Source organism: Lolium rigidum, chromosome 3, assembly GCF_022539505.1.
Source record: "Lolium rigidum isolate FL_2022 chromosome 3, APGP_CSIRO_Lrig_0.1, whole genome shotgun sequence".
NCBI classification, from domain to species: Eukaryota; Viridiplantae; Streptophyta; class Magnoliopsida; order Poales; family Poaceae; genus Lolium; species Lolium rigidum.
In genome coordinates this window covers 38,357,635-38,421,190 of record NC_061510.1, presented here as the reverse complement: position 1 = coordinate 38,421,190, position 63,556 = coordinate 38,357,635, and the positions used below count along the sequence as shown (strand labels likewise).

The following is a 63,556-nucleotide window of genomic DNA, read 5'->3' as shown; positions in this document are numbered from 1 at the left end:
TTTTTTGTTTTCTATGCAACGTTATCCTACAGCTTGCGATGGCACAAAGAGGACCGTAAGAAAGATGTGATGCTCGAGACACCCCGCTGACGGGTCGCAGGTGGAGAAAAATCGACGAGAGAGTTCAAGTCATTTTCGGATGACGCAAGGAACTTAAGATTTGGTCTAAGTACGGATGGCTTTAATCCTTTCGGGAGCAGAGCTCCGGTCCATAGCACCCGGCCGGTGACTCTATGTATCTATAACCTTCCTCCTTGGTTGTGCATGAAGCGGAAGTTCATTATGATGCCGGTGCTCATCCAGGGCCCGAAGCAACCCGACAACGACATTGATGTGTACCCGAGGCCATTGGTTGAAGAACTTTTAGAGTTGTGGCGTGACGAAGGTGTACCGTGTGGGATGAGCATGAACAAAAGGAATTTAACCTACGAGCGTTGTTATTTGTAACCATCAATGATTGGCCTGCTCTTGGTAACATTTCGAGGCGATCAAACAAGGGATACAATGCATGCACACACCGTTTAGGTGAGACTGATAGTAATTATTTGGGAAACAAGAATGTGTACCTGGGGCATCGTCGATTTCTTCCAAAACAACATCACGTAAGAAAGAGAGGAAAGCATTTCGGAGGTGAGGCAGATAACCGAACGAAGCCTACCCATCCTAATGGGGAAGTTATATATGATATGGTCAAGGATTTAAAAGTGATCTTTGGAAAGGGTCCCGGCGGACAATCTGTTCCGCATGATGTTGACGGACACGTACCCATGTGGAAGAAGAAGTCGATATTTTGGGAGCTACCCTACCGGAAATTCTTAGAGGTTCACTCGCAATCGACGTGATGCACGTGACGAAAAATCTTTGCGTGAACCTCGCTAAACTTCTTGGGCGTGTATGGGAAGACAAAAGATACACCGGATGCACGGCAGGACCAAAGAAAGTATCCACGAAGGAAACAACCCGAATCCGAGAGAAGTATCAAGGTCCCGCCAGCCTATGCTCTTACCAAAGAGGAGAAGGAGATCTTTTTGAAGTCCGGAGTAGCATCAAGGTCCCGTCTGGCTTCTCGTCGAATATAAAGGGAATAATAAACATGTCGGAGAAAAAGTTTCAAAACCTAAAGTCTCATGACTGCCACGTGATTATGACACAATTACTTCCGGTTGCATTGAGGGGGCTTCTGCCGGAAAATGTTCGAGTACCCATTGTGAAGCTATGTGCGTTCCTCAATGCAATTTCTCGAAGGTGATCAATCCACTTACTCTACAAAATTTACGTAAGGATGTGGTCCAATGTCTAGTCGGCTTCGAGTTGGTGTTCCCACCATCCTTCTTCAATATTATGACACATCTCCTAGTTCACTCCGGTCGAAGAGATTGGCGTTCTCGGTCCCGTATTTCTACACAACATGTTCCCCTTTGAGAGATTCATGGGAGTCTTAAAGAAGTACGTTCATAACCGTGCTAGGCCGTAAGGAAGCATCTCCAAGGGCTATGGAACAGAGGAGGTCATTGAGTTTTGTGTTGACTTTATTCCAGACCTTAAGCCGATCGGTGTTCCTGAATCGCGCTATGAGGGGAGACTGCGTGGAAAAGGCACGCTAGGAAAGAAATCAGCAACGTGTATGGACGGACATTCTTTCACTCAAGCACACTACACAGCTCTACTTAATTCCATCTTGGTGGCTCCGTACAAATAGGAACACAAGGAGATCTTACGCTCTAAATACCCGGAGCAACGTGAAGATTGGATTGATGGAGAACACATGAAGACTTTCGGCGGTTGGTTGCAAACACGTCTCATGAATGTCACCGATGACGAGCAGCTGTACTTGTTGGCCAAGCAACCATCTTCTACTATATCGACTTTTCAAGGGTACGAGATTAATGGGAACACATTTTACACTTTCGCCCAAGACAAAAAGAGCACCAACCAAAACAAGTGGTGTCCGCTTTGATGCGTGAAGATGGCAATGGGAACAAGGTCACATATTATGGGTACATAGAGGAGATATGGGAACTTGACTATGGACCTAATTTCAAGGTCCCTTTGTTCCGGTGTAAATGGTTCAACCTCGAAAGACGGGGTACAGGTAGACCCGCAGTACGGAATGACTACAGTGGATTTCAAGAATCTTGGGTACGACACCGAACCATTCGTCCTAGCCAGTGAAGTGGCTCAGGTTTTTTATGTGAAGGATATGTCTAGCAAACCGAAAAAAAAGAAAAGAAAGGCAAGAGGACACATCATACGATGAGCCAAAGCGGCACATAGTTCTTTCAGGAAAAAGAAACATCGTGGGAGTAGAGGACAAGACAGACATGTCGGAAGATTATAATAAGTTTGACGATATTCCACCCTTCAAGGTAAAAATTGACCCAAGCATCATCTTAAACAATGAAGATTGTCCATGGTTGCATCGCGAGTAAGAAGAAAGGGAAACGGGCGAAGAAAACTCGGAAGACTAGCTAGCTACATATAGGGATCATAACTTGTGTATCTCAATATGGAAATCACTTTTGTGTAATGATGTTACCGTATGTAAGATATTAACAATGGAGATGGTTGGCTTGTTTTACTAGTTAAGTCACGGGCTTGCGGGGAAATTTTTCCGAGGCGGAACTTCCGAATATGCCATATATAGGGCATGTGCACCAAGGGCATATTCGAGAAGTTCCGCCACGGAGATTTCCCAACCCTTTCCGCAACATTGTTAGAGGAGATGGAGTCTTCCACGGGCTTGCAGGAAAAAAATTCCGAGGCGGAACTTCCGAAGATGCCATATGGCGTGTGCACCAAGGGCATCTTCGACAAGTTCCGCCACGGGAGATTTCCCAACCCTTTCCCCAACATTTGTTAGAGGAGATGGAGTCTTCCACGGGCTTGCAGGGAAATTTTTCCGAGGCGGAACTTCCGAAGATGCCATAGGGCGTGTGCACCAAGGGCATCTTCGACAAGTTCCGCCACGGGAGATTTCCCAACCCTTTCCTCCATCCATGGTGATGAAACTCTCCATCCATGTTGGCTTGTTGAGCTGCTTCCCATGGTGTATCGATGCTCCTTTTATAGGCGAGAGCGTCCTTATCTCGCCGATGGCTTTAGTACCGGTTGTAGACACGAACCGGTACTAAAGGTTACCCACGCGTCCTTATCCCACCGACAGAGCGTCGTGCGCTACATACTTTATCTCATCGAGCAGGGCGTCCTTATCCTGCCGACAGCTTTAGTACCGGTTGCACCCACCAACCGGTACTAAAGGTTACCCACGCGTCCTTATCCCACCGACGGGGCGTCGTGCGCTACATACTTTATCTCATCGAGCAGGGCGTCCTTATCCTGCCGACAGCTTTAGTACCGGTTGTAGACACGAACCGGTACTAAAGGTTACCCACGCGTCCTTATCCCACCGACAGAGCGTCGTGCGCTACATACTTTATCTCATCGAGCAGGGCGTCCTTATCCTGCCGACAGCTTTAGTACCGGTTGCACCCACCAACCGGTACTAAAGGTTACCCACGCGTCCTTATCCCACCGACAGGGCGTCGTGCGCTACATACTTTATCTCATCGAGCAGGGCGTCCTTATCCTGCCGACAGCTTTAGTACCGGTTGCACCCACCAACCGGTACTAAAGGTTTGCCTCTGTCTTCCCGCCTATTTTTGTTCCCACACTTTCCACCGGTTCCCGCCTTTGTCTTCCCGCCATTTTTTCACTATATATATGTAGGCTTGGCCACCATTTACATATCACATCTAGACTCATATCTGCAAACCTCATCATTCTCTCCCATGGCTTCCATCGCATCTCTAACCCCCGGGAGGCGGAGGCGCTTTGCGCCTCGAACTACCCCTGCCCGCCGGGCTACCGCGTCCCGACCGGCTGGTTGCTAAGCGTCGGAGGCGTACCGGTCCCTCCGGTCCCTCTAGGTGTGGCGCGCGAGATGGCCATCACGAACCACTACTACTTCGAGCTCACGCCAGAGCAGCGGAGGAATCCCCAGTGGCATCCCGACTACAACCCGACTTGGGAAAGCTTCTTCATCAATCGGCGTGAGAGGGCGCTTTGCAGGCACGAGGAGGGCGGCCCGCCTCCTTCGAACTTCAACGAGGCCGGCCGTCGGCCGTGGTGGCGCGGCCGGACTCTCCCGGGCGTCATGGCCTACCGTGGCCCCCGCTCGCGCTACCCTCGGTCCCAGCCCACGCGTGCTCACCCGCCGACGTTCGAGTACCGCGACCCCGATGCCAGCGACGATGATGACGGCGACTACGACGACTACAGTGGCGACTACTACAGGGCTAGGCACGAGTATGACTGAATGACTCCAACAGTAGAATTTGGCCATGTATCTTTAATTTTCAGTTAAGCTATGTACTTTTAACTCGAGTTCACTCGTAATAAAATTTTATTCCCGCCCTTTCTTTCCCGCCTTTTTTCTCCCACGCGCGTCGTCGTGGCAGGAAAGTTTCCCGCGCGACGTCGTACGTGGCGGGAAACTTTCCCGCGCGGACGGCGTCGTGGCGGGAGTAAAGAAAACAAATAGAAAAGAAATATAAAAGAAAAGGAAAGGAAAGAAAAGAAATAGAAAAGAAAAAGAAAAGCAATAGAAAATAATAAAAAGAAAAGAAATAGAAAATAAAAGAAAAGAAAAGAAAAAGAAACAGAAAAGTAAAAAAGAAACAGAAAAGTAAAAAAGAAATAGAAAAGAAAAGGAAAGAAAAAAATAGAAATAGAAAAGAAATAGAAAAGAAAAGGAAAGAAAAAAGTAGAAAAGAAAAGGAAAGGAAAGAAAAGAAAAAGAAACAGAAAAGTAAAAAAGAAATAGAAAAGTAAAAAAGAAATAGAAAAGAAAAGGAAAGAAAAAAATAGAAAAGAAAAGGAAAGAAAAGAAAAGAAAAAGAAACAGAAAAGTAAAAAAGAAACAGAAAAGTAAAAAAGAAACAGAAAAGAAAACAGCAAAAGAAAAGAAAACAGCAAAAGAAAAAGAAAACAAAAAAAATACCTTTGGTACCGGTTGGTATCACCAACCGGTACGAAAGGCCTTTCGTACCGGTTGGTGGTACCAACCGGTACCAAAGGGCTATCCTAGTATAGGACTTAGCGGCGCGGGGCAAAATTTCCCCATTCTTCTTCTTCTTCCGCGCGCCACCTCGCCGTTCGCACAGCCGCAGCCTCGCGCGCGAGCTCGCCGTTCGCAGCCTCGCCGTCGCAGCCGCCATCGCAGCCGCCGTCGCCGCCGCAGGTAAGTCCTCCGCCCCCCGGCCTTTTTTCCTACGCTCCCTCCGCTCGCTGCCGCCCTCGCCGACGTGCGCCCTCACCGAGGCCGCCTCGCCGACGCCGCTTTGCCGACGCCGCCTCGCCGACGCCGCCTCGCCGCAGACGCGACGCCCAGCTAGACGCCCAGACGACCAGACGCGACGCCGCCTCGCCGTTGCCGCCTGCAGAACGCCGACGCCCTTAGGGTGTTCGGTCAAATGCGGACGCCGCTGAAGGGCGCGGCGTGGCCCAGCTCGGTGACCTCGCCTGCTCGCCCTCGCGCTCCTCCTGCTGCTCCTCCGCGGGGCGCGCGCCCTCGCCTCGCGCTGCGCCTCCTGCCTCAAGCCGCCCCGCCGCCGCGACGGGGCCCTCCACGACGCCGCCGCCGCGGCCTCGGCGTCCACCACGGGCGCATGGTACAGGGCCGCGCTCGCCTGCTGCGGCTACGCCCTGCTAGTGCAGCTCGCCGCGCTCGCCTACGAGGTCGCATCGACATGGCCCCACGTCACCCCCGACGCGCTGCTGCTGCCCGGCGTGCGGCGCCGGCACGGGCCTCCCCGCTTGGTTGGTCCGATAGGGTCCGGCGGGGTCGAGCTGGAGTTCGGCGATGACGACGAGCGGTGTCCACGAGCCGCTGCTGCTCGGCGCAGATGCCGTGCGGATTGTCCACCGTGATTCTTGTCCCGGCCCGGCGCCGCGCCAATCTGCCCCAGACCGAACCCGCACCGGCCCTTAGCCGCGCCATCATGAAAATCCTCTCCCGGCCGCGTCCTCGCCGCAAAAGCACGAGTCGCCCTCGGCCTTCGTCGAAGGAGAGGTGGGTGAGAGGAGATGGCGGAGGAGGGGTAGGTCTAATCCTTTCCCGGCATCGCCGGAGACCATGGAGCCGGGGTTTCCATATAGTGGACGTCATACATGGCAACTAACCTAGGAGCTAGATTAGGTTTTATACTACTGCCGTTTCCTTTATATTTCTTCTGTATTTATATTGGGAAGTTTAGTGAACCCTTGCACACTCTTCTAATCTGTTATTTATATGATCATGACATGATGAATGAAATACAATTGCTTTCTTAATTTTGCAGTGACATTGAGGTATGGAGGACGGCACCTTCGTCCGAGATGAGGAGGGGAAGAAGCGGTGCAGCAATTGATCTATGAGAGTGCCCGTGGTCCGGAACCCGACGATGGAGATGACAACGATTTCCAAGACTTTACGAATGATTTCGGCGAGGGACTTGAGTCTGAACAAATTAGAAGAGACAACGAAGTGTCCATCACAAACTCCGGCGAGGTGTATATCTATGTATCAATTAGTCTATATGTTCATCCCTAGATGCATTCATTTATTTGTATTGCACTTATTAACGATTTTTTTTTTTAGCCTTCTGGATCATCGAGCAAGACAGTTAGATCAAAACGAGGCCCGACGCGGGTGCTAAAGGGCGAGGGCAGGTTAGCCCTCACGGCATTCAAGGATAATGGTGAACCAGTGGAGCCCAAGGAGTTTTGCCGCAAATTTACAAGTCAATCCGGAGTTATTGTTAGGGACCATGTACCGATCAGCATTCAAGAGTGGCATAAGCCGAAGAACCCGGAGAGTGGTGCTAGTTATGTCAACGACAAGATGAAAAAATTTCTTTGGGACACGCTATCGACAAAGTTCAGCCTACCGGAAGACATGACGGAAGGCCGGAAGAATAAAGTCAAGGAATGGACATGGAAGAAGATGGCCATACAATTCCGGAGCTTCAAGAAAAATTTATGGGACAAATATAAGAATGAAGATCCGAGTATTCGATGATAATCTAGTGAAGATAAAAGATCACCGGGCCGCATTTAAGGAGTATAAGAAATCGTCTACTTTTGTGTCCCGATCGAAGAAAAATACCGAAAATGCTGCAAAGAAGAAACTTCCGCATCATTTGGGGTCGGTGGCTACAAGAGTGCCATTCCGAAGTGGACAGCGTTTGAGAATAAAGCTGATGGATCATGGAATCACTCCACGAGACATGGGACCGGCCCGAACGGTCCAAGTTCTGGTTGTTCGCTCATGGGGCAGGGTTGGACCCAAAGACAGGGTTGATCGTTGCGAAGGGAAAATGGAAGGAAAAAATTGAGGCAATTGTACCGAAGCTTGTAGATGCAATTGAAAAGGTCAGAAAGGGAGAGTACATTCCCGATCGAGAGAATGACGAGCCGACACTCGCTCCGGGGAACCCCGAACATGTTGGACGGGTACGAGCTCGCCCGGGTCTCACCATGAAGGAAGCGTGGCCGGACAGCGGCCGACACTTATAGAAGCCGTTCGCGAAAGAAGAAGAAGGACGCCGACATTGTAACGGAGTTGTTATCTAGGGTGGAGGCTCTTGAGAGAAATCAGAGGGCACCCGATCGGCCGCTGTTTCTACAGGATCCACAAGCCGATGCTGCCCCATCTCGGCGAAGAAGCGGTGTCGGTTCCTCGCATCTTGACGGATGTGGAGGAAGCTACCCCGTGGATTATGTCACGGAGAAGACAGATTGCGAGCTACATATGTTAATCGGGACCGCGTCCGTTAAGGTGGCGGTCGGCTATGTGTACCCAAGTGAAGATGGAGCAATGCACCATCATATGCCCATTCCACCTGGTTGTGTTCGTGTCGGGGTGGATGAAGTTGTTTCGGGTTTTGAAAAAGTGGAGCTTGATATTCCTAGAGGTGAAGATGAGAGGACACTGGCCGATGTCAAGCACGGTTTCGCCCTATGGCCGAAGAAGTACGTCGTCCTTTTGCAAAGGCCACCGACTCCTACACATGAGCAGCAAATGCCATCGACTCCTCCTGGTGGCAGTCCTGGTGAGTGATGGCGTGTAACTCACACGTTCGTTGGGAACCCCAAGAGGAAGGTATGATGCGCACAGCAGCAAGTTTTCCCTCAGAAAGAAACCAAGGTTTATCGAACCAGGAGGAGCCAAGAAGCACGTTGAAGGTTGATGGCGGCGAGATGTAGTGCGGCGCAACACCAGTGATTCCGGCGCCAACGTGGAACCTGCACAACACAACCAAGATACTTTGCCCCAACGAAACAGTGAGGTTGTCAATCTCACCGGCTTGCTGTAACAAAGAGTTAACCGTATTGTGTGGAAGATGATTGTTTGCAGAAAAACAGTAGAACAGTATTGCAGTAGATTGTATTTCAGTAAAGAGAATTGGACCGGGGTCCACAGTTCACTAGAGGTGTCTCTCCCATAAGACGAACAGCATGTTGAGTGAACAAATTACAGTTGGGTAATTGACAAATAAAGAGAGCATGACCATGCACATACATATCATGATGAGTATAGTGAGATTTAATTGGGCATTACGACAAAGTACATAGACCGCTATCCAAGCATGCATCTATGCCTAAAAAGTCCACCTTCGAGGTTATCATCCGAACCCCTCCGAGTATTAAGTTGCTAACAACGAGACAATTGCATTAAGTATTGCGCGTAATGTAATCAATAACTACATCCTCGGACATAGCATCAATGTTTTATCCCTAGTGGCAACAAGACATCCATAATCTTAGAGATTTCGTCACTTCCCTGCATTCACGGAGACATGAACCCACTATCGAGCATAAATACTCCCTCTTGGAGTTACAAGCATCTACTTGGCCGAAGCATCTACTAGTAACGGAGAGCATGCAAGATCATAAACAACACATAGCATAACTTTGATAATCAACATAACAAGTATTCTCTATTCATCGGATCCCAACAAACGCAACATATAGAATTACAGATAGATGATCTTGATCATGTTACGCAGCTCACAAGATCCGACAATGATAGCACAATGGGGAGAAGACAACCATCTAGCTACTGCTATGGACCCATAGTCCAGGGGTAGACTACTCACACATCACACCGGAGGCGACCATGGCGGCGTAGAGTCCTCCGGGAGATGATTCCCCTCTCCGGCGAGGTGCCGGAGGCGATCTCCTGGATCCCCCGAGATGGGATCGGCGGCGGCGGCGTCTCCGGAAGGTTTTCCGTCTCGTGGTTCTCGGTACCGGGGTTTTCGTCACGGAGACTTTTATAGGCGAAAGGGCAGGTCAAGAGGCGGCACGGGGGCCCCACACCACGGGGCCGCGCGGCCAAGGGGGCCGCGCCGCCCTAGGGTGTGGCCCCTCCGTGGCCCCTCTTCGTCTCTCCTTCGGACTTCGGAAGCTTCGTGAGAAAATAGGCCCCGGGCTTTGATTTCGTCCAATTCCGAGAATATTTCCTTACTAGGATTTCGAAACCAAAAACAGCGAGAAAACGACAAGCGGCACTTCGGCATCTTGTTAATAGGTTAGTTCCGAGAAAATGCACGAATATGACATAAAGTGTGCATAAAACATGTAGATAACATCAATAATGTGGCATGGAACATAAGAAATTATCGATACGTCGGAGACGTATCAGCATCCCCAAGCTTAGTTCCGCTCGTCCCGAGCAGGTAAAACGATAACACAGATAATTTCTGGAGTGACATGCCATCATAATCTTGATCATACTATTTGTAAAGCATATGTAGTGAATGCAGCGATCAAAACAATGTATATGACATGAGTAAACAACTGAATCATAAAGCAAAGACTTTTCATGAATAGTACTTCAAGACAAGCATCAATAAGTCTTGCATAAAAGTTAACTCATAAAGCAATAAATCAAAGTAAAGGTATTGAAGCAACACAAAGGAAGATTAAGTTTCAGCGGTTGCTTTCAACTTGTAACATGTATATCTCATGGATATTGTCAACATAGAGTAATATAATAAGTGCAATATGCAAGTATGTAGGAATCAATGCACAGTTCACACAAGTGTTTGCTTCTTGAGGTGGAGAGAAATAGGTGAAATGACTCAACAATAAAAGTAAAAGAATGATCCTCCATAGAGGAAAAGCATCGATTGCTATATTTGTGCTAGAGCTTTGATTTTGAAAACATGAAACAATTTTGTCAACGGTAGTAATAAAGCATATGTATCATGTAAATTATATCTTACAAGTTGCAAGCCTCATGCATAGTATACTAATAGTGCCCGCACCTTGTCCTAATTAGCTTGGACTACCGGATCATCGCAATGCACATGTTTTAACCAAGTGTCACAAAGGGGTACCTCTATGCCGCTCTGTACAAAGGTCTAAGGAGAAAGCTCGCATTGGATTTCTCGCTATTGATTATTCTCAACTTAGACATCCATACCGGGACAACATAGACAACGAGATAATGGACTCCTCTTTTATGCATAAGCATGTAGCAACAATTAATTTTCTCATTTGAGATTGAGGATATTGTCCAAAACTGAAACTTCCACCATGGATCATGGCTTTAGTTAGCGGCCCAATGTTCTTCTCTAACAATATGCATGCTTAACCATAAGGTGGTAGATCGCTCTTACTTCAGACAAGACGAACATGCATAGCAACTCACATGAAATTCAACAAAGAGTAGTTGATGGCGTCCCCATTGAACATGGTTATCGCACAACGAGCAACTTAATAAGAGATAAAGTGCATAAGTACATATTCAATACCACAATAGTTTTTAAGCTATTTGTCCCATGAGCTATATATTGCAAAGGTGAATGATGGAATTTTAAAGGTAGCACTCAAGCAATTTACTTTGGAATGGCGGAGAAATACCATGTAGTAGGTAGGTATGGTGGACACAAATGGCATAGTGGTTGGCTCAAGGATTTTGGATGCATGAGAAATAATCCCTCTCGATACAAGGTTTAGGCTAGCAAGGTTATTTGAAACAAACACAAGGATGAACCGGTGCAGCAAAACTCACATAAAAGACACATTGTAAACATTATAAGACTCTACACCGTCTTCCTTGTTGTTCAAACTCCATACTAGAAATTATCTAGACCTTAGAGAGACCAAATATGCAAACCAAATTTTAGCATGCTCTATGTATTTCTTCATTAATGGGTGCAAAGTATATGATGCAAGAGCTTAAACATGAGCACAACAATTGCCAAGTATCACATTATCCAAGACATTTTAGCAATTACTACATGTATCATTTTCCAATTCCAACCATATAACAATTTAACGAAGGAGAAACTTCGCCATGAATACTATGAGTAGAAACCAAGGACATACTTGTCCATATGCTACAGCGGAGCGTGTCTCTCTCCCATAAAGTGAATGCTAGGATCCATTTTATTCAAACAAAACAAAAAACAAACCGACGCTCCAAGAAAAAGCACATAAGATGTGATGGAATAAAAATATAGTTTCAGGGGAGGAACCTGATAATGTTGTCGATGAAGAAGGGGATGCCTTGGGCATCCCCAAGCTTAGACGCTTGAGTCTTCTTGATATATGCAGGGGTGAACCACCGGGTGCATCCCCAAGCTTAGAGCTTTCACTCTCCTTGATCATGTTGCATCATACTCCTCTCTTGATCCTTGAAAACTTCCTCCACACCAAACTCGAAACAACTCATTAGAGGGTTAGTGCACAATCAAAATATACATGTTCAGAGGTGACATAATCATTCTTAACACTTCTGGACATTGCACAAAGCTACTGAAAGTCAATGGAATCGAAATATCCATCGAACATAACAAAGCCGGCAATGCGAAATAAAAGGCAGAATCTGTCAAAACAGAACAGTTCGTATTGACGAATTTTATCGAGGCACCATACTTGCTCAAATGAAAATGCTCAAATTGAATTAAAGTTGCGTACATATCTGAGGATCACTCACGTAAATTGGCATAATTTTCTGAGTTACCTACAGAGAAAACAGCCCAGATTCGTGACAGCAAAGAAATCTGTTTCTGCGCAGTAATCCAAATCTAGTATGAACTTTTCTATCAACGACTTTACTTGGCACAATAAAACACTAAACTAAGATAAGGAGAGGTTGCTACAGTAGTAAACAACTTCCAAGACACAAAATAAAAACAAAGTACTGTAGTAAAAACATGGGTTGTCTCCCATAAGCGCTTTTCTTTAACGCCTTTCAGCTAGGCGCAAAAAGTGTGTATCAAGTATTATCAAGAGACGAAGTGTCAACATCATAATTTGTTCTAATAATAGAATCAAAAGGTAACTTCATTCTCTTTCTAGGGAAGTGTTCCATACCTTTCTTGAGAGGAAATTGATATTTTATATTACCTTCCTTCATATCAATGATAGCACCAACGGTTCGAAGAAAAGGTCTTCCCAATATGATGGGACAAGATGCATTGCATTCAATATCCAAGACAACAAAATCAACGGGGACAAGGTTATTGTTAACGGTAATGCGAACATTATCAACTTTCCCCAAAGGTTTCTTTGTAGAATGATCAGCAAGATTAACATCCAAATAACAATTTTTCAGCGGTGGCAAGTCAAGCATATTATAAATTTTCTTAGGCATAACGGAAATACTTGCACCAAGATCACATAAAGCATTACAATCAAAATCATTAACCTTCATCTTAATGATGGGCTCCCAACCATCCTCTAGCTTTCTAGGAATAGAGGCTTCGCGCTCTAGTTTCTCTTCTCTAGCTTTTATGAGAGCATTTGTAATATGTTTTGTGAAAGCCAAATTTATAGCACTAGCATTAGGACTTTTAGCAAGTTTTTGCAAGAACTTTATAACTTCAGAGATGTGGCAATCATCAAAATTCAAACCATTATAATCTAAAGCAATGGGATCATCATCCCCAATGTTGGAAAAAATTTCAGCGGCTTTATCACGAAGCGGTTTCAGCAGTTTTAGCAGTTTCAGGCAATTTCTCGCGCTTTGCATTAGAAGTGGAAACATTGCTAACACCAATTCTTTTATTATTAATAGTAGGAGGTGCAGCAACATGTGTAGCATTGGCATTACTAGTCGTGGTAATAGTCCAAACTTTAGCTACATTCTTCTCTTTAGCTAGTTTTTCATTTTCTTCTCTATCCCACCTAGCACGCAATTCAGCCATTAATCTTATATTCTCATTAATTCTAACTTGAATGGCATTTGCTGTAGTAGTAATTTTATTATCTATATCCTCAGGTTTAGCAGCCATTTTATTAATTAAAGAAGATTGTGACGCAGACATATATGAGATTCGGTTTTCAGCATTCGCAAGTTTAGTTTGCAACCCAGAGATTTCCATATTCAGATTTTCAAGTTGATTTCCTATATTCTTCAACAAGGTAGATTGCTCATTCATAGTTTTAGTAAACAATTTATTTTGCTCATATTGTGATTGCATAAAGTTCTTGGTGGATCTTTCAATTTCTAACATCTTTTCCTCATTAGGTGAAGCGTATCTACCATAAGAGTTACCATTAGCGAGGATATGGCATAGAGTTATTGTAATTGTTATTCTTAATGAAATTCACATCAACATAATCTTTTTGAGCAGCCAACGAAGCTAACGGAACATTATTAGGATCAACATTAGTCCTACCATTCACAAGCATAGACATAATAGCATCAATCTTATCACTCAAGGAAGAGGTTTCTTCGACGAATTTACCTTCTTACCTTGTGGAGCTCTTTCCGTGTGCCATTCGGAGTAGTTGATCATCATATTATCAAGAAGTTTTGTTGCTTCACCAAGAGTGATGGACATAAAGGTACCTCCAGCAGACTGAATCCAATAGGTTCCGCGAAGAAAAATTCAGTCCTGCATAAAAGGTTTGGATGATCATCCAAGTAGTCGATCCATGGGTTGGGCAATTTTTAACCAAAGATTTCATTCTTTTCCATGCTTGTGCAACATGCTCGAGTATCCAATTGTTTAAAATTCATTATGCTACTCCTCAAAGATATAATTTTAGTAGGGGGATAATATCTACCAATAAAAGCATCCTTGCATTTAGTCCATGAATCAATACTATTCTTAGGCGAGAGATAGCAACCAATCTTTAGCTCTTCCTCTTAATGAGAAAGGGAACAATTTTAATTTTATAATGTCACCATCTACTTCTTTATATTTTTGCATTTCACATAGTTCAACAAAATTATTGAGATGGGCAGACAGCATCATCGGAACTAACACCGGAAAATTGTTCTCGCATAACAAGATTTAGTAAAGCAGGTTTAATTTCAAAGAATTCTGCTGTAGTAGCAGGGTGGAGCAACGAGGTGTGCATAAGAAATCATTATTATTTGTGGTTGTGAAGTCACACAACTTAGTATTTTCAGGAGTACCCATTTTAGCAATAGTAAATAAAGCAAACTAGATAAAGTAAATGCAAGTAACTAATTTTTTTGTGTTTTTGATATAGCAAACAAGATAACAAATAAAGTAAAACTAGCAACTAATTTTTTTGTATTTTGATTTAGTGCAGCAAACAAAGTAGTAAATAAAACTAAGCAAGACAAAAACAAAGTAAAGAGATTGGGATGTGGAGACTCCCTTGCAGGCGTGTCTTGATCTCCCCGACAACGGCGCTGGAAAATATGCTTGATGGCGTGTAACTCACACGTTCGTTGGGAACCCCAAGAGGAAGGTATGATGCGCACGGCAGCAAGTTTTCCCTCGGAAAGAAACCAAGGTTTATCGAACCAGGAGGAGCCAAGAAGCACGTTGAAGGTTGATGGCGGCGAGATGTAGTGCGGCGCAACACCGGTGATTCCGGCGCCAACGTGGAACCTGCACAACACAACCAAGATACTTTGCCCCAACGAAACGGTGAGGTTGTCAATCTCACCGGCTTGCTGTAACAAAGAGTTAACCGTATTGTGTGGAAGATGATTGTTTGCAGAAAACGGTAGAAACGAGTATTGCGAGTAGATTGTATTTCGGTAAAGAGAATTGGACCGGGGTCCACAGTTCACTAGAGGTGTCTCTCCCATAAGACGAACGAGCATGTTGGGTGAACAAATTACGGTTGGGCAATTGACAAATAAAGAGAGCATGACCATGCACATACATATCATGATGAGTATAGTGAGATTTAATTGGGCATTACGACAAAGTACATAGACCGCTATCCGGCATGCATCTATGCCTAAAAAGTCCACCTTCGGGTTATCATCCGAACCCCTCCGGTATTAAGTTGCTAACAACGGACAATTGCATTAAGTATTGCGCGTAATGTAATCAATAACTACATCCTCGGACATAGCATCAATGTTTTATCCCTAGTGGCAACGAGCACATCCATAATCTTAGAGATTTCTGTCACTTCCCCGGATTCACGGAGACATGAACCCACTATCGAGCATAAATACTCCCTCTTGGAGTTACAAGCATCTACTTGGCCGGAGCATCTACTAGTAACGGAGAGCATGCAAGATCATAAACAACACATAGCATAACTTTGATAATCAACATAACAAGTATTCTCTATTCATCGGATCCCAACAAACGCAACATATAGAATTACGGATAGATGATCTTGATCATGTTAGGCAGCTCACAAGATCCGACAATGATAGCACAATGGGGAGAAGACAACCATCTAGCTACTGCTATGGACCCATAGTCCAGGGGTAGACTACTCACACATCACACCGGAGGCGACCATGGCGGCGTAGAGTCCTCCGGGAGATGATTCCCCTCTCCGGCAGGGTGCCGGAGGCGATCTCCTGGATCCCCGAGATGGGATCGGCGGCGGCGGCGTCTCTGGAAGGTTTTCCGTATCGTGGTTCTCGGTACTGGGGTTTTCGTCACGGAGACTTTTTATAGGCGAAAGGGCAGGTCAAGAGGCGGCACGGGGGCCCCACACCACAGGGCCGCGCGGCCAAGGGGGGGGGCCGCGCCGCCCTAGGGTGTGGCCCCTCCGTGGCCCCTCTTCGTCTCTCCTTCGGACTTCTGGAAGCTTCGTGAGAAAATAGGCCCCTGGGCTTTGATTTCGTCCAATTCCGAGAATATTTCCTTACTAGGATTTACGAAACCAAAAACAGCAGAAAACGACAGAACGGCACTTCGGCATCTTGTTAATAGGTTAGTTCCGGAAAATGCACGAATATGACATAAAGTGTGCATAAAACATGTAGATAACATCAATAATGTGGCATGGAACATAAGAAATTATCGATACGTCGGAGACGTATCGGTGAGCAGCCAAGTCCACACCTACCCGAGAGGGACCCCGGCGTGAGTCCACCATCTCGAGATCCTCCGCGTAAGACAGCGTCCGTTAAGCGGAACGGTACGCCGCCTAGGAAGAAAGCTAGAAAGGAGAAACAACTGCCGCCTCCCGAGAAGTTACCTTGGGAAAAAACTCCGGAGGAAAACGCGGAGGCCGTTCGGGCCGAGGTGAAGAATTTTTTGCACCGAAAGTGCCGGAGATACCTTTCGAGAAGACACTAGATCGGGAGAAAGTTGTGCGTACCGTTGACAATCTATATGACCCTGTACCATCGCCGCCATCTGACTATGCGCGTTCGATTGAAAGGTCGTATGACAAGATGATCGAGGCGACAAAACCCGTTCAATCGGGTATCAGGGAGATAAAAGGGATACACAGTGTCTACCAGCTCGGACAACAACCCGTTCAATCGGTCGCCCCTCTCAAGGTGTTTGACGGGAAGACCGTTCAAAGTTCTCGACAAGACGGAACTGATTACGCCTTAGGCTGAACGAGCATATCGGTTTGTTCAAGGGAAAGATTTGGTCGAGAATCTCAGGAAGGTACCAACATGTATGCGTAACTTGCATTCGTGGTACCTTAAGGCCTCAAAGGAAGGGATCCGGACTATCATGGTGCGAGTTAGGGAAGAGCACTACTTCCGAGAGTACCGTGTGAACGTTGACTTCGCCGAACTCTTTCGGTTATACAATCTCCGGGCCCTCGACAAATCAATCATCGGTTGCTATTGTCCGTAAGTGATTTATTTATTTAATTTGAGAAGTCTTTAGCTCAGCTAGTTCATTGTCTGCAGATTATAATCTTTTCTGCGCTATATTATGCAGATCGAAGATGCTCGAATGCAAAAGGGACGATATCACAGACATTGGGTTCATTGACCCGCACACAATGCATGTTAAAACCATAGAAGATCCTCTCTATAACAAGGATACACCGGAGACTTTGCTAAGGTTTTTGAAGCGACAACGTGACAAAAAGCTAATAATTTGGCCTTACAACTTCGAGTGAGTCTTACTGTCTTATAACACATTATATTTTGCTCACCGTATGTCAAAATTTTAACTAATGACTTATATATATGACACTACATATTGAAACGTGCGTAGGTTTCACTTTATTCTTCTCGTCATCAATTTGGAAATTGGAGAAGTTGAAGTCTATGACTCACTAAGCAAAAAATCGGAACTATACTTGTCTTGTTATTTAATGCTCGGAAGGTAATTTTAATTCTTATCGGTTTGTTTCGTTAATTTCCTGCTATGAACTAATTGATGACTCTTTTATGCATTTTCTTTTGTCGAGCAGCGTATGGGAAACTTTCATCAAGGAAGATACGTCCCGTGAATGGACACCGAAACTGCGATGGAAGGCGAAAGTAAGTAGTACTACCTAGGTCCACACACCTTTAATTATCATACTTGACTATTGTTTGATTGAATTATATTCTTGTAAAGAAATGCCCGCAACAACCACAAGGGACCGATCTCTGTGGATTCTTCGTTTGCGAGTACATCCGCAGAATTGTCAGCGAGAAAACGAATAATGAAAGAAATAAAGAAATAAAGAGGTACAAAAACAATCTTCACAAATTTGTTTTCTTATCATAAGTTGTGTTGAGTTTCGGTAATAGTTGTTTCATGTATTCATTTGTATCTTATTCTTTTATAGTTGGCAAGAAAGCGGAACAAGCTCTCAATCGATGACCGCTTCATAGCAATAGGCGAGGAATTGGCGGGATTTTTCCTTCGAGACGTCATACCACCATTCGCAGAGTACCACTATGAATGAAGATGTACATGTTACATATATAGTTGACTCGAAGAGTACCACTATGCTACATGTAATAGACATATATAGAGTACGCCTCGGAGAGTACCACTATGCATGAAGATCGATCTTCATGCATAGTGCTACTTAATTTGCGATCTTATGCAATTACATGTGTGTTATATTATATGCACCAACTTGCTATGCATCATCTTGATCTTCATTTACTACCTAAACCCAAGCGCGTTTACGGTGCATCGACGCGATATGAAACAAACCGATATCCCTAAACCCCTCCAAAAACCCTAAAAATCCAATTCTCGTCAGCGGCGAAGATTTGGGCAATTTCCCTGCCGCGGGTGGGAACCTTTGGTACCGGTTCGTATTACCAACCGGTACCAAAGCTCCTTGGCCCTGAGCTCTCCTGGTGGCCCACGTGGAGGGACCTTTTATACCGGTTCGTAAGCAACCGGTACGAAAGGGGGGGAGGGGCTTTAGTGCCAGATAATTTGTACCGGTTGCTCAACCGGTACGAATGCCCCTCTGGAACCGGTACTGATGAGAGATTTTCTACTAGTGGTAGATGCCAATGATAGGTCACCCTCGAGGAAACATCACGCGAGGAGTTGGACGGACCATGGAGACGTCGATCAGGTGACGCTGCCGTATACGACCTCCAGCTGCAACCCCTCAACTTCCGTTACAGCTTGAAGAGCAACCACATGATTGGGGTTTCGTTCCTCCCGTCGGAGGTGGTAGGCGGCACGATCGATCGACGAAGATGGAACAGGTTAGTAGAGAAGAGATATATAGATTTAGACAAATCCAAGTTTAAACTAGAATTTTCTCAATTAACGAAAACGGGGCAAATGCCATAAGGACGGCGACGATTTGGCCCATGCTATCAATCAATTTCAAGGGCTGGTTGAGGTCGACACATTCGGCTTGTTCACGTGGTGCCCACTCGTCTTAATCCAGCTAGCATCGGCTGCATGCGCCTCTCAAACAAACTGACGTGTCGCAATGACATGTAGGGCCTATGACTCGTCTGTCCAGCATGTCAGTGGCCTAGTCATTTTCTTCCTCGCGTTTGCAAATTTCCGCAGACGGCACAATTATTGTGGCAATTTTAATAAAACCCAATTCCCCTTTCTCTGTCCTCCCCCATCCGCCCCGATCCCCAAACTCCTCTCCACCTCCACCTCCACCTCCGCGGCTCCACTTCGCGCGCGCGCGAACCCGCCTCTCCCGTCCCCACGCCATCCCAGCCGGCTCCGATCCGGCCCCATGCAGCACCGCTCGCCGGCGGCCGCCTCCGCCTCCGCCTCCCCCTCCCCCGGGGCGGTGGCTGCCGCGGCGGCGGCCATGGCGCCCGGCGTAGGCGGGGTGGAGCCGGCCGTGACGCTCGACCAGGTCCCGCGCTGGAGCGACCCCGACCAGCGCCTCCCCTCCTCCCCCACCGCCGCCGGATCCGAGGCCCCCGCCTCCTCCTTCCTCTCCTTCGCCGACCCCCTCGACGCGGCCGCCGGGGCGGGGGGCCGCGGCGCGTCCCGCTTCCCCGTCGACGACCACGTCAACTCCAAGATCTACCTCTGGCGGGGCCAGCCCTGGAGCCTCGAGGTCGACGCCGTCGTCAACTCCACCAACGAGGTCCGTCTGTCGCGATTCCCATCCCTCCTCCTCTGGCGCCGCAAACATACATACACTAGCAGCAGCATCACGATCGGTAACGCTAATTGATTCGCAAATGCTTCCCGCAGAGCTTGGACGAGGCGCACAGCAGCCCGGGCTTGCACGCGGCGGCGGGGCCAGAGCTCGCCGAGGAGTGCGCCACCTTGGTACGTTTTTTCCTCCGATGCTGTTTCTACCTTCTAGAGCCGCATTTCGGTTTGGAATCGTCATCAGCGGGGCGGCCTTTTGTTTTCATCCATCTTTGCAGGGTGGGTGCCGGACTGGGATGGCCAAGATGACCAATGCCTACGATCTCCCTGCTAGGTTGGTCATCTCATTTCCTTCTCATCAGCGCTCTTGTAGTTACACAACAGACTTGTTAGTACTTGAGAATGGAGACTATAGAGGGTAGATAGCAGCGCCTTACAAGTATTGATTGCTCAAGTCATAGCGCTTTCTGTATGGATTGTTAAACCAAGTGTTCTATTTCCCCACATTCGAAAAAAAGAAGTGTTCTATTTCCCATTGGGTATGTACACAATGTTTACCCACAGAGAAGCCCATATGACCGACAATCCTCATATGTAGTACTGATTTTGCATCCTCCATGCTTGTAGTAGTAACACTTGAGAATGGAGACTACAGAGGGTAGATAGCACAATCTTTCCAGTACTGATTCGAATGTAGTTGGGCAACCAGTGTTCAAGCCATAACATTTTGTGTATGAATTCTTGAATGCAGTTTGTCCATTTCTGATTGGGTATATACACAATGTTTGCTCACTACAAGTTTGCATATGATCAATAATCCTTTTGTAATTGCAGATTTTGCATCCTTTTCTACTCTTTTCTTTTTATAAAAAAGGAGGCAGCCAAATTGACCATTGCTCCAAGGAAATTTTTGACATATTGTTGTTTTATCTGCTATTGCCATCTTATAGTGATTTTTTTTTAGTTATTTCGCAACACAAATAGTGATTATTTTTAGTTGCAAATCAGTAGCTATCTCAGCAAAAGAGTAGTTGCAGGGATGGCATAAGTGTTGGTATGTGGTCTGACATGCATTTGCACAAATGGTACTTGGTTACATAAGCAGTCAACTCTGTGAAGTTCATTTGCATAACTTTGCAAACTGTTAGGCCCTTTCAGAGGGAATTAACACTCAAGTACATTATCATCTCGATTAATGGACAGAGCAACATTTTATGGCATATGCTTCTGTAAGCATGAACAATCATATTTTCGTGGTCAACGTTCATCATTATGGGACCCTGGGTTTGCACTCTGAGACACCCCACCCTCCTCTCTCAATAAATTATCTGTCGGCATTATTTTGCTAAGACAATGCTGTTCTGCTAATATATTTTACCACTAGAAAATTGGTATAGTTAATTAAATTTTAGTGGGAAGATCTATTTGTTCCAAAAACGCCCATTTGTTCTGACCATATGGGCGATTACTCCTGCTGTTCGATGTCAAATCAGCCATTACAACTGCAATGGTTGCTCACCATAGACCAGTCCTAATTTTCTGGTTCCATGCTGCATTCCGTAGTGTAAAACCAATTACACTTTGTCTGTAATTTGCTCCACAGTGCAATTTGAACTCTGCATTTTCCATCTGAATGAATACTTGCTGTAAACAGATCAGATCAGACCTTACCTGTCTTATGCTCAAGGGTGATCCGCTCCTAAGGCATATTTTTTTTTTCTTAAGTCAAAACTTCTATGTTTGACCAAGTTTATAGGAAAAAACAACAATTTCTAGATTACCAAATCAGTATCATTAAATCCACTATTAAATATATTTTCTTATTATATTTATTTTGTATTTTTTCTAAAACATTGGTAAAACTTTGAAGGTTTGATTTAGGACAAAATTTATATGCCTTATATTTTGGAATGGTGGAAGTCATTGATTTTTATTATAGTTGCTCTTCATCTGTTACCATACTTATCGATTTTTTTCCAGGAAGGTCATCCATACGGTGGGCCCTAAATATGCTGTCAAGTATCACACAGCTGCAGAGAGCGCACTTAGCCACTGCTACAGGTCTTGTATGGAACTACTTGTTGAGAATGGTCTTGAAAGGTATATTAAAAGCTTTGACGCTTGAATACGTACATATTTTTATTTATTTTACATTTTGGTGTCTTCCAATATTGCATTTCACATAGTATGTCCTGCATTTTTACGAGATTAAGTTTTTTTTGCCTTTAATGTGATTAGCATCGCAATGGGTTGCATATACACAGAGGCCAAGAATTACCCTCGCGAACCAGCAGCTCATGTGGCAATAAGTGAGTTATCTTGTCAATATTTTGTTTCAATTCTCTTTATGTTCCGCTATTGTTTGATTTGTTCAATGGCTGCTATTTTCTACGGATGCGGACTCCAAAGAATGGATTTTGTCTGTGCTAATTATTTATTTGTTCAACAGTTAGCTTTTCCTAGTTTCTAAGTCCCGTCTTCTTTGGATGAGGTTGAGCAGGAACTGTTAGACGTTTTCTGGAGAAGCAAAAGGACAATATAACTGCTGTTGTCTTTTGTACTATATCATCATCTGATACAGAGATATATAAGCGGTACTTAAACTGAAACTGGTACTGCTAGTTAAATGTGATGATTTTCTTGCATAGATTGATAGTGTTGCATCCTGCAGATTGCTTCCTCTGTATTTCCCACGGGACAAACAGGAGGAAGAGATAGCTTCGTTAAAACTTCCAGCTGATGTTGGGGATGAGAATGGCGAGCCAATAATAGATGAAAGGAAAATAAGAATAAAAACATTGCCTGCGGAGGCAGGAAATAGCAAATATCCAGCTCCCGTGCCCGCAGATAATCCCCTTTCTGGTTCTGGATTGACACGCAGAAGGTGAGACTCAACATGTTACTTGACGATGATTGTTCCTTAGTTGGAGTTTGTCTCATTCTGTTTTGTTCCATACAGAAATTCGAAGATGGATTCATATTTGGATCCTACCTTTATGTCCATAATTAAAGATCCAGATCTCCGACGCAAGGAGCAATGGGAAAAGTCTGCCCAGGCAAAGAAAGGATTTAATTGTGCCAAGTTGCTCGGTTTAGGCGATCTTGGTGGTCCTGCCTTATCGGCTGCCGAAGAATATTCACTTCATTCAAGATACCTTGCTAAAGCAAATTCCCTCAATCTTTCAGAAATCGCTGAAATGAAAATAATGTATGTAAATTCGTCATTTTCTATTTATTTTGGACTTTCTTCAGGCTGCTTTCTATCCATGACAATTTTTCCTGTTGGCGCTGTATCATTTGCCTGTATTTGATATTGTTCGTCAATTTCAGTTACCGTGGTGGTGTCGATAGTGAAGGGCGTCCAGTTATGGTGGTTGTTGGCGCTCACTTTCTTCTTCGCTGTTTAGATCTTGAACGATTTGTTCTATATGTAGTAAAGGTAATAAATTGAAACACTTGAACTGCACATGATATGCAGTAACTTTCCCTGATATATCATGATTCATGAGCTTGCAAGGATTAATATACAATAGTGCTGCCTCAAAATGCAAAAGTTCTTAAGGTGTCAAATTGTCTTGAAGGATTTAAAGACATAATGCACTATTTTATGGATATATATGCAATTTAACAACATTGATGATTGGGCCCACAACAAGAAAAGTAAAGGCAATGCATCTAGCAGTTACTTTGTTCTATGGAAGTAGATCTGCAATTTCCTTTCTACTTATATATGATATTTGCTGCAGCCTCTTTTGGTACTACGTGATAGTACCCATTCCTTTTTTTTTTGGAACATCTGGACAATAATCTCTGACCGGATTATGATATGCTTTGCTTACAGGAGTTTGAGCCTTTGATTCAAAAGCCCTACTCTATTGTCTATTTCCACTCGGCAGCATCCTTACAAGTGTAAGTGTTGGATAGGCTGGGAGGAAATTACATTTCTATCTGAACCTTAGTGTATTTAATATTTAAGAAGCAGTGGGTGTAACTTGAGTTCTTGTAATTGAATTTGCAGACAACCAGACTTAGGATTCATGAAGCGGTTACAACAAATGCTAGGGCGGAAGCATCAGCGAAATCTTCAGGTTTGTACCTCATTTGATCTGATTGTGCATTAATGATTTTATCTTTGAAGAATATTAACATCTGATGTCATCGATTTCCACAGGCTATATATGTACTCCACCCAACACTGGGATTGAGAACAGCTATTTTGGCGTTGCAGCTTCTTGTTGATGGAGATGTAAGTGTGGTTGCAAATACTTATCTCCTTATTACTGGGCATGATTTGTTTTCTTGAAATTCCAACTTCTCGTTGTGTGTGAATCAGGTCTGGAAGAAAGTTGTCTATGTTGACAGATTGATGCATTTGTTCAGATATGTACCACGAGAACAGCTAACCATTCCAGATTTTGTCTTTCAGTAAGGAAATCTTGCAAATTTTCTAGCTTTTTCACAGGTCTTCTAGCTAAGATACGTTCAGTACTGATGTAGTTAATCACGCAGGCATGATCTCGAAGTGAATGGTGGAAAGGGCATAATCGTTGATCCTAGAACAAAGCATGTCTACCAAAGACCGTCAGGTTGATATTTAGTAACTTGTTCCTTCCAGTTCCTCGGTCAACTCTTGTAAAAACTATGTCCTCTAGCAGAGTTTTTCTAGATCCGTGCAGTATGTACCTAGTTGAGTTGGCATTATGTTCTACTTACATTCTTTCTTATCTTAGGAAGGTGAATATGTATATCAGCATATGTATCTTGTTCTGTACAAGCAAATAAAGGCTGTATCTAAATGTCCCCCCAAGTTCTCCCGTTGGGATCAGTCGCCTAGTCCTTATGTACTGTAGAATCTTGACTGGTCCTTGCAGTGGAGTAATATGTTGTCCGGTTACTAATGTTCTGGACAAGTGGACACGCGGGTGTTACAATCTTGTAAAGTCACCTACCTGCATCTTCCCAGATAGGATTCATACACCGTATGGTGCCTAGATATGTCCACTTTGGCCACCGGGCAAGTTAGGGTATGTTTGGATTACAGCCAACACCTACCACACCAAAAATTTGGCAAGCCCATAACATTTGTAGATGCTTGGAGTGAAGCCCAGAAATTGGCTGCCAAAGTTCGCCCCAGCCCCCCCGTGTAGTTTTCGCCCGCGCGAGGGCGCGCTGAGGGTGGAGAAATCCATCGCCAAAATATTGGCAGCTCTACCGGTCCGCTTCTTCATGGTGGGTCCCATGTAATAATTGTATTTCCTTGCAATACTGGCCAACATGCAGTGAATGATGATCCAGCGATCTATTTTCTTTTGGGGAAAAGAACTAGTATTACGAAACATCTTTAAGCGTTCTACTTCGTATCTCATTGGTTCATACAAGTGAGCTAGCTGCTTTGAACTGCATGCAGTAGTCAGTTACGATAATTTAGCTCACGTTTTTTTCTTCTTGACTTTATTCTTAAAAAAAACCTTATTAACAATTATTTTGATTGAATTGTCATCAAATCAAGAATTGGCCAATTTAAGTTGTCTATGCATGCCAAATCAGTTTGGTTGCAAACCAAACAGACGCACTATTCAACCAAAATTTTGGAAGGACAACGGCTATAATCCAAACAAGACTTTGTCAATATTTTGGCCATGCCAAAAATTTGGTAGGGCTTGTTGGGGCTCAAACCAAACGCACCCTTAGTACTTTTTATTGTTCACCATTTTGTCCACACGTAAATTTTTCTAGCGTCAAGTTTGATCTGTTTTATTTTTATTTTTGGGTAGCAGTCAAGACAATTGCTTAGGAAATGTCAACCCATTTACAATCGGCAAGGATTTGTCAAACATGACAGTGATACTATATATCATCATGAGCGGTTGCTCTCGAGAATCAAATTACCTTGCGTCTGAAGTTAATAAGTAACAATGGTGCCTTAGAATAATGGACCGTAACATTTTGGAGCAACTTTCTTGAGATGATTATCTCATCAAACTGTCAGTGAACCACACTTTTTAGGAACGGGCGGTCGTTGTTCACCCCTCAACAACACCAACAGGGGAAGCTGTATGCTGTTTTTCTGAATTCATGAGTATGAAAACTGTGTTGATGATGGCCGAGCTGTGGTTGTCACATTCTAAAGCAAATATTAGCTAGACTTGCTCAAATTTAAGGTATTGTGGAAAAAAACTGTTGGATGGTCTATCATCACTGTTCAATAAATCATGTTGAAGTTACATAAACTCTGTTAGAAAGTCATCAAACATTTCAGGTCGTATCCTTCCCAATGCTAAGCTTGTTCAGAGCATGATTAATAAAATTGGTTAGCATAAATTATCTACAATCAGTTAAACCAGATGAGATCATCATGATTTTGAGGCTTTAATAACAATGCTAGAGGGCAGAAAGTCTAGTTGTTTTTAAAAGTAGTTGACAAATGCATTCGACTCCGTCAGGTAGTACCATCTACCAGAGTAATTGGGTTTGCAATTGTTGTACTGTCATGCTTTACTTATTGTAAAGCCGTTGTTGATAAGAGCTGTTGTAGATGATAATAGTCAGATAGCTTCTCTTGGGATTGATGATTGTGTCTCCACTGCTCTTATACCTTCCGCCTGGAGATGATAGGAGTGGAAACCCTCATAGGCTTGCGAGCTGCTCCTGTTATTTCAGATTTACCTTAAAAATGGAAGTCGTACTATGAAAATTGAGTATTGAAAGATGAACCTTTCCACCTCTATGGAAAATCAATACCTATGGTCATATTTCATCTCGCAAGGCGTGATACAGAGGAGATATATACCTCAATATAGTACTCCCTCCGTTCCTCCATTTTGGTATGCTGCAGCGTTAATTAGTATGGAGCTGTAATTTGGTGTTTACAGGACGGATGCGGGCCGCGCTTGCCACCCTAGTTATGCTGCACGACCTTTTGGTATTGCCAATACCATGCCATGATATAGTACAAACTAGTCACAAGTTGGCAAGGTTCCCTCGCATATTTGGATATCTTCACATATTTTTCCTCCTTTGAGAAAGTTTGTAATAAGCTAGTACGTACAGGTACAGCCTACATCCGCTTTGATCTAATGCCACAGATACGTGAGCTGTGCTTGGCCAGACAGGTTGCAATTTATTATACTCCCTCCGTACTACATACATGCATATTTCAATAAAATCGAGAGAGTAAACAATCAAGGAGGGAGAGTGAGGATGCAAGTCAATGCTTTGGATAGTACGGAGTACGGCCTATTTGCTGCCCTGCCTGCTTGCTGCTAAATCTGCATATGTTTGTAGTCGTTTTTACATTCCAAATGACCAATGTTATGAGCGTATGGCTATTGCCTGCGATTCTGCTCTGAAATTGGGTTTAGAGGTGATCATTAACAAATTCAATGGCTGTATTTGCACGAATTCGTATGGCAATATTTGCATGACTTGCATTTTCCATACCCATTTCTTGGAGAAATCGTTTTTTTCTTGTTCTTTTCTGTCGTAAGAAATCGATAGAGCCTTTGCCTTATTGTCATACCACGCGAATAGGTATGGAGGAGAGAAAAACATTAGTAACCCCACCTATTAAGACAGGTCACAAGATAGTTGTATTGATAACATTTAGATAAAACTCACATTACAACCTCGACCTTTTCTGGCAGCCCTTTATTCCTTACAATTTGTTCCGTTGAGGTATATTCCTAGCATAAAGATGACGTGGTTTCAATATTTTTCTTTTCATATTTCTATATTGAAGCATGAAAGTCAAAACTGATAAACTTCAGTTTGGCATTCCTCAATCCCCAACTAAGATGTGTCTCTAAACGATGGCATTTGACCTTTGATGCATCTTGATAATGTACGGCTGTACCTGCCGTACATAGGGTATTTTATTCCTGCAACTAGCCAATGTCCGGATTGGTATATCCATACCGTAGGTCCACGATGCATACATGTTCCTATGCCCATTCCAATCTTTATCTAACTTTGCTAACTTCCCCTTGTCTGCCTATATATAGGTACCAGCGGTACGGAAGAAAACACACAACAAGAAAGCTAGAGAAGTAGAAGCGGAGAGCTCATAGCTAGTGGAGAGCTCAATAACTAGTTGATCGATCGGCCATGGCGGGTGAACAGCTCAACGTGTTGAAAGCACTTGACCAGGCGAAAACGCAATGGTACCATTTCACGGCCGTGGTGATCGCCGGCATGGGCTTCTTCACCGACGCCTACGACCTCTTCTGCATATCCCTCGTCACTAGGCTGCTGGGGCGCATCTACTACACCGAAGCTGGCAGCAACGAGCCGGGTCACCTCCCGGCAAACGTGTCGGCCGCCGTGAACGGCGTGGCCCTCTGCGGCACGCTCGCGGGGCAGCTCTTCTTCGGCTGGCTCGGTGACAAGCTCGGACGCAAGAGCGTCTATGGTTTCACGCTCATCCTCATGGTTCTCTGCTCCATCGCGTCAGGGCTCTCGTTCGGGCACGAGGCCAAGGGTGTGATAGGGACGCTGTGTTTCTTTCGCTTCTGGCTCGGCTTCGGTGTTGGCGGCGACTACCCCTTATCGGCGACCATCATGTCCGAGTACGCCAACAAGAAAACACGTGGCACCTTCATCGCTGCCGTCTTTGCCATGCAGGGTTTCGGTATTCTGTTCGGCACCATCGTCACCATTGTTGTCTCCTCCGCGTTCCGGAACGCGTTCCCAGCGCCACCCTTCTACGTCGACGCAACGTCATCCATTGGGCCGGAGGCCGACTACGTGTGGCGCATCATTGTCATGTTCGGCACCATCCCTGCCGCGCTGACCTACTACTGGCGCATGAAGATGCCAGAGACCGCGAGATACACGGCGCTCATCACCCGCAACACGAAGCAAGCCACGGCGGACATGTCCAGGGTGCTCAACAAGGACATCACCGAGGAGGAGGAGAAGGTCCAGCTTCAAGTGGCCTCCGGGGACACTTGGGGCCTCTTCTCGCGGAAGTTCATGAGTCGCCACGGACTACACCTGCTAGCCACCACAAGCACCTGGTTCCTGCTGGACGTCGCCTTCTACAGCCAGAACCTGTTCCAGAAGGACATCTTCACCAAGGTCGGATGGATCCCACCGGCAAGGACAATGAGCGCCCTCGAGGAGCTGTACCGCATCGCTCGTGCCCAGGCGCTCATCGCTCTTTGCGGCACCGTACCGGGCTACTGGTTCACCGTCGCCTTCATCGACATCATTGGCAGGTTCTGGATCCAGCTCATGGGTTTTGCCATGATGACCATCTTCATGCTCGCCATCGCCGTGCCCTACGACTACCTCGTCAAGCCAGGGCACCACACCGGCTTCGTCGTTCTCTACGGCCTCACCTTCTTCTTCGCCAACTTTGGGCCCAACAGCACAACCTTCATCGTGCCCGCCGAGATCTTTCCGGCCAGGCTCCGCTCCACTTGCCACGGTGTCTCTGCCGCTGCCGGTAAGGCCGGGGCGATCATCGGTGCATTCGGGTTCCTGTATGCATCACAGGATCAGAAGAAGCCCGACAAAGGGTACTCCGCGGGTATCGGCATGCGCAACGCACTCTTCGTGCTCGCTGGCACCAACTTCCTGGGATTGCTTTTCTCACTGCTGGTGCCAGAGTCAAAGGGAAGGTCGCTCGAGGAGATCTCCAAGGAGAACTATGATGATGACGCAACCATTACCCCTGCTGGTGTCTAGTGTTTTACATGTATGGCTCGTGTGTTTGCTTTTGCTTCCTTTTGCTCGTGTGTTGCCACTCGCTGAATTCGTGGCATCGGTTTGATGTCCGCGTGCAATTCCTTTTTTTCAGTTGGACCTTAACACAAACCTATCGTTTGTGTTGTATGCATTGTTTCTTTTGTTCAGCAAGAATCTCTATGAAAATCAATGATTTGATTCGTGCTAAAAGCGACTTCTTATATGTTCCGCGTGGAGAAATGTATTGGGTTCTAAGAAAATGAAGAATTTTTTGAAAAACAGTACCCTTCATAAAATGCGTTTATCGGGGACTCAAGGGTAACGAAACTTGGGGGAAAGCACGATGGTACTAGGGTTCCCACGCGGTAGCTCGTGCATCACGCAAGCTTTCCTTTGGGATCGCTCTTATAAGTTTTTTCAGCACAAAAGGGTGCCCCACCATTTCATTGCAACAAGAAATCAAAATGTAGACAAGGTAGATCTGGAATTGTGCTCTTATACATTTTGTCTAAATATTCTCTGCCAACTTTCCTCAAAGTGTTTTAGGAGAATGACATTAATTTTTTTACCAATGCAACTTTTGCGTCTGCAAGACAGAGGACACTGGGGTTTGCACCCTTTTTTATTCGGTAGTGGGCACTGGTCGTTTCAAACCTAAATGAAGCAAGATACAAAAATACATGATTTTTACTTAAGTTTAGGACGCATGATGCGAAACCCCTACGTCATGCATGTCTTATCACTTTAGACTCAAACAGTGTATACGAGGAGCTGAGACTCCATATTTCTGCTCCGCCTTTAGAGTTTTTCCTCTCCTTCCTTCAAACCTAACCTTATACAGAAAACTGGTCATCCTTTTATACTAAAGGGGATACCACATAGTGTATGTGCATGTTCTGCAAATGGCATCCAACGGGGTGGGCGGTGGTACAGATGAACCAACTTCCTATGTGTCCTACATGTCGTAGTCCTTCATGTGATGTCATCAATCCATCCCATCGACTTGCCTCTGTGCGCAGTCCGGTAGAGTGCACTGCAACCGTCGGGTGGTAATTGGCCTTTTAGACGGCGCCAAGGGTGTGGCACCAAGTTTCGAGTATGCGCTCCCGCGGGAAGGCATGTCATGGATCCCGGGTACACTCCTCCCCCGGAGGCCATCCTGCCACTGGCGAGGCCTCTCCGCTCATCGTCGTGTTGTCGAAGTGTGCTCGGGTTGCGCACAAGTCCTTGGAGATGACGTCTTCGGGGCATGTCCTCCTAGCACTGCTCTTCAATGAAGAAGTTCTTGATGGGCATATATTTGGTGATCATGGTGGCACAACAACGCCCCTCCGGGCACAACAGTGCTACCGAGTTTGCATGCCTTCAAGCCTCTCTCTCTATGGGGCACCATCTTGGTCCACGCGAACGGTGCAGTGGGCATCTTGGTTCCCACTACGTCGGGAGTAGCCCCCGGGCATGTGTCGGCAATATCCTTTGTTTTGGGTTTCGCTGGGGCGCACCACCAGACCCCGCCATACCCGGGCGTGCGAGAGTAGGGCCATGCCCCGCGACAAAATACATGGGCCCGACACGGTAGTAACTTCAATTATGTGTCACGCGTCGCGGGTGCAAGAGCGCATGCGTCGGGTTACTCGAGTGGATGATGGTATAGAGGCGGCAAGGGTGAGAATTTTGGACTTAACTGTCCACCCTCTTGGGCTTGCCTTGATCGAAGGGTGGCAGCGGGAAAGTTGTCCCATCACGGCATCACCACGTGGTAGTTAATGGACAAGGAGATGAACTGCCTAGCAATTCCCCTCCCCAGCCTACGAAAACATCTCCGCGGATCCATTCCCCACATTCTTCTTATGCTCCCATCTTCCTCTCTGATCAGATCTGAGCCAGACATCCACAGACCGCCTCGCCCTCTCGGTGATGTCATCATCCAAGTCTTCTTTCGACCGCAACAAGGAGAAGGCTGGGGGATAATCGACCGCCCGCGAGCGGGATTGGGACCAGTGGCGATCTTCCAAGGCATTCTTCTCCCCCGGCGAGGACAAAGCGTCTTTCGCCCACGTCGTCAGTGCAGTGGCCTTTGTTATGAACGAGAGAGGCGCCACAAAGCTCCTAAACCGGGAACGTCCGATATCAAAGAGGGGTTCTCGCGGGTGTCTCCTGCTTCATCCAGGCGGGCCTAGTGCCGCCGCTGTCTTCGTCCGCGAAGGCCATCTTGTTAGAGTGCAAGCTGCAACCGACGAACCTCCACCCCAACGGCCTCCTCGTGCTGTTGATATTCCAACACCTCTACAAGGTGTACGTGGGGATCCACCCAACTGTGGCACTGTTCTGCCACTAATTTTATACCCTTGTGGAAAGCCCTGAGCTTGTCACCATCGGGGTTACCTTCTGCCTTCGAGATCATATGGCGCAACATTTCATCACAGTGGAGAAGAAGAAAGTGGAGGAGTGGTGCCACAAGTGGTGTTACGTACGTTTCACCGAGTTCTTCGAGTTGCTGGCTGATGACTGCAAGTACACAGATGAATTGTAGCTAGTTTCGAAATAAGAGTATCGAACCACGAAGAGCTACTAGTTAAGACTACTCATAAATCATTCTTTAATATCATGATTCAGGTGTTTTAAAAGATGATTGTATTTGGTTGCAAGAAAGTAAACAAAGCAATAAGTAAAAAGCGTTGTGAGAAATTTGTTGAAACTTAATAAGACAAAAATTTCTCGAGGATTATTGGATCCACCTCTAGCATTAGGATTCATGTTAATCAAAATAAAATATGCTTTTAATCATATTGTGTGTGGGAAAAGCTCCGTAACAAGATGCACCCATAAAGCCATCGGTCATCGCATCTCTAAATAACCACAACAACCAGCCTTCAGCAAACCAAATATTAACTATTGCTATTAAGAGTTTTACCCCATGGTTATCGATATGAGTTTAGTGAGTCCCTCTTTATCCCCCTCTTCTATGTGTTAAAGTGCTGATATGGTAATATCACTTCTCGCCATTCATTTTACCACACTTTAAAGGGTTGTTCTCTCTCAAGACCATAAGGCAAATATTACATGGTGCACAACATATAATATCAAGAGAGAGAACTAACACACATTAATACTTAAAACCATGGATCATCGTAGATTCATCTCATATTCATGCTAGAGTTTTTTCATCTCCCCAAGAACAAAAGGAACTACTCGCACATGGAAACATTCAAGAACATCATCATACTCTTACGGATGGGATGAAAGTAATGGTATGAATTTGGGAACAAATCCACTATACCAATCAAGATTACAACTATGATTTAAGGAGAATGGGATTGGTGATGGTTGATGGAGATGCAACGGTTGATGATGAAGGAGATGATGCTTGTCCTCTGATGATCCACGTAGCAGCTAGGATGATGTCTTCTCCAAAGTTCTTCCTCTAGATCTTTCCAGGGGTAGTGTTTCTGTGTTTCTCGGAGCTGTGTATGTCAGATCTCTGTGCCGTCTATGCGAGATGAAAGTATTTTACGAGGCGGTGCTTCTGGCACGGCGTACGGGCGGATGGTACAGGCGACCCCGTACCAATGACCGCTAAACATACTGGAACTTGTCCTCGTATCCTCCTTTAGCCAGGTGCATTATTGAGTGCTTTAATGATTTTATCACGTCAAAATATCATAAAATGATAGTTTATATTGATATTTCATCATTTCTATATTATTTTCGGGATCCTGCATAGACAAGCATAAAAGGGCGCGGTAGCGCGCTAAAATATAAAAATCCTATTTCTACTGAGAGATATCTTCATAAAATAACAACGTAAAATTATGCTAAAAATGCACTCATCATTGGTTAAGCCCGCTGGCCCTCTGGTGAAGGTGGAATCCACAAGGCCTAGGGCCAGCGATGCCGAATTCGCCTTCGTGTACGAGCGCATAGAAGAGCTGAAGAATCAAGGCCTGCCGGGAGGCATGTTACCTCCCACTTCCTCAAGTTTTGCATGGTTCCACTGCAGCGCCGCTCCCACCCCATGAGGGCGTACAAAGGGCTGATGGATCCGACGAGTCTGTGCAACGACAAGGGTTCCATCCCCGATGACGACGCCGTCGACCGCAAGGTCAACTTGCTATGTGGAGGCAAGGTGGGACGCAACATGTCCCCGTCAATGGTGAGGGAGCTTTTCAACCACGAAGACCTCTGACGAAGGACTCTTGACCGCATGCCACCCTACAACTAGAAAGGGATCGTCCCCAGGAGTTAGGACCCGGGAACGAGCCCCAAGGCCTCACATGGACCGCATCAACAGGTCAGCCGCCCCACGCACCCTTCTTCGTACGCCCAGCGAGAGCGCCATTCCAAGCACGCCTCCTACGGCCCAACGTCTTCTTCAGTGCCAGAGCGGGGGGCCGCTACCTAGCAGACACCGATGATGAGGTAGGAGATGATATGCCCCTGAAGCGACGCCCTCACCCCTCAAGCAAGGACAAGAACAAGGTCGCCCTATCCCCCTTGCCCTTCCTTGAGGATATCCTCTCCGCCATTGCCCGTGAAGGCCTCGACCAGCGGTGCTCCGCTCGACCAGTTGTTCTCCGTGGATGACAACATTCCTTGGTACATCCCGCTGGATTCTAAGTGAGATTTGTCTTTGTGTTTTCTTCTGAACAACACCTATTGTTTTGCACTATGCTTATTTCACCCTCTAGAGCAGCGAGGATGAGGCGCCATGGAACAAGCGAGCCCACAGGGAATCTAGCTCACCCGACCCCGCCGTGAAGAGGGCAAAGGGACCAAGCGGTTGGGAGGGCGGTGTAGGGGGCTCCTGTGACCTTCCCACTGGGGAGGATGAAGCCTAGCCTCCCAACAACCAACAACGCACACGGGTAAATAGTCCATTCCCCTTGTTCACCGCCTTTCACCTTGTTCTCTCTTAGAAGCTTATGTCGTTATCATTCTTGTCGTAGGTGAGATGATGCCCCTTAAGATGTGGGCACGACTCCTAGGGGAAGCCCCCGAGGTCCCGCAGTAGGGTCTTCTGCGAATTCGGCCCATCCGACGCCCTTGCTTTCCTCTTTGCTCCGTGGCCCCCAAGACACCTCCCGGGGAGGCGCCCCAGGGAGACGGGCCATCCCTCGATGTAGTGGGCCCAGGTGTCGAGGGCTTTGATGTGCCATCATTCCTTGAAGACTCCAGAGCCTTCGTCCCCACCAGCAGCTTCACAACATGGAGGGTTGGGAACACTGCATTGTCCAAAGCATCCTCCGCGGGCGCGGGCCGTGCGGCCACCTCAGGCGCCGCAAGGACCAACTGGCACTCGAGCATGCTACGCTCGAAGCCGCCAAGAAGGCTCACTGTGAAGCAGAGGCTGCCTCCATTTAACGCAAGGCATGGGTTGCAGCGCAGCTGATTGGCGGTCTTGCAAGGTCATCAAAGGAAGGTAGGGGATTCCTCCACCACGATAGCCTTCCTGGAGCAGCAACTCGCTTCCCTTCGACCTAGCCATGCCCAGGAGTTAGCCGTTCTCAAGGAGTATCGTCAACACTGTTTGACTCGCATCTCCAGCTCCAGAACAACGCCAGGAGCCGAATCATGGAGCAAGTAGAGGTGATCCACTCCTACAAGAACCAGCTAGCAGAGTAGAAGCTCTCCCTGGTGGAAGCAGCTCATCGGGAGAAGTCGGCGAACCGCAATGCCACCAAGTGCGAGACGGAGTTGCTACGCCAACATCTGAAATGCGAAGAGGATCTCCGAATGCTTCATCAGGAGCAGGAGGCCGTGCTTGTCGTCGTGGTGAACAGACAGATGCCATGAGATGGCTTATCTTGGGGCCGAATGGACGCTAGAGGATTCGGGGGAGGGTTTTTGGTATAGATGGAGAGGTTTCCGGATGGATTCCTCAAGAACTTGGCCTTGGCCGAAGGTAGAAGAAGATGAACTCAAGAACAAAGACAACACTAGATCTCTCTATTTATTGGTCATAAGAGCTTACAGGTTTCTGTGTACAAGATCGCTATTAGGTCGTTACCCTGGACGTGCCCGCGATGGGGTGTGCCCCCTCTCCTTATATAGGGGAGAGGGTGGCTTACAGGGGAAGAAACCCTAAGAAACCCTAATGGGATCTTTGACTGGACAAACTACTTTACAAAGCTACTTTAGCTACCGGTGATGCCGGTACGCCTTTAATCAGAAGCTGTGACATCCTCCGGCACCTTTTACGTCATCCTTTGCCTTTGGCGTCATGGCTTCGATTAAAGCTGAAGTGCTTCGCTCATCTTTTTCTTCTAGCTCTGGAGAGCATCTTTGACCAGTCTTACCGACGTGCTACAGTGTAGCCTGTTCCGGTACCCCGGTAGGTTCTTAACAAGTTCCGGTATCCCCCTCCTGTGATACCGGTATGATTCTCTGAATCAACCTTCGTTATCCGGAACAACATTTTAAACCGGTACTTTGATGGCTCAAACCATCCGGTTTTTGGCATGCCTTTGGCATACCGGGGGTCATCCCCCCGACATTAGTCCCCGAAGCTTGTATAGTCCGGTGGATCCTATCCAACGGACCATGCCAGGTTCTCTTTTCTCAAGGTACCGGTTTAACCCTTCCGGAATCTGGATCAAACTCTTCGGCGTTTTTGCCGAACTTATGTCTTCGTACCAATTTTCTCCGGTATCTCTGTCATTAAACCTCTCCTCGACGAAGCCGAGAATATCTCGGGTACCACGCCTATCAGTGACATGCGCACTGTGCCTGGCATGCGACAGTGTCAGTGGTCACTTCGGTTCGTCTTCTGCGCCAGCATTTATGGTGCCGCACCGGATCCGCGCTGCCGTTCCGGATCCGTGTGGCCTCCCTGTGTCCTCGTATTTTTGGCGCGTGTATCCGCATGCCACGTGCGGCCCACGAACCGAACCGCCGCGGCCCAGCGGTTGCCGGCCCACTTCTCCTTCTTCCTATATAACTGGGGTGCGGTTCCACTTCGTCTTTTTCTTCGCATTTGCCCCCTTTCCTGCGCACAGAGCTCCTCGCCCCCTTGCGCTCCCGTCGCCGCCGGTCTCCGCCAGAGTGCTGCTCCGACGAGCTCCAGCCGCTTCCCGCGCTGCGCCGAGAGTTTCCGCCGCGCAGAGAACCTCCAGAGCACCTCCGCTGTCGCTGCATCGGGCTTCCGACGGCTACCTCTGCTCCTCTTCGCCGCCGGCCTTCGTCGACGACTGCGAGCCTGCTGCGCCTCCGGTGACCCTCTTCTTCACGTCTTCCGCTACCTCAGGTGAGTTCCAATGCGTGTTTGCCCTCTTCTTTTTCGCTTTCCAGTTCTTGGGCCGGTAGTGTATTTACCCTTCCCTTTCTTTTGCTTTTTCTCTCACTCGTAGATCTTCGCGCAAGGCTAGACTTTGGGGAATCTGCTTTTAGGTAGAGTCCGGCATCTTTCGACTTGTATGTCTAGCGAAGACTATCTTTCCGAATCAGTCTCCAGTAGCCACCAAAGCGAAGCTTCCGACGGGCTCTCGGCTGAACTAGCCCAGATGGAGACCTCGTCATCCGCTCCAGCGGCCCGTTCCGGAAGAGGTCAAGAAGCTAGCAGCTCCGGCAAGGTTCCGGAGTGGATCTATCCGGCATCACCCGCGGGGCCTGGAAAGGCTCAGACGTGGTGCAGCAGGATATTGACTGGCTGTACCGCTCCCGGAGGATACCGGCACAAGTATCATGTCGGATTCCACGCGATGAGGTGGAACCTGATCCTGAACCTGGGGAGTTCGTTGTTTTTGTTTCTCACTTCGAACGCGGCTTCGGCCTTCCGGCCTCTGACTTTTTTCGTGAATTTCTCGACTTCTACAAACTTCAACCCCATCATCTTCCTGGAAACGCCATCTTCTATCTTTCTTGCTACGTTTCTTTCATGGAGGCCTACATTGGCCTCCTTCCCACAAAAGAAGCATTTGCCCGCTTCTTCAACCTTCGGATCAACTCGGTCCAAGGTAGAGACATCCCTAAGCCCAAGCCTCCGATGCGATGCGGCTCCTACATCGTGGGTTCCCGCCAGGGGAGCCCCTTCTTCAAGTTTTCCGGCCTGGATTCCTGCCGCGCCTGGCAGGAGACTTTCTTCTATGTGAGGAACAAAGGTTCCTCAGATTTCATTAACCTGCCGGCCTACAATCCGGCGACTCCAACGAGGACGAACTGGGGGTTCAATCCGGGAACCAATCATATTGAAACCAACCGGGTTGTTCGCTTCCTGGAGAAGCTCAAGAAGGATACGAGATCTGCTCCGATGATATCATCCGCGTGTTTATCTCACGCCGGGTGCTTCCCCTTCAGCGCCGGGCTCACAAGATGAGCCAGATGGTCGGCCCCCGCGATCCCACCAAAATCACCGGCTTGCCCCTGAGCAAAGAGGACATAGCGCTCAAGGCCAGGCAAATTTGTAACACGGATATGCCTCTAGATTGGGAGTGGGGCTTTCTTCCTCTTTGTGCCAAGAATCCCCCAACCGCGGAAGTAAGAACTTAAGCAATCCGGATTGTGCTTCCGGTATACTTTTGATGTGTAGCTAACTATCTTTTTCTTCTTCAGGCCCGCGATCGGTTTCCTCGGATCGACGCTGAAGCTCGAGGCCCTTGCGAGAAGTGCTACCTGGACGAAGTAGATCCGGACCCTTACGTGGTCTGGACTAAGAACAAGATGGGCCGCATCCACACCTCGCGTCCCGGTAACTTTTCAACTGAAGCTTCCGGTTCCGATGATGAGGTTACTATACTTGAGGTATCTTGCTCTTTCGCTTTCTCATGCATCATCTTTCTGTAGACGCTCCCTCAGCCAGCGCGAACCCACAGGTTGTGGAGCGCGCTGTACCGATACAGGCCGAGGTTGGCCATGAGTTTCTTGAGAAGCTCACCTCGCAAGGCCGCAAGAACAAGGCGCCCACGCCCGAAGCCGGTTCCAGCGAGGCTCCTTCGGCTAAGAGCTCCCGGATGGAGATCGGTGGCAAGACGGTCACCACCAACCGCTACCGGAAACGGGAGATGCCGGTGGCTACCGGGTAAGTTTCCGATTTCACTTTCTATTTTTCTCTTGACTCTTTGTTTTCTGATTCTCTTTTTTCCGGTTGCCTTTTCTGAACTTGTTCCCTTTCTATCTTTCCAGGCCTGCCCTGAAGATCTCCAAGAGCGCCTCTGGCATGAGGCCGGAGACCTCTGAGGATGCCACCAGGACCTCGACTCCTCCTGAGCCAAGTCCGGTACCATCTGGTGCCGGCAATCCTTATGCCTCCCTTCTGGGGGGCAACAAAAGTTCGGGGCGCGCGGCCCCTAAATCTTCAGATCACCGCGCGGAGGAGGACTTTGTCTCCCCTCCTGAAGCCCAAGATACCGGCGCCAGCAACACCGGCGCCGGCACCGAAGATGCCGGGCAGGCAGAACCTCTGGTTCCACCTGTCCCAAAATAGAAGAAGAAGAAGACTACCGACTCCTCCCCCTCCAAGGTCGCGCCAGACTCATCCGTGCCGGCAAGCTCTGCCCCGGCAAAGGACGCTCCCGAAGCTCCTGCGCCAACCAAGACCACGCCAACTCCTCCTCCGGCGACCTCCACTGGGAAGCCGGTCTCCGCCAAGCTCACGCCACCAGAGGGCAACAAGCTCACCGTCCAGCAACTTGCTGCGGTGGTGACCGCGTCCACCGCTCCTTCTTCCGGCTCGCAGACACTAGCTCTGCACGCCGGCCGCGCCGCCATGGTTGCCTCTGAGACGGCCTCCGCCCAGGTAGGCCGGATCACAGAGTTCCAACGCCAAGGAGCTGACCTGGGCCACCTGCTCGATTACGCTGAAAAGTGGAATCAGGCGGATCTGACGCCGGCGACGCGGGGCCTCGGCAAGGATAAGCTTCCGGTGGTTGACCCCTCTGGCCCCCGCAGCACCGGACAACATTTTGGCCGGCTGCGGCGCGCGGCCAAAGAGTTCGACAACGCTTGGCACGACGCCAGCACCAACGTGACGGTAAGCCGCACAACCTCAAACTCTTTTACATCCTTGCCGATTTTCTTTCCAAAATTTGAAGATTATGTATATCCTCCCAGTCCCCGAGTTTCGGGTTGAGAACGTAGTTCTTAGCGCGAAACTTAGTTAGAAACATAAAAAGCCGGCATAGCCGCCCCCGAGTTTCGGGTTGAGAGCGCATCACTTAGCGCGAAACTTTGTTTGAAACATAAAAAACCGGCATAGCCAGTCCCCGAGTTTCGGGTTGAGAGCGTAGCACTTAGCGCGAAACTTTGTTTGAAACATAAAAAACCGGCATAGCCAGTCCCCGAGTTTCGGGTTGAGAGCGCAGCACTTAGCGCGAAACTTTGTTTGAAACATAAAAAACCGGCATAGCCAGTCCCCGAGTTTCGGGTTGAGAGCGCAGCACTTAGCGCGAAACTTTGTTAGAAACCTAAAAAACCGGCATCTTTTTTACCGATAACCTTTTTGACTTGAACAGACCACGCTGGACACCCGGAAGCAGCTCTTTGAGGAGCTGCTGTGGGAGCACCGGGAGCTGTCTGAGGCCCACGGCAAGTGCCAAGGTTAGTTTTTGTGCCTCCGGCTTCTTTTTACCGGCAATTTTTCCTTTTAGTACTGATAAACCCTTTGCACGCCAGCTGTTCCGGAAGCCTCCATCGAGGCCCTCAAGGCTCAGTTCACCGCGCTTCAAGGTACCGTTTCCTTTTCGGTTGGTTTGCCTCTCTGCATCCTACCGGTTGTCTTTTTGCTAACATTTCTCTTCCGGATTTCAGCTGAGAAGGAGCAGCTCATCACCGTGCATCGCGAAGTGAAGGAGCAGGCCATGCAGGCCGAGCTCCGGCACGCGCGGGAGCTCCAGGAGGCCACAGCCGCAACAGGGGCCAAACTAGATGAATCTCTGAAGGAGTACACGAACTCCACTTCTATGCTGCGGACGGAGCTGGAGGAGGAGACCGTGGCGCGGAAGGCAGCGCAGGACCGGCTTGCTCTCCTGAAGGATGAGCAAAGGGAGTACGACCGGCTAGTTGTACAAACCGATGCGCTGGCCCTCAGTAAGCCTTTTTTCTTTCCCGTTTCTTGCTTATAAGCTTATATCTTCAAGTAGCATGTCCTTATCTTTTTTCTTTTTTCTTGTAGGGCTCTTTCCGGACTCCCAGGCGCATGCGCACAAGAAGGTGGCGGAACGCAGGGCGGAACAAGAAATGGCCAACCCGGATGCGCCCTGGGATCCATATAACCACTTGGTCGCGCTCTCCGCCCGGGTCCAGCACATGCGCTCCGTGGATCGGCATCTTGCTGATCTTCCGGAAGTGGCTATCCAAATCTGCAAGGTGCTGTGGCCTGAGGAACCGGTGCCTGCCAACGTCACGCTCACCGCCGACCGCCTGAGGAACGCAGGCCGGAGGATCCGCGAGTGGAAGTGTTCGGCGGCTCGTGCCGGAGCGGACGCAGCGCTACGCATCGCTTGCTCCTGGTATGACGACCTGGACTTGGACGCTTTCCACGCCCTCCGTGGTGACTCGCCTGCCGACAAGGATCCGGTTCGCGTCGCCAAGCGCCAGGACCGCGCCTACCACATTGCCGAGTTCGCCCACGTGCGCACCTTCATCCCTCCTCCCCCCGACGTCAAGGATGCAGTTTCCGACGACGAAGGAGTCGTCGAGGACGAGGAGGATGAGGATGACGCTGCTGATCCGGAAGAAGGCGATGCTCCTCCGGAAGCTCCTGAGGCCGGCGCGCAGCCTCCCATTGCCTGAACCTTTTATCCTGTGTTCCTTATATCTGTTGCCTCAAAACTTTAAACTAGTTAAATTCTACCCCGGAATGTCGGGGTTTAAGATGTAAGATAAAACTCATCATGCCTTTTGGTTGTGCTACAACAGTTATGCCGGTATCTTCTTACCGGTAACTAATTAAGTTAAGTTTTATGTGCTAACTTAGCATTTTGCATATCGTTTGCTTTGATCTTGCACTGTGAAGATTCCAGAATTGTTTCGGCATCCAATCCGATGCACACATGGTTCTTTTGCTTTGCCTCTGCCTACCTCTCTGGGTTTTTTGGCGTATGAGTCACAAAGTTCTTTTGCCAAGCAAGCATTTTCTTGAACTCAGAAAAAATTCGAAATTTTCACAAAAAACCGGTATGACCGGGGTTAGTTAAACTTTTTCCGGATTAATTGTTCCCACTCCTCCTCTTCGTGTTTCACGTGCTTAGTTCCTACCGGTTTATCTTGCTTGCCATGAAGCCGGTCTGCGGGCAACAGCAAAGTCGAAGACTCCGGTAGGTTTAGCACGTTACTAAACCGGAAAGAAAAAATGTTCAGCAAGCAACCGGTAAACTGAAAAATAGACACATTACATGCAATTTTCGGTAGAGGCAGTCCCCGATATTCATTCGAGGTGCCGGCATCTTTTATTCATAGCATATAAGGTACAAAAAAGAACTCCTTACAACACAACTTCAGGAATAGAAAGGACGCAGCAGTGCTATGTTCCATGGGCGCTTGGTTTCCTCTCCGACTCTGTCCGCCTTGCCTTTCTTTGATTCCTGTGCATCGATCAAGTAGTAGGCATCATTGTGTAGAGCCTTGCTCACAATGAAAGGTCCTTCCCATGGAGGTGAGAGTTTGTGGCGCCCCTCAGTGCGCTGCACTAGGCGTAGCACCAGGTGACATAGGCATCCCAAATGGGCCTGCCGAATATAGTACCCGGGGTTTATTGAAGGCCCACTACCCGAAGAATAAGAAGATTCGGAAGCCCAAGATGTATTTAAGGAAAAGATAGAGTTGTAATAGGAAGTGTTATTTGTAATCTGGCGGGATGAGTTAGAAACCGTCCCGGACTCTGTAACTTGTACAAAACGAAATCCTCGGCTCCACCTCTTATATAAAGGGGGAGTCGAGGGACGAGGAGATCATCGAATCATTGTCTGCAAACCCTAGTTTTCATATTCGTCGAGTACTTTTCGGCTGAAACCTTCGAGATCTACTTGCCCTCTACTTCTAACTAAACCCTAGCCTACAATCCATAGGCATTGATAAGTTAATCCCTTGTCAATTGGCGCCGTCCGTGGGGATTAGAGGCGTAAGGATCTGATCTCGATGGCACGTTCAAGATCTTCGACATCATCAACCGGAAGCAACACTATGGATCGAGGTAAACAGATCGCTGCTGGTCTTGTTGATTTTGTTCCTCACCCACCCTCCCGTTTGGATGCATATGCGTATCTGGCGGAGCCCTTGGAGATGACGTTCGGAAGGTTCCACTTTCGCGTCGAGAAGGAAGGATCGTATCGTGTCGAAATTCCGATTTCGTCGGGATCGTCGGCGGTCGATTCTGATTTTTCAAGCTATGCATCGTCAAGCTGAGTCAGAAGAAGAAACTTCGGCAACACGTTACGTCAGCATCAGAGCAAGAGAGAAACTCGCCAAGATCTTCAGCAATGCATCGTTTGAGTCATCTGCGGACTCATATATAAGCGATGGCTCAAGCGATGTCGACAATTACGACTTCATCGACAAATCTCTCACGAGTGGGCAAGGTCTTCATCAATCTCAACAATGATGTCACCAAACCCAACATAGATCCGAGTACAAAATATCATCAGATTTATGCTATCGAAAATCAAGAGGAAACATCGGAGGCTTTCGACCAGTTGGGAAATCCTTTTGTCGATCCCTCAGATCTAAGGAGAGGTATGGGCACTAAATATGTCGGGCCCACACCATGCGTCAGAGTTCAACTTCCACAGGCAGCCTGGGATAGAGCGGCAAAAGCCCTAGATGGTTCAGAACCAATGACGACGACAGCTACAGCTCAAGAACTGCAAGCTTATCAATATAGACTCGCACGAACTGCCCGAGAAATAGAAAAACAGACATCTGAGTTGAACAGGAGAAAGGAGGCAGCTTCTGCATCCAGCAGGAGAAGGGCAGATCTAAGTGGACAATCTAGAGTTTCGGGTGATAGCCACAGGGAGGCTCGGAACAGAGGAAGATCAAGGTTACAACACATACCCGAGCAGAAAGAGAGTACTTGGTTCAAAACCTCGACATGTCTTTTATGTCGATAGATACAAGAGGAAATATTATCCCTAAGACACCGGAAGCTGGGTATATGGCGACACAAGCTTACATCCTCGCATCCGGGCCACCCCGGGAGATCCAAGGGAAACATTATATAATATGGCGTTAGCGAGGGTTGGAGCTATGGGGACAGCATTCGTAGCAACGCCTCCCGAAGGAGCGGAAAGGCAAAATAGTCCACGACCTGCGGCAGCAACGGCGGCAGCTCCGGAAGGACCAAGTGGAGCAAGAGATACATGAGCACAAGCAAGGGTCGATAGAGCGAGGCAAAGCAGAAGAGATCATCGGCAGTCCCCGGAGCTTAATGACGAGGATATGTGCGGTCTACCGTGCTTCACGAGAAGAGTCCGAAAAACTCGAGTCCCCTCAGGATTCAAGTTACCCGATCACTTCAAAAAGTTCGACGGCCTGCAAGATCCGGAGGATCGGCTAATTGATTACCTCGAGACGGTGAAGCTAGCTCGGAGGAACTAGAGCAACAGCCATGCAAAGTATTCAGGTGCACTTAAGTGGAGCCGCACGATCTTGGATCAAAAAACTTCCGCCGAGATCCATCGACAGTCGGGAAAGTTTCGAGGACGTATTCGTCAAGAACTTCGAGTCCACATGCAAGAAGCCTGCGTCGTTAGAAGAGCCGAGGGCGTGTCGACAAAAGCCGGATGAGTCAATGAGAAAATACATCCAAAGGTGGAACATCATAAAAAACTCGGCGGAAAATATATCCGACGAGAGAGCAATAGATGCGTTTGTCGCGAGGAATCTAGGCGTGGAGATTTTGTCGAGGATTTGGGAAGGACCAATCCAAAAACAGTATCCGCGTTGATGGAAATAGCAAATAGATGGGCAGACGGAGAAGACGCCGTCCACAATAAACGACACAGGTCGCCAGAGGAGGACCGTGGTCGAAATTATCAATCGAGGCGACGATTTCCTCGGCAGTATCAGAACTACGACGCTCCAGGGCAAATTTCGGCTGGATTCCGAGCCAGCGCAGGAGGAAATAATAGAGATGATTATCAGAGAAGTAATGAACAGAGAAGCGACAATAGAGACGACTCCCGCAATAGACAAAATAGTGGGCCGAGGTTTCCAAGACCTTTCGTGTCCCCCGAAGAAATGCTGAACGGACCGTGCCAAATGCACTTCTTCCTCGACAGCAACGGGAAAAGACAGTCAGGGCACCTGCAGAAAGACTGTCGAAATTTCCAAGCAATGTTCAGATGTGCAGAAAATGCTCACGCTCGAGCAGCACAGAGAAACCCTCGGGAGCCTAGGAGCGAAGTTCATCTACCGCCACCTCCCGCGATTACAGAGGACAATCGACACCAGCTCAGAATAGCGGCAGCACCTGCACCACCACCCTATGTTGATCCTAACTCCAACGGAGCAGTGTCGATGATTCAGAAGGGAAGGCCGTCCAATAGAGCTCAAAAAGTAATCTCACGACAGGTGTTTATGGCAGAGAAAATGCCTCCACCAACAGTTGAGTACCTTAATTGGTCTGGACAAGATATCGGCTTCACAATAGCAGATCATCCGCAGCAAGTTCCTCGACCAGGGCGATCGAGCACTTATTCCGCCGGCGATTATTGCGGGCTTTGATGTTTCTCGAGTATTCATAGATGGTGGCAGCAGCTTAAACCTTATGTATGCAGATACATTGAGGAAGATGAACATATCCTTAGCAAACCTGAAGCCAACGGACACAAGGTTCCACGGCATCACACCGGAGAAACCAAGTTACCCATTGGGAAAGATCAACCTCGACGTTCAGTTTGGAACCCGAGAAAATTATAGAATCGAGAAACTAGAGTTTGAAGTCGTGGATTTTCCATCGCAATACCACGCTTTGTTGGGACGACCAGCATATGCTAGATTTATGGCAGTACCACACTATACATACCTGTTATGGAGATTGCCTGGACCCAAGGGACCAATCACGGTCAAAGGGAGTTTCGCCTTAGCCGATAAGTGCGACAAGGATTTCCATCGGTTATCAGAAACCTTCGGGATGCAAGCTGAATACTTGGCGTCGAAAAGCATGACTGATTACGACGTACTGCCAGACGTTGGAAGGCCAAACAAAGAATCAACTTTCAACACAGAGAAAAATTCTAAGGAGGTGCGGATTCACCCGACGGATCCAAAAAGACGACATCCATTGCAAACAACATGGATATCGCATAGGAAAGCGCGCTCGCCGAGTTCCTCCGTGAGAACTGGGAAATCTTCGCATGGTGTCCAGCTGACATGCCAGGAGTACCCAGGGAACTTGCCGAGCACCACCTAAATTTGGATCCAACAACAAAACCAATCAGACAACCTTTGAGGCGTTTTTCGGAACCAAACCGCAAAGCCATGCTATCAGAAATAAACCGACTAGAGGAAGCTGGTTTTATCAGAGAGATATCTACAGAAGCCACATGGGTAGCTAACCCGGTGATGGTGCCGAAGAAAAACACGACGAGTCCTTCGCATGTGCGTCGACTTCACGTGTCTCAACAAACATTGCCCTAAGGATCACTTTCCCCTCCCAAGGATCGATCAAATTATCGACTCCACGGCAGGTTGTGAACGTCTTTCCTTTTTGGATGCATACTCTGGTTATAACCAGATCAGATTAAAAGAAGATGATGAAGCCAAAACAGCGTTTATTACACCTTACGGCGTGTTTTGCTACAAGACAATGCCCTTCGGTCTAAAAAATGCGGGAGCAACATATCAGAGGATGATGCAGAAGTGTTTAGCAACACAGATCGGGAAAAACGTGCAAGTATACATCGATGATGTCGTCATAACATCAAAAAAGGGGACAACGCTGATCGAGGATCTCAAAGAAACTTTTGACAACCTCGACAAATTCTGCCTCAAGCTGAACCCGACGAAGTGTTCTTTTGGCGTCCCAGCGGGAGAACTTACGGGGTTTCTAGTTTCAGCAAGAGGGATTGAAGCAAATCCCGACAAAATACAAGCCATAGTAACAATGAGGAAGCCAACGAAGTTGAAAGAAATACAACGAGCTAAGCTGGGCGAGTCGCGGCTTTGAGCAGATTCGTCGCCGAGGTTAGGAGAAAAGCGTTACCATTTTATGCGCTGATAAAACAAGGAGATAAATTCCAGTGGAACGAAGAAGCCGATAGAGCTTTCGAGGATCTGAAGCGAAAAATCTCGACACCACCAATCCTGGTGGCTCCAAAGGAAAAGGAACCTCTCCTGCTGTATATTGCAGCCACACCCCAAGTGGTTAGCACGGTGTTAGTTGTCGAAAGAGAAGAAGAAGGGAAAATCCATGGAGTGCGGCGACCGGTATACTTCGTGAGCGAAGTCTTGTCGCCCTCAAAACAAAGGTACCCTCGGTACCAAAAGCTAGCATATGGAGTGTTCACGACAGCACGAAAATTGCGCCACTATTTTTCGGCACACCCGATCATAGTGGTCAATGAAGCTCCTTTGTCAAATATACTTGAACAACCCGGAAGCTACGGGTCGTGTCTCCCTTTGGGGAATAGAACTTTCCCCTCGGGACATCACGTACGAAAAAGAAAAGCAATAAAGTCGCAAATACTACCGGACTTCATCGCGAGTGGATGGAGTTGCAAAATACGAGGACCCCAGATTTATCGAGAACCTGGACTATGAACTTTGATGGGTCCAAGAGACTAGAAGGGGCTGGCGCAGGAGTAGTACTCATATCACCTGAAGGCGACAAGTTGAAGTACATCCTTCGGATGACGTTCCCTAACGCATCTAACAATGAAGCGGGAATATGAGGCTCTCATACACGGGATGAAGATGGCGAAAGCTCTGTGGAGCAACTCGATTAAAAATCTTTGGCGATTCACGGTTGGTAGCTCAGCAAGTTATGAACCAATGTGACGCGAGTCAATGATAGCATGATGGCATACAAGGAGGTGTACAATGAGCTCGAGAAGTTGTTCGATGGATGCGAAGTAAATCATATTAGTAGATTGAGCAACGACGAAGCCGACGTTCTTGCAAACATCGGGTCGCGGTGCCTTGCGGTCCCACCAGGTGTATTTTGGGAAGAGATAACAGAGAGATCCACTGAGTCGACAAAATCAAAAAAGAAGGAGAAGAAACCCTCGGGGGCTACCAAGGAGAAGCAAGAGGAAGAAGAAGAAGAGCAAGACCTGGTCATGATAATACAGATACCGTGGATGCAGCCATACATATCATATATACTCAGGAAAGAAATACCCGACGATCCAGTCGAGGCAAGGCGAGTAATTCGACGCTCCAAAGCTTTCACGGTGGTTAAGGGAGAATTATATAAGAGAAGTATTTCAGGCGTCTTGCAAAGGTGCGTCACACCTGAAGAAGGAAGAATAATTCTGAAGGATGTACACGAAGGAATATGTGGCCACCACGCAAGTAGTCGAGCTATCGCAGCCAAGGTTTTTCGGGCAGGATTCTACTGGTTAACGGCAATTGAGGATGCTAAGGACATAGTACGAACTTGCGACGCGTGTCAAAGGTTTGCCGCAAAACCTCACTCTCCAGCAGCGAGCTAGCACCAATACCTTTGTCATGGCCCTTTGCACAATGGGGACTCGATATGGTGGGCAAGTTACACAAATCGTGGCCAGGAGGAAAGGAATACATGCTAGTAGCCGTCGACAAATTTACAAAGTGGATAGAAGCGAAGCCGATAAATTCACCAGACGGAGCATCTGCAGTAAAATTCATAAAAGGCCTCGTCTTCAGATTTGGAGTGCCCCACAGCATCGTCACAGACAACGGCAGCAATTTCACATCCAATGAATTCAAAGACTATTGCAAAGAGGTGGGTATCAAGCTGAACTTTGCGTCAGTTGCACATCCTCAAACCAATGGGCAAGTCGAAAAAGCCAATGGCATCATCTGCAATGGCATCAAGAAACGTCTGTTGGGACCTTTAGAAAAAGCTCGACATACCTGGCCTGAAGAACTACCAAGTGTGTCTGTGGAGCATCCGAACAACACCAAATACGGCGACACAAGAAACCCCGTTTTTTCTAGTCCATGGTGCGGAAGCAGTACTTCCAATAGAAATAGAGCACGACTCCCCTAGAGTCACAGCATATGATGAAGAAGCGTCAAAGACAGCATTGGAAGACGACGTAGATGCACTCGACGAAGCTCGAGACGAGGTATTATCAAGGGTCACCAAATATCAACAGGACTTGAAAAATTATCACAGTCGACGTTTGCGGCCAAGATCTTTTCAAGTGGGGGACTTAGTTCTTCGGCTCACGCAAAAAAGTCATGAAAAACTCGAGTCACCATGGCTTGGTCCCTATATCGTCACGAAGTAATTGGAGGAGGAGCATACGAGAATAAAGGACAAGAAGACGGGGGTGGAGGAGCAAAACCCCTGGAACGTGGCGCAACTCGGGCGGTTCTACGCCTAGAGCTAAAATATAGTCCTTGTAAAAACTTCAATGTCTTGAAACGCCCACGAGTTTTCAGACGCACTCTTTTCCTTTTCGGGGCACCGAGTGGGGCCGAGAAAGGTTTTTAATGAGGCGGGCTCGTGGTGCTGCAATATAATAAAGATAGTGGAGATATACTTCTTATTTTTCGACACGCTCGGGGGCTCAAACGCCCAAGTCTCAAAATACATACAATATAGATTCACTGAAATATTTCGCCTTGGTACATTAATACCTCGCCAAATATAACAAAATCGGGAGATAGCAATCATAAATATAGTGTACACATCAAAAAACATAAGTGCCTTGGTTTAAAAACCTCGCCATACAAATATAGAACTTCGACATCAAAGATACTCAAAAATGGGCAATCTACCCAAAGGACAAACAAAGATGTCTTATTCCAGCAGGAAAAATAGATTTCAAGGAAGGAAAAATAGTGCAATCTTCGCCCAGTTAGGCTCGGGGGCTTCAACAACATAGAGGACCTCAGCAACATACAATAAGTTCCTTCGGAAATACAAAAAAAGAGAGAGGAGGGAAAACAAAAAAAGTGAGATACAAGGTTTCTAACATGATACAAGTCAATTAAATCCCAAGATAGTATCTACCGACAAACCCCTGGTTGTTTTATGTTCAGCATAAGAACCCTTGGTAAAGAACTCGGAGTCCATCCGAAGAAGTTCATCTATCATCGACTCGGCCACAGGAGCTACCATCGCGTCGATCGAGTCGATATCATTTTTCCGACGCGTTTTCTTGGCCAGGCAACCAGCAACAATCTTCGTCAGGTCCAACTTTGGATAACAAATGTTTATCATAATCATGGAAAATCTCGCTCCAGCAGTGAGTTGAGCCCGCACAAAGTTATGGATGCGAGGAGCATCTCTGAATACCTCCAATAATTCGGGAAGAGTTTTTGGAACCTCGTTTCGCGGAAACAGATTCCTATAGACAAGGGTTAATGTCGACGTGCAAAAGCTGAGAAAATCGCGCACCTGGCAAGCACGATCTTGGAACCTAACAATTTGTTGGGTTCGTTCAGGAGTGACTCAGAACAAACACCCATGATTAAGGGAGAGATTAACAAGAAGATTTGTCCTCTCATTCACTCTCCGATCTTCGGCGGCAGAATCAAGAGCCGAGCACTGTTAAAAGCGACGGGGCAAGAAATTGGAAGAAAGGCACAGACAAGATAAAGAAGAGGCATCAAAAGAAAGCAAAAACGTACCTAGCATATCTGTGCTAGCTTCTAGCATTAGCTCAAGCATACTATTTTCTCGGGTTGTGGCTCCCTTTGCTTCCGATACAGCGGCATCCCTAGCAGCCACAGCTTCTTCGGCTTGATGAAGAGCAAGTTTTTCTCCTTCGAGAGGCTTTTCGAGATTGTTCCATCATGGCCAAAGTTTGTTTCTTCATAGACTGAAGTTGTTGTCGAAGTTCTTGTAAATCTTCCGACAAATGTCCGCTTGATGAACTCTCGAGGAGACTATGGTCGACTAGTATTTTCTTCGAGAAGGAAGATGCAGGTGAAGCAGCGGCAGAACAAGGAGGAGTCGAGTAGTTATCAAATATTAACTGGAAAAGAAAGGCCCAGGATCAATGAAAAGCACGAAGGGAAATTTCATTACTTGCTAGAATATTTACATGGGTATTACAAAAGAAAGTTCTCCGGGAGGACTAAGTGAGTAATTGTCGCCAAGGCTAAAATGGCGACAAGAGCAAAAGAAACGAGAAAAGGAAACAAGGAGGCATGCAACTAGACCTCCGGCCTCGAGGAGCTAGGAGTCGAAGTTGGCTTGATCCCGAGATACGCCAAGATTTTCTTCGTATTGGGCTTGGCCGCCTTAATCGGTGACTTCCACCTCGACTGTTCTATCGATCGGTGTCGCCAACCTTCATCCGAGTCTAGAGTACGGTGGCTGTCGGCAACCGAGCAACGAGTATTTTCAACAGCCACCTTCATATTTTCATGGCGCATCTTCAGTCCAAGGTCTTCCGATGAATTGAAAAGCTTGGCAAGGTCAAGGAAAGTCGAAGGTTCCTCTTTCTTCGGGAAGAAGTAGGGGAACAACGCCGACAAACCCGCACTGGCATTGGCCACGCCTTCACGAATTTCGCGCCCATGCAATTCCAAAAGAGAGAGTGCGTCAAGGAGAGGGTCATTGACGGGATTTTCCAGATCAAAATCCTGGTCCTGTTTGGGCTGCCACGTGAGACAAAACATTAGTCGAAAACCAAGATACAGAAATGCAACAAAATAGAAGAAATTGAGGATATTACTCGGCGTACGTCGACTTTGCGACTTCAAACGCTTGATGATCCCTTGCTCACGTGCAGCTTGTGCAGATTTTTGCTCGTGTAAGGCAGATTCAGCATCTTTGAGCCTTTGCTTGCAATTCTTCGACACTAGCGGCCTTTGCTTTGGCATCATCAGCTTCGGCTCTAGCTTCGCTAGCGGCAAGCTCAGCTTTCTTGCGAGCCGTTTCACTTTGCTCGAGTTTTCGAGCAAGTGTCTCGGCACGTTTGTTAGCCTCTGCAAGTTTTTACGTTGAGATGTGGAAAAGAAAGAGAAGAAAGATCAAAAATAGCGACGGGCAGCAGGAGTAAAAAACCAAGGAAAAACAGCAAGTATAAAAGTCGTTACCTTCGGCTCTGCTGGCATACTCGCGGTACCCAATAAATTGGGACCCGATGCGGATAAGATCCTTGATCATAGGCTGTCAAGGAAGAAGAAAAGAAGGGGAAAAAAACTTCGGCATTACAAAAAGTAAGGGTCCACAAAAGCAAAATATAGGAAATATAGATCTCGATAAACTTACATCATCCAAGAGCTGCAACGAAGAGCTGCTCAATTGAGGAGGAGGCTCAACGATCATTTCAACCCTTGCCCTTTTTGGCGAAGGGACAAGGGGGCTTGAAGGAAGAGTAGATGTATCAACATTCTGTTGAGGAGGCGACGACTCTTCTCCTTCAACGAGGCTTCTCTGAAATAACTAAAGTGTGTGACGTGCTCGTCCGAGGAGCTACGTCACGAGTTGGTACTTCTTCCTCGTCATCACTGCGAATAAGGAGCAATAGCATAAAAAGCAAGACAAGAAAAAACTTCGATTACAGAAATAAAGAGGAAGCCGAGGAACTTACGAGCTGACGAGGGATGCAACATAAGGATCATAAGTTGCCTTCGGAGGAGAAGGAACAACTTCTTCGGCTTTGGAAGTGCCGGAATCTTCGACATCGTTCCTCTTCCTTTTCCTTTGTGGGGAAACAGCGGGAGGAGGAGATTGGACTGACGTGGTGTCCTCGGAAGATCCCGCAGACTTTCGAGAATCCACGGGATCATTCACAAAGGACGGAGCTTCTTGATTGTCGTCAGTAACAATGCCCATTTCTTCGACTTCTCCATCCTCGGGAAGAGGAGGAAGGGAAGTCATAGTAGGGTGATTCTACAAGAAAATAGCGACAAAGGGAAAAATAGAGAGATATCAATGCAATGAGATGCGGGGAAAATTCACAACAAGATAAAATTCGAGAAGACAAAATACCTCGGGGAGAGGATTGGTGGAGTTGTAGGGTGCCACGCGACAAGAGGAAGGAATAGGATCCTTCTTACTCAGCGAGGTAATTCTTCGAATAAGCTTCTCCAAGTCCTTCACAGAAAGATCATTGGAGAGCCTATTGGCGTCATTGGCACCAGAGTACGTCCCAAGAGGATTTTTGCGAGCCTGAAGAGGCTGCACTCTAATCCTAAGAAAATAGGCAGTAATTTGGACACCAGATAATTCTTTGCCTCGAGTATTTTGAAGTTGATGAATACGAGACATAAGAGCTTCTGTCGCCTTTTTTTTCTTCTTCGGAAGCTTCGGCGTCCCAGGAGTAGCGGCGTTGAATTTTTGTGTTTCCGTCGAAAGGAACTATGTTGTGTTCCACGGAATTGGCGCTTTCTTCATGTATATAGAGCCACCTTTTGCGCCATCCTTGGACAGAGTCGGGAAATTTGACGTCGAAATAATCGACATCGGTTCGGACTACGAGATAACTACGCCACCTATGTTGTAGGTGGCGTTGTGAGCGCTCATTGCGGCGAAGGCATAAAATACGCTTCCAAAGAGCCCAATTGGGAGCGACTCCAAGAAAGCATTCGCAAAGCGTGATAAAAATAGAAATGTGAAGGATGGAATTGGGGGTCAGCTGGTGCGGCTGAATCCCATAGACAAAGAGAAGACCGCGGCGGAAATCATGGATTGGGGTAGAGAGGCCGCGGATGAGATGATCAACGAAACTAACCCGATACTCCATTGGAGGCTTGGGGTAGCTTTCTTCGGCTGGAAAGCGGATGGCGTCTTCCTTCTTCATCAGGCCGAGCCTCTTCAGCATGTTGACATCTTGGTTGGAGATTTTGGATCTCTCCCACTCAAGATCTTCAGCGGCCATCTTGGACTCCGGAGTGCTGTGGCGAGTCAAACGCGCACGCGGTGGCATCAACGGCAATGGGCAGAGCAATGTATGCGAGTGCGGGAAATCGAGAGAGTTGGGCGCGGGGAAGATTTGCGAAGAGGAACAGGTGAGCGGCGCAAGCGAGGGATGAACGGAGGTTGAAGACAGGTTTATATAAGAATTGGGTGAAGCGGTGTGCCGTTGGATGAGAAAATCGTGTGGTGAGAATAGATCTTCTAGATACAAGGGCAAAAAAGTATTTTTACTGGGATAGGCGTTACCGTACGTGCGCCAGAAAAAGCGGAGGACGTGTGTCCCCCACTTGCACGACGTGTCAACGTGGTGGAAACGATGGACCCACAAAGCAGAAAAATTTCGACCATTGATAGAGTTGAAGAAAATTTGACAAGGGAAAATATGTCGACAAGAAAAATAAAAGAAGAATGGCGACAGGATACGCTATTTGAATATTTCGGGAGCCTTGGGACAGAAACAAGTTTTTGCCGAAATGCTCGGGGGCTACTTTTACAAAAAGTTAAATTTCGAGTATGACAATATAGAAAATGTTGAGCCTACAGTCAAGCACAAGTTCTTGGCTGTAGCCTCGGGGGCTACTCCCATCGGGAACGCTGTTCGCGTGCCCGATGAAATTAACAAAGGAAAAATAGAACAGCAAGAGAGTATATTTCGAGTTATAATTAACTCTACATATACTCCCATCGGGAGAGCAATATAAGTCATATTTGACTCGATAAAATGTGCCATTCCAACAGCCGGAAAAGCACTCGACAATATATTCTCGAACGCCAAAGTTGCGATCAATTTCCGAATGCCGCAAATTTGCGAAGGTAAGACCCCGGATCCATTCTCGCTGGGCGTGGCATCGCCAAAGACTGCGCTCTGCTACTTTTATCCGTATCAACGGATACGAAGAAAAATCCTAACGGACGCGTTAGGTACTCGATAAATTTGGCTGGGACTCGACGGAATGGTAAGACCTTAAGCGGCACTCCGTCGAAGTTTACACCAGTATCCCGAGATCATGTCCAGGGACGTGATTTTGAAGTAGGTTTTTGCGGATTGCCACTAGAGCAGTTAACTAGTACCTGATCCGTCAGATGAACTAGCCCCAACTACCAATATCCCTGTACAATATAGAATTTTATGAGAACAAATATAAAAGTTAGAGCTTTCGAGTAAAAATAAACAGTGGAGATTTTCCCTGACTCTATGATTCAAGCAAAATCTCGGGGGCTACTGACATAGGCATCCCAAATGGGCCCGCCGAATATAGTACCCGGGGTTTATTGAAGGCCCACTACCCGAAGAATAAGAAGATTCGGAAGCCCAAGATGTATTTAAGGAAAAGATAGAGTTGTAATAGGAAGTGTTATTTGTAATCTGGCGGGATGAGTTAGAAACCGTCCCGGACTCCGTAACTTGTACAAAACGAAATCCTCGGCTCCACCTCTTATATAAAGGGGAGTCGAGGGACGAGAGATCATCGAATCATTGTCCGCAAACCCTAGTTTTCATATTCGTCGAGTACTTTTCGGCTGAAACCTTCGAGATCTACTTGCCCTCTACTTCTAACTAAACCCTAGCCTACAATCCATAGGCATTGATAAGTTAATCCCTTGTCACCGGGTCTCCTTCCCGGAACACTCTTGGTTTAACCTTCCGGCTATGATAGCGTCTGAGGTTCTGCTGGTATATGGCTGTTCTTGCCAAAGCCAACTCCCTTGCTTCCTCTAGCAAGTCCACATCATTTTCTCGGGCCTCTTTTACCTCTTCTTCGGTATAGAGTTGGACCCTTGGTGAATCATGTATGATGTCAGTTGGTATTACGGCTTCTGCTCCATAAACCATGAAGAAAGGAGTGTATCCGGTAGACCGGTTTGGAGTCGTTCTTATGCTCCACAGTACTGATGGTAGCTCATCAAGCCAATAACCCGGTGACTTTTCAACCGCCTCGATGAGTCTTGGTTTGATACCGGAAAGCACCAATGCATTGGTTCTTTCCACTTGGCCATTGCCTTGTGGGTGTGCGACTGAGCACAAGTCCAGCTGGATGTTGTTATCCTCACAAAATCTTTTGAACTCTCCTTGAGCAAAGTTTGTTCCATTGTCGGTGATAATGCTATGCGGGTAGCCATAACGCAAGATAACATCTTTCAAGAACTTCACAGCCGTATGCCCATCACATTTTGCGATAGGTTTCACCTCGAGACACTTAGTGAACTTATCCACCATCACTAGGATGTGAGTCATGCTGCTCCTTGCAGTTTTGAATGGGCCCACCATGTCAAGGCACCAAACAGCGAACGGCCAGGTGAGTGGTATAGTTTTTAAACCGGATGCTGGGGTATGGTTTTGCTTGGCGTACCGCTGACACACATTGCATCTGCGCACCAAATCCTCAGCATTTTCTAGTGCTGTGGGCCAGTAGAACCCATGCCAGAACACTTTTGCCACCAGCGCTCTTGATGAAGCATGATGTCCACATTCCCCTTGGTGGATTTCTGCCAGCATTTCTTTTCCTTCTTCCGGCTCCACACATCTTTGGAGGACACCGGTTACACTTCTCTTATACACTTCTCCATTGATAATGGTGTAAGCTTTGGACCTCCTTTGGATTCTTTTCGACTCATTTTCGTCAACCGGCAAGGTGCCGTTGATCAGGAATTCCTTAATAGGTTTAACCCAAGCTGGCGCTTCCCGGACCAGAAATACCGGTACATCTATTTCCATGTAATCCACCAGCATAGCCTCTTCCGGCTTAGATCCTGTAGTCCCCGAGTTTACCGGAGCAGTCCCCGGGTTACCTTCGTCAATGTCCATTGGCACAACGTGTGACTCCGGTACAAAAATTGATTCCGATTCCGGACTTGGTTTGATCGATGGCATCCTTAGGTGAGCCAAAGCCACTCCGGGAGGAATTTCCTGCCGGGAGGAGCCTAACTTGGAAAGTGTATCCGCGGCTTCATTTTCCGCCCGCGGCACATGGTGAAACTCACATCCTTCAAAGAAGCCGGCAATCTTTTGCACATGAAACCGGTACGAGGCCATGTTGGCATCCTTTGCGTCCCAATCTCCGGAACACTGCTGCACCACAAGATCTGAATCACCATAGCAAATGATCCGGTGCGCACCGATTTCTTTTGCGACCTTGAGCCCATGGATCAAAGCCTCGTACTCAGCAACATTGTTTGATGCCCTGAAGTGCACTTGGAGAACATACCGGAGATGATCTCCCTTAGGCGAGGTAAGCACCACACCGGCTCCCAGACCCTCCTTGAGTTTGGATCCGTCAAAGTGCATCTTCCAATACTCTATCTTGTGTTTCGGCGGTTTGTATTGCATTTCCGCCCAATCAACCAAGAAATCAACTAAAGCTTGTGATTTTATGGCGTCTCTTATTTCGTACACCGGTACGTATGGTGATAGCTGAATCGCCCACTTGGCGATCCTGCCGCTAGCATCCTTGTTGCCATGATATCGGAAATTGGTGCTTCACTCACCACTTTCATCGGGTGCTCTTCAAAGTAGTGCTTGAGCTTTGTGGCGGCCATGAACACGCCATAGTTCATTTTCTGGAAGTGAGGGTAGTTTTGTTTTGAGAGGGAGAGCACCTCGCTCAGGTAGTATACCGGCCTCTGCACGGTTTTTCCTTCCTCTTCTCTTTCGACCACAACTACCACACTCACAACCCGGTTCATTGCTGCTATGTACAACAACATGGGCTCCCTTTCTAGAGGCGAAGCCAATATCGGCGCAGTGGCCAGCATCGTTTTTAGCTCTTTGAACGCTGCGTCTGCCTGAGGGGTCCAGACGAAGGTGTCGGATTTTTTCATCAAAGCATAGAGAGGCAGAGCCTTTTCTCCCAACCTGCTTATGAACCGGCTTAGCGATGCCAAGCTTCCGGTGAACTTCTGCACGTCCTTGAGATCGTGCGGTAAAATCATTCTTTCGATGGCTCGGATTTTTACCGGATTAACCTCAATTCCCCGGCTTGATACGAGAAAGCCAAGCAACTTGCCGGCTGGAACACCGAAGGTGCATTTTGCCGGATTGAGTTTCATCCGGAACCTTGTTAGGTTGTCAAATGTTTACCTCAGATCATCGATCAAGGTTTCCTTGATTTTAGTTTTTATCAAGATATCGTCCACATAGACTTGCACATTCTTACCGATCTGATGAAACAAACACTTTTGCATACAGCGCTGGTACGTTGCACCAGCGTTGTGCAAACCGAAAGGCATAGTGACATAGCAATAAGCCCCGTGCGGGGTAATGAACGCAATTTTTATTTGATCTTCCTTTTTCAGGGGAATTTGGTGGAAACCGGAATAGGCATCTAGGAACGACAACAGTTCACATCCAGCAGTAGAATCAATCACTTGATCGATCCGGGGTAAGGGGAACGGATCTTTCAGGCAAGCCTTGTTCAGGTTGGTGTAGTCGATGCACATGCGCCACACCTTTGGAGCTTTTGCTTCAAGGTTCTCCTCTTTTTTCTTCTCGACCAGCACCGGATTGGCTAGCCACTCAGTATGCAGTACTTCCACGATGAAACCGGCAACCAACAGCTTTGTTACTTCTTCTCCAATGATTTTCCTCCTGTCTTGAGCGAACCGGCGTAAAGGTTGTCGCACCGGCTTCGCATCCTTCCGGACGTTTAGAGAGTGCTCAGCCAACTCCCTCGGAACACCTACCAAGTCATCAGTAGACCAGGCAAAGATATTCTGATTCTCACGGAGGAAGTTGACGAGCGCGCTTTCCTATGCCTCGCTGAGGCCGGCACCGATACGAATGGTACGCTCAGGGTAAGCCGGGTCCAACACGATGTCTTTTGTCTCCTTGGTTGGCTTGAAAGCCGGTGTGCCCAAATTGCCACTCATTGCCGCTAAGCTCAACTGTGAGGACTGAGCCAGCGCAACCGCAGTTTGCATCCTTCTTTATTCCTCTGCTATCACCAGCGATTCTGCCAGATTTGATCCGGCGGAGGCAGTTTCCAGTGAGACCTTTTAGTTTCCCACCATAGTTAAGGGTCCACGAGGTGCCGGCATCTTCATCTTGAGATACGCCGTATGAGTGGAGGCCATGAACGCCGCCAATGCCGGTCTCCCCAGCAGTGCATGATAAGGACTGTCCAAGTCTACTACCTCAAACAGAACATTTTCCACCCGGCAATTGTCACGTCCTATGAATGAGACATCCACCCGGACTTTTCCCATGGGCGAACAAGACAGCCCCGGAACGATTCCATGGAATGTTGTGTGAGTTGGTTGTAGCATGTTTTCTGTGATTCCCAGCGTATGCATGATGTGTCGGTACATTATGTTTATGCTGCTCCCATTGTCTATCAGCACTTTGCTGAACTTGACTCGAGTCGTTGGCCCATGCATGATTGGGTCTACAACAAGAGCATAACCACCCGGATTTTGCATTATCTTGGGGTGATCCTTGAACGACCAAGAGATTTCCTGATCTGACCATAGCATGTATTTTGGTACCGCCGGCATCACAGCGTTCACTTCCATGGAACGGCGATGTAGGCTCTGCCTGTCTGTTGGCTCAGTGACGAATACAATACAACATACGTCCGGATCCTTGTAAACGTTCCGGCCCAAAGGTGCCGGTGGAGGTGGTTGGCCATTGCCTTCTCCCACCTGATGGACTTGCTGGTACTGCTGCCGGTTTGGCTGAGGCTGTACCGGTAGAGCGTTTGCTCCGGTAAGCGGTGGTGGTGGTGGTAGTGGGTGTTGGTGCAACATATCTTGCGATGGTGGTAGTATTGTGGTATAGCCTTGTGCTTGCGCATCTTTTACCGCATCCTTCAACATCAGGTACTTGGTCCAAGAACAGTCCTTCGTCAGATGATTTGACGGATTAGCCGGATTCGGAGTGTGCCACCGGCAAGGTTGGTCCATAGCTGCTTCCATGGTGTACTTCGCATGTTCTTGCCAATTCTTTTTCTGCCCCCACGGCTTCTTCTCAACCCATTGTTTTTTAGGACCCGCCCACGGCTGCGATCCGGTTTTTTGCCTCTGGCTTCCGCTGGCGCCGGAATTATCCTGCACCGCGGCTACTTGTTGCCCATACCTTCTATCCGGAAAATCTTCCCTTCTTTTGTTGTGCCGGTTATCCCGGTATTGCTCTTGGCGCCGCTGAGGCTGGTTTGTTTGTTCCGGCTCAGCTTGTACCGCCGGTTGCATTGGATCTCCCAACGCATAGTTATCCGCCACTCGTATCATTTCGCCAAAGTAGTTGGCATGTTTCTCTGTAGCTTTTGCCACAGTGGTGAACCTCTTCTGCACCCATTGCAAAACCAAGCAATGGCTTGTGCCTCGATTACTCCTTCACAAGAGTTCCTTATGGAGTTCCACCGGGTCAGATAATCCCGGTCTGTTTCATGCTGACGCTGCACGCACAAGGCGAGCTGCTGAGGTCGGTTTGGCCTCCGGTAAGTACTGCTGAAGTTGCTCACAAAAGCTTCCTCAAAGTCCAACCAGCCATTTATGCTTCCCGCTGGCAAGTTGTTTAGCCAGATACGTGCCGGCCCTACCAAGAAAGATGGCACAATTCTCACGGCCCATCGCCGGTTTCCTCCTCCGGTAACGGTTCCTCCGCCACCAGCTACATAAACTGCGGTCACGTAATCCGCAAGCCAGTCTTCCGGCTTAGTCGAGCCATCATATGTTTTTGTGTCACGGGGCAACGTGAAGTTGCGAACCGGTGGTTCCTCTTTCATGATCCGCGGTCCAAAGCACTTGGGACCCGGAGGACCTTCTGCCTCAACCATTTTAGATAGATACATCCTATCCAGCTTGTGCCTCGCATCCTGGTCTGGTAGGCATCTTTCTCCTAACCGTGTCCCTAAAGGGTTCCGGTAGGCTACAACTCTTTCAATTCCTGAATCAGCTTCATCGTAACGCTCCGGTACCGCGGCCCTTGCCTGCCGGTACCTTGGTGGGGGCATTTCCTCCTCCACATACGCTCCTCTCGGCGCACGATAATTTTGCCCGCTTTCTTCTCTAGCGGCATAATCATTTCCGGCATAGCCCTTTCCGGCATAGCCGCGAGCTGCCCCTTGGCTTTTCCTACCGGCCTCGTGTCGCCCGGCTTGTTGTTTTCCGGCAAGAACCGGATCATACACAGTCATTTGCTGCGCATTCACTTCTTTTTCTTTTCTTTTGTCCGGATGGGGGGACGATGCCTGCCCATGGGACTTGCTTCCGGCATTCTTTGTTGAACGCACGGATTTTGAAGCCGCAGCCTTGTTCAACTTAGCAAGCTGCTCGGCATTTTGCTGCTCGATGGCATCAAGCAACTCTCTAACATGCTCTTGCTGTTTTGCCAAAGCATCTCCGGAAAGCGATTCACACAGCTCTACTGCAGCCTTAGCAGCTTTGATAGTTTTATCCGGACTGCTGTACTTAGGTTTCTCTACGATGCTCAACGATGCAGAAGTACTCTTTCCGGTAAGAATCTCCTTACGCAGATCCTGATCTAAGTTACGAGCTCTAAGCCGGTTTTCCGGTATCCTGGCGGCCTGAGCATTAACAGAAGCAAAGCCATGGGCAGCGTTATACTAACGTAGGGTTAGGTTCAGCTCGCGCTGCGCCCGGATGATGTCGGCGCCGTTCGCGAGCAGCTTCTGGCGTTGCGCCTCCAGCTCCGCCTGAGCCGCTGCCGGGTCGATGTTCTGCGCGATGAGCGTAGCCAGCACGCTCATGGCCGCTTGGAGAGGAGTCTCCAGTGGCGCCGCTGATGCACCCGCAACCACCTGGTCGCGCTCGGTCGGCTGCTTGGCCGTGCGCGAGGACTTCGTCTGTCCTGCGCCATCCGCCGCAGCTCCCTTGCCGGTGTCGCCCGCGCCAACGACCAGCACCTCGACGCTGCCGGCGGCGCGGTTGCAGCGAAGCGCAGACCTTGGCGGATCCGGAGCCACCAGCACCGGCAAGAGGCACTGGCGCTCAGGGACGGTGCCGTAGTAGACGAGGATGCTCCCGAACTCGATGATGCGGATGTTCTTGGGGAACTTACCTCTGTTGGAGAAGCAGCCCGTGTTGTCGTTGATGAAGCGCATGTCGCGGATGCGGTTGACGAGCGCGGTGACGACACGCTCGCCGCCGACGGTGAGGAGGCTCGCCCGAATATGAACTCCAGCAAGCGCCGCTGCTGGCCCCACGGTGGGCGCCAACTGTCGTCGTGGTGAACAGACAGATGCCATGGGATGGCTTATCTTGGGGCCGAATGGACGCTAGAGGATTCGGGGGAGGGTTTTTGGTATAGATGGAGAGGTTTCCGGATGGATTCCTCAAGAACTTGGCCTTGGCCGAAGGTAGAAGAAGATGAACTCAAGAACAAAGATAGCACTAGATCTCTCTATTTCTTGGTCATAAGAGCTTACAGGTTTCAGTGTACAAGATCGCTATTAGGTCGTTACCCTGGACGTGCCCGCGATGGGGTGTGCCCCCTCTCCTTATATAGGGGAGAGGGTGGCTTACAGGGGAAGAAACCCTAAGAAACCCTAATGGGATCTTTGACTGGACAAACTACTTTACAAAGCTACTTTAGCTACCGGTGATGCCGGTACGCCTTTAATCGAAGTCTGTGACATCCTCCGGCACCTTTTACGTCATCCTTTGCCTTTGGCGTCATGGCTTCGATTAAAGCTGAAGTGCTTCGCTCATCTTTGTCTTCTAGCTCTGGAGAGCATCTTTGACCAGTCTTGCCGACGTGCTACAGTGTAGCCTGTTCCGGTACCCCGGTAGGTTCTTAACAAGTTCCGGTATCCCCCTCCTGGGATACCGGTATGATTCTCTGAATCAACCTTCGTTATCCGGAACAACATTTTAAACCGGTACTTTGATGGCTCAAACCATCCTGTTTTTGGCATGCCTTTGGCATACCGGGGGTCATCCCCCCGACAGTGCTAAAGCGACAAATGAAAGAAGCACAATACCAAATGGGAGAATGCAATGGCCTCCTCCAGAAATCTCTCGATGCATAAACCAACAAGGACGAGCGCATCATTTACCTGAAGAAGCAGGTATTTCATGAGAAGTCAAACATGCCCATTGCAATGAAGAAGCTCATGAAGGCCCAGAAAGAGCATAGTAAAGTTGCTCTGAACCTATTGGAGGCTGTAGTGGCTGTCCATGCCGCCATGGTATCCCTTGGCATGCCTTCCCTGCCCATCGAGGAAGACGGGATTTTGAGCTATGTCAGTTTCTTCCATGCTGCCGCCTGACAAATTCAGGGGTTCTCGAAATGGTCCAAGTGCCGTCTCTGAGAGGGACTCCTATCCACCGGCCAGCGCATCGGCAACATCGTTTTGTCACGTGTCAACCTTCTGGCTCCGGAATTTTTTTGGGATCGCCTCTTCAGGAAGTTTCGGGACAACGATGAAAAGGAAAGCATTGCCACTGCCGCCCAATAAATGGAGAAGCTCACATCTTTGTGTCACCCAAGAAGTGACGCTTTTCCGCCTTTATGTTTACTCACTTTTGTATTCTTCGTGCAAGCGACTAGCTCCGCCATCTATCCTCGTAGTATTTCCTGCAATGAAAAACCTGTTTCCCGGAGAAGGTTGTCCTTTTGCATCATGTATATATTTGTTCAGATATGTTGACAGATTGGTGCATTTGTTAAGATATGTACAACAGGAACTACTAACCATTCCACATTTTGTCTTTCAGTAAGGAAATCTTGCAAACTTTCTAGCTTTTCACAGATCTTCTAGCGAAGATATGTTCAAGATCGATGAAGTTAATCACGCCAGTCATGATCTTGATGTGAATGGTGGAAACGACATAATCATCCTAGAACAAAGCATGTCTATCAAAGACCGCCAGGTTGATTATTTAGTAACTTGTTCCTCCCAGTTCCTCGGTCAACTCTCTGTAAAAGCTATGTCCTCTATATGAGATTTTTTTTCTAGATCTGTGTAGTATGTACCTAGTTTAGTTGTGGATGGATACTCACTAGGTATGCTGCAATGCAACACTACGGGAGAGATGCCGTGCGTCGACGGCCCCGCACCGTCGGCACAGAACATTCAACCGTGGGCACCGTCTGTGCTGATGGTGATCGTCGGCACACCATCGTCGGCACATCTCTGGTCGGGCTAGCCAAGGCCACCGTCAGCACAACCTGTCACCGTCGGCACAGCTCTGCACCGACGGCTGGGAAGGTGGCCGTTGG

General features: G+C 47.7%; 2 protein-coding genes across 2 annotated transcripts; both read left to right on the top strand.

Annotated features, from left to right (window-relative positions):
• Nucleotides 1-19,362: 19,362 nt before the first annotated feature.
• LOC124701457 (protein GDAP2 homolog) lies at nt 19,363-24,561 on the top strand. The gene is made up of 14 exons (XM_047233519.1): nt 19,363-19,725; nt 19,836-19,913; nt 20,015-20,070; nt 21,717-21,836; nt 21,975-22,045; nt 22,237-22,330; nt 22,408-22,620; nt 22,696-22,944; nt 23,067-23,175; nt 23,578-23,645; nt 23,755-23,824; nt 23,908-23,982; nt 24,070-24,161; nt 24,246-24,561. Exons 1-14 carry the CDS (start codon nt 19,363-19,365, stop codon nt 24,325-24,327), a joined length of 1,740 nt encoding a protein of 579 aa, XP_047089475.1. The 3' UTR covers nt 24,328-24,561.
• A 3,275-nt stretch (nt 24,562-27,836) lies between these two features.
• Nucleotides 27,837-29,423, top strand: LOC124695666 (inorganic phosphate transporter 1-2-like). Its single transcript, XM_047228493.1, has one exon. The coding sequence runs from the start codon at nt 27,840-27,842 to the stop codon at nt 29,421-29,423; it is 1,584 nt and encodes a 527-aa protein (XP_047084449.1). The 5' UTR covers nt 27,837-27,839.
• The last annotated feature ends 34,133 nt before the right edge of the window (nt 29,424-63,556 follow it).

Bases quoted from the DNA above. Each gene is read 5' to 3' on its own strand.
- LOC124701457 (XM_047233519.1), top strand. From the start codon at position 19,363: ATGCAGCACCGCTCGCCGGCGGCCGCCTCCGCCTCCGCCTCCCCCTCC. The intron at 21,837-21,974 runs GTATATTAAAAG...TAATGTGATTAG, and splicing joins GTTGAGAATGGTCTTGAAAG to CATCGCAATGGGTTGCATAT. The intron at 23,825-23,907 runs GTTTGTACCTCA...CGATTTCCACAG, and splicing joins AGCATCAGCGAAATCTTCAG to GCTATATATGTACTCCACCC.
- LOC124695666 (XM_047228493.1), top strand. From the start codon at position 27,840: ATGGCGGGTGAACAGCTCAACGTGTTGAAAGCACTTGACCAGGCGAAA.